The following is a 70,853-nucleotide window of genomic DNA, read 5'->3' on the forward strand; positions in this document are numbered from 1 at the left end:
GAGGACCCTTTTGAACATAAGGCTTGAAGGGAAACTTTATTTTCCTCTTTGGGATTTAGAGAGTTGTGGGCTCAGTTCCCCCTGAGAAACTCTTTAGTTGCACATGTTCTCTTCATAGCACAAATGGCTTTGTGATAAGTGAGTTTCTAGGAAAGAAATATGGAGGTGGCCGTTCTTTGGTAGCTACTCCTCCTTCCGTAATCTGTAGTGAATGGGCGACCCCACTGAACACTAGCCTCAAGCTAACGTTCCTCTTGTATCATGCTGCAGGTTGCAGGCAGCAGAATCCATGTAGCGTGATTCACTGTGGTTCTTGAGCTCTAGGAAGCATTCCAGGTCTCTTAGTACTGGCGGGTCAAGACTAGGATGAGCAACGTACTAGAAGGACGGCCTGTGTGTTTGGGCCTTTGTGAGCAATGCAGCGTTGGGAAGAGCTAGATGCCGAGTCAGAGGCTGTGAAGGGCTTCTTTGGTTAAACCTCTACATTTTTGCAAGTTGAAAGAACTCATGTATCTCCCTTCTAAAGCACCTTGGAGGTACAAAGTAGAGAAAGAATCAGCAAGGTCAATGCTCTGCTGGCCCCTTTGAAAATCAGTCTTGAAGGGAAACTTCATTTTCCTCATTGGGATTTAGAAAGTTGGGGGCTCAATTCTCCCTGAGAAACACTGTAGTTGCATGAGTTCCCTTCATAGCACAATTGCCTTTGTGATGACAAGTGAGTTTCTAGGAAAGAAACTCGGAGTTTGCCATTCTTCGCTGGTGCTCGTCCTTTGGTAATCTTCAGTGATTTGGCCATCCCGTTTGACCACTAGCCTCAAGCTAACGTTCCTCTTGTATCATGCCAGTTGTTGGCATGCAGCAGAATCCTTGTAGCCTTATTCAGTGTGGTTCTGGAGCTCTAGGAAGCACTCCAGGTCTCTTAGTACTGGCGGATCTGCTCTTGGATGAGAAACGTACAAAAAGGATGGCCTGCTTGTTTGGGGAGTTGTGAGCAGTGCACCCGTGGGAACAGCTAGATGCCGAGTCATGGGAAGTGATTTGCTTCTTTTGTGAAACCTGTAGAATGTGGCAACTTGAAACAACTCAAGTATCTCCCTTCTAAAGCACGTTGGAGGTACTAAAGAGAGAAAGACACATGAGAGTCAGGGCTCTGCTGGCCATTTTCAATATAATGCTGAAGGGAAACTTTATTTTCCTCATTGGCATTTAGAGAGTTGTGGGCTCAGTTCTCCCTGAGAAACTCTTTACGTGCACATGTTCTCTTCATAGCACAATTGGCTTAGTGATGACAAGTGAGTTGCTAGGAGAGAAACTCGGAGTTTGCCATTCTTTGCTGGTGCTCGTCCTTTGGTAATCATCAGTGAATTGGCGACCCCGTTTGACCACTAGCCTCAAGCTAACGTTCCTCTTGTATCATGCCACAGGTTGGCATGCAGCAGAATCCATGTAGCGTTATTCAGTGTGGTTCTTGAGCTCTAAGAAGCATTCCAGGTCTCCTAGTACTGGCCGGTCTGCACGAGGATGAGAAACGTACTGGAAGGACGGCCTGTGTGTTTGGGCCTTTGTGAGCAATGCAGCATTGAGAACAGCTAGATGCCGAGTCAGGGGCAGTGAAGGGCTTATTTGGAAAATCCACTAGATTGTGGCAAGTTGAAACAACGGAAGGATCTCCCTTCTAAAGCCCCTTTAAGGTACAAAATGGAGAAAGAACGAGCAGGGTTAAGGCTCTGAGGACCCTTTTGAAAATAAGGCTTGAAGGGAAACTTTATTTTCCTCTTTGGGATTTAGAGAGTTGTGGGCTCAATTCCCCCTGAGAAACTCTTTAGTTGCACATGTTCTCTTCATAGCACATTTGCCTTTGTGATGACAAGAGAGTTTCAGGAAAGAAATTTGGAGGTTGCCATTCTTTGGTAGCTGCTCATCCTTCCATAATCTGTAGTGCATTTGCGAGACCATTGAACACTAGCCTCAAGCTAAAGTTCCCCTTGTTTCATGCCGCAGCTTGCAGGCAGCAGAATCCATGTAGCGTTATTCAGGTTGGTTCTTGAGCTCTAGGAAGCATTCCAGGTCTCTTAGTACAGGAGGGTCTGTACTGGGATGAGACAACTACAGGAAGGATGGCCTGTGTGTTTGGTGAGTTGTGAGCAGTGCACCACTGGGAACAGCTAGATGCCGAGTCATGGCAAGTGATTGGCTTCTTTTCTTAGACTCCAGAAAGTAGTCAGTTGAAACATCTCAAGTAGCTCCCTTCTAAAGCACGTTGGAGGTACTAAACAGAGAAAGACACATGAGAGTCAGGGCACTGCGGGCCATTTTGAATATAATGCTGAAGGGAATCTTTATTTTCCTCATTGGTATTTAGAGAGTTGTGGGCTCAGTTCTCCCTGAGAAACTCTTTACTTGCATAGGTTCTCTTCATAGCACAATTGGCTTAGTGATGACAAGTGAGTTGCTAGGAAAGAAACTTGGATCTTGCCATTCTTTGATAGCTGCTCATCCTTCAGTAATCTGTAGTGAATTGGCGACCCCATTGAACACTAGCCTCAAGCTAACGTTCCTCTTGTATCATGCCACAGGTTGGCATGCAGCAGTATCCATGTAGCGTTTTTCAGTGTGGTTCTTGAGCTCTAGGAAGCATTCCAAGTCTCTTAGTACGGACGGGTCTGCACGAGGATGAGAAACGCACTAAAAGGGCGGCCTGTGTGTTTGGGCCTTTGTGAGCAATGCAGCGTTGGGAACAGCTAGATGCCGAGTCAGGAGCAGTGAAGGGCTTATTTGGTAAAACCTCTAGATTGTGGCAAGTTGAAACAACGGAAGTATCTCCCTTCTAAAGCAACTTTAAGGTACAAAATAAAGACCTAGCAGGGTTAGGGCTCTGAGGACCCTTTTGAAAATAAGGCTTGAAGGGAAACTTTATTTTCCTCTTTGGGATTTAGAGAGTTGTGGGCTCAGTTCCCCCTGAGAAACTCCTTAGTTGCACATGTTCTCTTCATAGCACAAATGGCTTTGTGATAAGTGAGTTTCTAGGAAAGAAATATGGAGGTGGCCGTTCTTTGGTAGCTACTCCTCCTTCCGTAATCTGTAGTGAATGGGCGACCCCACTGAACACTAGCCTCAAGCTAACGTTCCTCTTGTATCATGCTGCAGGTTGCAGGCAGCAGAATCCATGTAGCGTGATTCACTGTGGTTCTTGAGCTCTAGGAAGCATTCCAGGTCTCTTAGTACTGGCGGGTCAAGACTAGGATGAGCAACGTACTAGAAGGACGGCCTGTGTGTTTGGGCCTTTGTGAGCAATGCAGCGTTGGGAAGAGCTAGATGCCGAGTCAGAGGCTGTGAAGGGCTTCTTTGGTTAAACCTCTACATTTTTGCAAGTTGAAAGAACTCATGTATCTCCCTTCTAAAGCACCTTGGAGGTACAAAGTAGAGAAAGAACCAGCAAGGTCAATGCTCTGCTGGCCCCTTTGAAAATCAGTCTTGAAGGGAAACTTCATTTTCCTCATTGGGATTTAGAGAGTTGGGGGCTCAATTCTCCCTGAGAAACACTGTAGTTGCACGAGTTCCCTTCATAGCACAATTGCCTTTGTGATGACAAGTGAGTTTCTAGGAAAGAAACTCGGAGTTTGCCATTCTTCGCTGGTGCTCGTCCTTTGGTAATCTTCAGTGATTTGGCCATCCCGTTTGACCACTAGCCTCAAGCTAACGTTCCTCTTGTATCATGCCACTTGTTGGCATGCAGCAGAATCCTTGTAGCCTTATTCAGTGTGGTTCTGGAGCTCTAGGAAGCACTCCAGGTCTCTTAGTACTGGCGGATCTGCTCTTGGATGGGAAACGTACAAAAAGGATGGCCTGCTTGTTTGGGGAGTTGTGAGCAGTGCACCCGTGGGAACAGCTAGATGCCGAGTCATGGGAAGTGATTTGCTTCTTTTGTGAAACCTGTAGAATGTGGCAACTTGAAACAACTCAAGTATCTCCCTTCTAAAGCACGTTGGAGGTACTAAAGAGAGAAAGACACATGAGAGTCAGGGCTCTGCGGGCCATTTTCAATATAATGCTGAAGGGAAACTTTATTTTCCTCATTGGCATTTAGAGAGTTGTGGGCTCAGTTCTCCCTGAGAAACTCTTTACGTGCACATGTTCTCTTCATAGCACAATTGGCTTAGTGATGACAAGTGAGTTGCTAGGAGAGAAACTCGGAGTTTGCCATTCTTTGCTGGTGCTCATCCTTTGGTAATCATCAGTGAATTGGCGACCCCGTTTGACCACTAGCCTCAAGCTAATGTTCCTCTTGTATCATGCCACAGGTTGGCATGCAGCAGAATCCATGTAGCGTTATTCAGTGTGGTTCTTGAGCTCTAAGAAGCATTCCAGGTCTCCTAGTACTGGCCGGTCTGCACGAGGATGAGAAACGTACTGGAAGGACGGCCTGTGTGTTTGGGCCTTTGTGAGCAATGCAGCATTGAGAACAGCTAGATGCCGAGTCAGGGGCAGTGAAGGGCTTATTTGGAAAAACCACTAGATTGTGGCAATTTGAAACAATGGAAGGATCTCCCTTCTAAAGCCCCTTTAAGGTACAAAATAGAGAAAGAACGAGCAGGGTTAAGCCTCTGAGGACCCTTTTGAAAATAAGGCTTGAAGGGAAACTTTATTTTCCTCTTTGGGATTTAGAGAGTTGTGGGCTCAGTTCCCCCTGAGAAACTCTTTAGTTGCACATGTTCTCTTCATAACACAAATGGCTTTGTGATAAGTGAGTTTCTAGGAAAGAAATATGGAGGTGGCCGTTCTTTGGTAGCTACTCCTCCTTCCGTAATCTGTAGTGAATGGGCGACCCCACTGAACACTAGCCTCAAGCTAACGTTCCTCTTGTATCATGCTGCAGGTTGCAGGCAGCAGAATCCATGTAGCGTGATTCACTGTGGTTCTTGAGCTCTAGGAAGCATTCCAGGTCTCTTAGTACTGGCGGGTCAAGACTAGGATGAGCAACGTACTAGAAGGACGGCCTGTGTGTTTGGGCCTTTGTGAGCAATGCAGCGTTGGGAAGAGCTAGATGCCGAGTCAGAGGGCGTGAAGGGCTTCTTTGGTTAAACCTCTACTTTTTTGCAATTTGAAAGAACTCATGTATCTCCCTTCTAAAGCACCTTGGAGGTACAAAGTAGAGAAAGAATCAGCAAGGTCAATGCTCTGCTGGCCCCTTTGAAAATCAGTCTTGAAGGGAAACTTCATTTTCCTCATTGGGATTTAGAGAGTTGGGGGCTCAATTCTCCCTGAGAAACACTGTAGTTGCACGAGTTCCCTTCATAGCACAATTGCCTTTGTGATGACAAGTGAGTTTCTAGGAAAGAAACTCGGAGTTTGCCATTCTTCGCTGGTGCTCGTCCTTTGGTAATCTTCAGTGATTTGGCCATCCCGTTTGACCACTAGCCTCAAGCTAACGTTCCTCTTGTATCATGCCACAGGTTGGCATGCAGCAGAATCCATGTAGCGTTATTCAGTGTGGTTCTTGAGCTCTAAGAAGCATTCCAGGTCTCCTAGTACTGGCCGGTCTGCACGAGGATGAGAAACGTACTGGAAGGACGGCCTGTGTGTTTGGGCCTTTGTGAGCAATGCAGCATTGAGAACAGCTAGATGCCGAGTCAGGGGCAGTGAAGGGCTTATTTGGAAAAACCACTAGATTGTGGCAAGTTGAAACAACGGAAGGATCTCCCTTCTAAAGCCCCTTTAAGGTACAAAATGGAGAAAGAACGAGCAGGGTTAAGGCTCTGAGGACCCTTTTGAAAATAAGGCTTGAAGGGAAACTTTATTTTCCTCTTTGGGATTTAGAGAGTTGTGGGCTCAGTTCCCCCTGAGAAACTCTTTAGTTGCACATGTTCTCTTCATAGCACAATTGCCTTTGTGATGACAAGAGAGTTTCTAGGAAAGAAATTTGGAGGTTGCCATTCTTTGGTAGCTGCTCATCCTTCCATAATCTGTAGTGCATTTGCGAGACCATTGAACACTAGCCTCAAGCTAAAGTTCCCCTTGTTTCATGCCGCAGGTTGCAGGCAGCAGAATCCATGTAGCGTTATTCAGGTTGGTTCTTGAGCTCTAGGAAGCATTCCAGGTCTCTTAGTACAGGGGGGTCTGTACTAGGATGAGACAACTACAGGAAGGATGGCCTGTGTGTTTGGTGAGTTGTGAGCAGTGCACCACTGGGAACAACTAGATGCCGAGTCATGGCAAGTGATTGGCTTCTTTTCTTAGACTCCAGAAAGTAGTCAGTTGAAACAGCTCAAGTAGCTCCCTTCTAAAGCACGTTGGAGGTACTAAACAGAGAAAGACACATGAGAGTCAGGGCTCTGCGGGCCATTTTGAATATAATGCTGAAGGGAATCTTTATTTTCCTCATTGGTATTTAGAGAGTTGTGGGCTCAGTTCTCCCTGAGAAACTCTTTACTTGCATAGGTTCTCTTCATAGCACAATTGGCTTAGTGATGACAAGTGAGTTGCTAGGAAAGAAACTTGGATCTTGCCATTCTTTGATAGCTGCTCATCCTTCAGTAATCTGTAGTGAATTGGCGACCCCATTGAACACTAGCCTCAAGCTAACGTTCCTCTTGTATCATGCCACAGGTTGGCATGCAGCAGTATCCATGTAGCGTTTTTCAGTGTGGTTCTTGAGGTCTAGGAAGCATTCCAAGTCTCTTAGTACGGGCGGGTCTGCACGAGGATGAGAAACGCTCTAAAAGAACGGCCTGTGTGTTTGGGCCTTTGTGAGCAATGCAGCGTTGGGAACAGCTAGATGCCGAGTCAGGAGCAGTGAAGGGCTTATTTGGTAAAACCTCTAGATTGTGGCAAGTTGAAACAACGGAAGTATCTCCCTTCTAAAGCAACTTTAAGGTACAAAATAAAGACCTAGCAGGGTTAGGGCTCTGAGGACCCTTTTGAACATAAGGCTTGAAGGGAAACTTTATTTTCCTCTTTGGGATTTAGAGAGTTGTGGGCTCAGTTCCCCCTGAGAAACTCTTTAGTTGCACATGTTCTCTTCATAGCACAAATGGCTTTGTGATAAGTGAGTTTCTAGGAAAGAAATATGGAGGTGGCCGTTCTTTGGTAGCTACTCCTCCTTCCGTAATCTGTAGTGAATGGGCGACCCCACTGAACACTAGCCTCAAGCTAACGTTCCTCTTGTATCATGCTGCAGGTTGCAGGCAGCAGAATCCATGTAGCGTGATTCACTGTGGTTCTTGAGCTCTAGGAAGCATTCCAGGTCTCTTAGTACTGGCGGGTCAAGACTAGGATGAGCAACGTACTAGAAGGACGGCCTGTGTGTTTGGGCCTTTGTGAGCAATGCAGCGTTGGGAAGAGCTAGATGCCGAGTCAGAGGCTGTGAAGGGCTTCTTTGGTTAAACCTCTACATTTTTGCAAGTTGAAAGAACTCATGTATCTCCCTTCTAAAGCACCTTGGAGGTACAAAGTAGAGAAAGAATCAGCAAGGTCAATGCTCTGCTGGCCCCTTTGAAAATCAGTCTTGAAGGGAAACTTCATTTTCCTCATTGGGATTTAGAGAGTTGGGGGCTCAATTCTCCCTGAGAAACACTGTAGTTGCATGAGTTCCCTTCATAGCACAATTGCCTTTGTGATGACAAGTGAGTTTCTAGGAAAGAAACTCGGAGTTTGCCATTCTTCGCTGGTGCTCGTCCTTTGGTAATCTTCAGTGATTTGGCCATCCCGTTTGACCACTAGCCTCAAGCTAACGTTCCTCTTGTATCATGCCAGTTGTTGGCATGCAGCAGAATCCTTGTAGCCTTATTCAGTGTGGTTCTGGAGCTCTAGGAAGCACTCCAGGTCTCTTAGTACTGGCGGATCTGCTCTTGGATGAGAAACGTACAAAAAGGATGGCCTGCTTGTTTGGGGAGTTGTGAGCAGTGCACCCGTGGGAACAGCTAGATGCCGAGTCATGGGAAGTGATTTGCTTCTTTTGTGAAACCTGTAGAATGTGGCAACTTGAAACAACTCAAGTATCTCCCTTCTAAAGCACGTTGGAGGTACTAAAGAGAGAAAGACACATGAGAGTCAGGGCTCTGCGGGCCATTTTCAATATAATGCTGAAGGGAAACTTTATTTTCCTCATTGGCATTTAGAGAGTTGTGGGCTCAGTTCTCCCTGAGAAACTCTTTACGTGCACATGTTCTCTTCATAGCACAATTGGCTTAGTGATGACAAGTGAGTTGCTAGGAGAGAAACTCGGAGTTTGCCATTCTTTGCTGGTGCTCGTCCTTTGGTAATCATCAGTGAATTGGCGACCCCGTTTGACCACTAGCCTCAAGCTAACGTTCCTCTTGTATCATGCCACAGGTTGGCATGCAGCAGAATCCATGTAGCGTTATTCAGTGTGGTTCTTGAGCTCTAAGAAGCATTCCAGGTCTCCTAGTACTGGCCGGTCTGCACGAGGATGAGAAACGTACTGGAAGGACGGCCTGTGTGTTTGGGCCTTTGTGAGCAATGCAGCATTGAGAACAGCTAGATGCCGAGTCAGGGGCAGTGAAGGGCTTATTTGGAAAATCCACTAGATTGTGGCAAGTTGAAACAACGGAAGGATCTCCCTTCTAAAGCCCCTTTAAGGTACAAAATGGAGAAAGAACGAGCAGGGTTAAGGCTCTGAGGACCCTTTTGAAAATAAGGCTTGAAGGGAAACTTTATTTTCCTCTTTGGGATTTAGAGAGTTGTGGGCTCAATTCCCCCTGAGAAACTCTTTAATTGCACATGTTCTCTTCATAGCACAATTGCCTTTGTGATGACAAGAGAGTTTCAGGAAAGAAATTTGGAGGTTGCCATTCTTTGGTAGCTGCTCATCCTTCCATAATCTGTAGTGCATTTGCGAGACCATTGAACACTAGCCTCAAGCTAAAGTTCCCCTTGTTGCATGCCGCAGCTTGCAGGCAGCAGAATCCATGTAGCGTTATTCAGGTTGGTTCTTGAGCTCTAGGAAGCATTCCAGGTCTCTTAGTACAGGAGGGTCTGTACTAGGATGAGACAACTACAGGAAGGATGGCCTGTGTGTTTGGTGAGTTGTGAGCAGTGCACCACTGGGAACAGCTAGATGCCAAGTCATGGCAAGTGATTGGCTTCTTTTCTTAGACTCCAGAAAGTAGTCAGTTGAAACAGCTCAAGTAGCTCCCTTCTAAAGCACGTTGGAGGTACTAAACAGAGAAAGACACATGAGAGTCAGGGCTCTGCGGGCCATTTTGAATATAATGCTGAAGGGAATCTTTATTTTCCTCATTGGTATTTAGAGAGTTGTGGGCTCAGTTCTCCCTGAGAAACTCTTTACTTGCATAGGTTCTCTTCATAGCACAATTGGCTTAGTGATGACAAGTGAGTTGCTAGGAAAGAAACTTGGATCTTGCCATTCTTTGATAGCTGCTCATCCTTCAGTAATCTGTAGTGAATTGGCGACCCCATTGAACACTAGCCTCAAGCTAACGTTCCTCTTGTATCATGCCACAGGTTGGCATGCAGCAGTATCCATGTAGCGTTTTTCAGTGTGGTTCTTGAGCTCTAGGAAGCATTCCAAGTCTCTTAGTACGGACGGGTCTGCACGAGGATGAGAAACGCACTAAAAGGGCGGCCTGTGTGTTTGGGCCTTTGTGAGCAATGCAGCGTTGGGAACAGCTAGATGCCGAGTCAGGAGCAGTGAAGGGCTTATTTGGTAAAACCTCTAGATTGTGGCAAGTTGAAACAACGGAAGTATCTCCCTTCTAAAGCAACTTTAAGGTACAAAATAAAGACCTAGCAGGGTTAGGGCTCTGAGGACCCTTTTGAAAATAAGGCTTGAAGGGAAACTTTATTTTCCTCTTTGGGATTTAGAGAGTTGTGGGCTCAGTTCCCCCTGAGAAACTCCTTAGTTGCACATGTTCTCTTCATAGCACAAATGGCTTTGTGATAAGTGAGTTTCTAGGAAAGAAATATGGAGGTGGCCGTTCTTTGGTAGCTACTCCTCCTTCCGTAATCTGTAGTGAATGGGCGACCCCACTGAACACTAGCCTCAAGCTAACGTTCCTCTTGTATCATGCTGCAGGTTGCAGGCAGCAGAATCCATGTAGCGTGATTCACTGTGGTTCTTGAGCTCTAGGAAGCATTCCAGGTCTCTTAGTACTGGCGGGTCAAGACTAGGATGAGCAACGTACTAGAAGGACGGCCTGTGTGTTTGGGCCTTTGTGAGCAATGCAGCGTTGGGAAGAGCTAGATGCCGAGTCAGAGGCTGTGAAGGGCTTCTTTGGTTAAACCTCTACATTTTTGCAAGTTGAAAGAACTCATGTATCTCCCTTCTAAAGCACCTTGGAGGTACAAAGTAGAGAAAGAACCAGCAAGGTCAATGCTCTGCTGGCCCCTTTGAAAATCAGTCTTGAAGGGAAACTTCATTTTCCTCATTGGGATTTAGAGAGTTGGGGGCTCAATTCTCCCTGAGAAACACTGTAGTTGCACGAGTTCCCTTCATAGCACAATTGCCTTTGTGATGACAAGTGAGTTTCTAGGAAAGAAACTCGGAGTTTGCCATTCTTCGCTGGTGCTCGTCCTTTGGTAATCTTCAGTGATTTGGCCATCCCGTTTGACCACTAGCCTCAAGCTAACGTTCCTCTTGTATCATGCCACTTGTTGGCATGCAGCAGAATCCTTGTAGCCTTATTCAGTGTGGTTCTGGAGCTCTAGGAAGCACTCCAGGTCTCTTAGTACTGGCGGATCTGCTCTTGGATGGGAAACGTACAAAAAGGATGGCCTGCTTGTTTGGGGAGTTGTGAGCAGTGCACCCGTGGGAACAGCTAGATGCCGAGTCATGGGAAGTGATTTGCTTCTTTTGTGAAACCTGTAGAATGTGGCAACTTGAAACAACTCAAGTATCTCCCTTCTAAAGCACGTTGGAGGTACTAAAGAGAGAAAGACACATGAGAGTCAGGGCTCTGCGAGCCATTTTCAATATAATGCTGAAGGGAAACTTTATTTTCCTCATTGGCATTTAGAGAGTTGTGGGCTCAGTTCTCCCTGAGAAACTCTTTACGTGCACATGTTCTCTTCATAGCACAATTGGCTTAGTGATGACAAGTGAGTTGCTAGGAGAGAAACTCGGAGTTTGCCATTCTTTGCTGGTGCTCATCCTTTGGTAATCATCAGTGAATTGGCGACCCCGTTTGACCACTAGCCTCAAGCTAACGTTCCTCTTGTATCATGCCACAGGTTGGCATGCAGCAGAATCCATGTAGCGTTATTCAGTGTGGTTCTTGAGCTCTAAGAAGCATTCCAGGTCTCCTAGTACTGGCCGGTCTGCACGAGGATGAGAAACGTACTGGAAGGACGGCCTGTGTGTTTGGGCCTTTGTGAGCAATGCAGCATTGAGAACAGCTAGATGCCGAGTCAGGGGCAGTGAAGGGCTTATTTGGAAAAACCACTAGATTGTGGCAAGTTGAAACAATGGAAGGATCTCCCTTCTAAAGCCCCTTTAAGGTACAAAATAGAGAAAGAACGAGCAGGGTTAAGCCTCTGAGGACCCTTTTGAAAATAAGGCTTGAAGGGAAACTTTATTTTCCTCTTTGGGATTTAGAGAGTTGTGGGCTCAGTTCCCCCTGAGAAACTCTTTAGTTGCACATGTTCTCTTCATAACACAAATGGCTTTGTGATAAGTGAGTTTCTAGGAAAGAAATATGGAGGTGGCCGTTCTTTGGTAGCTACTCCTCCTTCCGTAATCTGTAGTGAATGGGCGACCCCACTGAACACTAGCCTCAAGCTAACGTTCCTCTTGTATCATGCTGCAGGTTGCAGGCAGCAGAATCCATGTAGCGTGATTCACTGTGGTTCTTGAGCTCTAGGAAGCATTCCAGGTCTCTTAGTACTGGCGGGTCAAGACTAGGATGAGCAACGTACTAGAAGGACGGCCTGTGTGTTTGGGCCTTTGTGAGCAATGCAGCGTTGGGAAGAGCTAGATGCCGAGTCAGAGGCCGTGAAGGGCTTCTTTGGTTAAACCTCTACTTTTTTGCAATTTGAAAGAACTCATGTATCTCCCTTCTAAAGCACCTTGGAGGTACAAAGTAGAGAAAGAATCAGCAAGGTCAATGCTCTGCTGGCCCCTTTGAAAATCAGTCTTGAAGGGAAACTTCATTTTCCTCATTGGGATTTAGAGAGTTGGGGGCTCAATTCTCCCTGAGAAACACTGTAGTTGCACGAGTTCCCTTCATAGCACAATTGCCTTTGTGATGACAAGTGAGTTTCTAGGAAAGAAACTCGGAGTTTGCCATTCTTCGCTGGTGCTCGTCCTTTGGTAATCTTCAGTGATTTGGCCATCCCGTTTGACCACTAGCCTCAAGCTAACGTCCCTCTTGTATCATGCCACTTGTTGGCATGCAGCAGAATCCTTGTAGCCTTATTCAGTGTGGTTCTGGAGCTCTAGGAAGCACTCCAGGTCTCTTAGTACTGGCGGATCTGCTCTTGGATGAGAAACGTACAAAAAGGATGGCCTGCTTGTTTGGGGAGTTGTGAGCAGTGCACCCGTGGGAACAGCTAGATGCCGAGTCATGGGAAGTGATTTGCTTCTTTTGTGAAACCTGTAGAATGTGGCAACTTGAAACAACTCAAGTATCTCCCTTCTAAAGCACGTTGGAGGTACTAAAGAGAGAAAGACACATGAGAGTCAGGGCTCTGCGGGCCATTTTCAATATAATGCTGAAGGGAAACTTTATTTTCCTCATTGGCATTTAGAGAGTTGTGGGCTCAGTTCTCCCTGAGAAACTCTTTACGTGCACATGTTCTCTTCATAGCACAATTGGCTTAGTGATGACAAGTGAGTTGCTAGGAAAGAAACTCGGAGTTTGCCATTCTTTGCTGGTGCTCGTCCTTTGGTAATCATCAGTGAATTGGCGACCCCGTTTGACCACTAGCCTCAAGCTAACGTTCCTCTTGTATCATGCCACAGGTTGGCATGCAGCAGAATCCATGTAGCGTTATTCAGTGTGGTTCTTGAGCTCTAAGAAGCATTCCAGGTCTCCTAGTACTGGCCGGTCTGCACGAGGATGAGAAACGTACTGGAAGGACGGCCTGTGTGTTTGGGCCTTTGTGAGCAATGCAGCATTGAGAACAGCTAGATGCCGAGTCAGGGGCAGTGAAGGGCTTATTTGGAAAAACCACTAGATTGTGGCAAGTTGAAACAACGGAAGGATCTCCCTTCTAAAGCCCCTTTAAGGTACAAAATGGAGAAAGAACGAGCAGGGTTAAGGATCTGAGGACCCTTTTGAAAATAAGGCTTGAAGGGAAACTTTATTTTCCTCTTTGGGATTTAGAGAGTTGTGGGCTCAGTTCCCCCTGAGAAACTCTTTAGTTGCACATGTTCTCTTCATAGCACAATTGCCTTTGTGATGACAAGAGAGTTTCTAGGAAAGAAATTTGGAGGTTGCCATTCTTTGGTAGCTGCTCATCCTTCCATAATCTGTAGTGCATTTGCGAGACCATTGAACACTAGCCTCAAGCTAAAGTTCCCCTTGTTTCATGCCGCAGGTTGCAGGCAGCAGAATCCATGTAGCGTTATTCAGGTTGGTTCTTGAGCTCTAGGAAGCATTCCAGGTCTCTTAGTACAGGGGGGTCTGTACTAGGATGAGACAACTACAGGAAGGATGGCCTGTGTGTTTGGTGAGTTGTGAGCAGTGCACCACTGGGAACAACTAGATGCCGAGTCATGGCAAGTGATTGGCTTCTTTTCTTAGACTCCAGAAAGTAGTCAGTTGAAACAGCTCAAGTAGCTCCCTTCTAAAGCACGTTGGAGGTACTAAACAGAGAAAGACACATGAGAGTCAGGGCTCTGCGGGCCATTTTGAATATAATGCTGAAGGGAATCTTTATTTTCCTCATTGGTATTTAGAGAGTTGTGGGCTCAGTTCTCCCTGAGAAACTCTTTACTTGCATAGGTTCTCTTCATAGCACAATTGGCTTAGTGATGACAAGTGAGTTGCTAGGAAAGAAACTTGGATCTTGCCATTCTTTGATAGCTGCTCATCCTTCAGTAATCTGTAGTGAATTGGCGACCCCATTGAACACTAGCCTCAAGCTAACGTTCCTCTTGTATCATGCCACAGGTTGGCATGCAGCAGTATCCATGTAGCGTTTTTCAGTGTGGTTCTTGAGGTCTAGGAAGCATTCCAAGTCTCTTAGTACGGGCGGGTCTGCACGAGGATGAGAAACGCTCTAAAAGGACGGCCTGTGTGTTTGGGCCTTTGTGAGCAATGCAGCGTTGGGAACAGCTAGATGCCGAGTCAGGAGCAGTGAAGGGCTTATTTGGTAAAACCTCTAGATTGTGGCAAGTTGAAACAACGGAAGTATCTCCCTTCTAAAGCAACTTTAAGGTACAAAATAAAGACCTAGCAGGGTTAGGGCTCTGAGGACCCTTTTGAACATAAGGCTTGAAGGGAAACTTTATTTTCCTCTTTGGGATTTAGAGAGTTGTGGGCTCAGTTCCCCCTGAGAAACTCTTTAGTTGCACATGTTCTCTTCATAGCACAAATGGCTTTGTGATAAGTGAGTTTCTAGGAAAGAAATATGGAGGTGGCCGTTCTTTGGTAGCTACTCCTCCTTCCGTAATCTGTAGTGAATGGGCGACCCCACTGAACACTAGCCTCAAGCTAACGTTCCTCTTGTATCATGCTGCAGGTTGCAGGCAGCAGAATCCATGTAGCGTGATTCACTGTGGTTCTTGAGCTCTAGGAAGCATTCCAGGTCTCTTAGTACTGGCGGGTCAAGACTAGGATGAGCAACGTACTAGAAGGACGGCCTGTGTGTTTGGGCCTTTGTGAGCAATGCAGCGTTGGGAAGAGCTAGATGCCGAGTCAGAGGCTGTGAAGGGCTTCTTTGGTTAAACCTCTACATTTTTGCAAGTTGAAAGAACTCATGTATCTCCCTTCTAAAGCACCTTGGAGGTACAAAGTAGAGAAAGAATCAGCAAGGTCAATGCTCTGCTGGCCCCTTTGAAAATCAGTCTTGAAGGGAAACTTCATTTTCCTCATTGGGATTTAGAGAGTTGGGGGCTCAATTCTCCCTGAGAAACACTGTAGTTGCATGAGTTCCCTTCATAGCACAATTGCCTTTGTGATGACAAGTGAGTTTCTAGGAAAGAAACTCGGAGTTTGCCATTCTTCGCTGGTGCTCGTCCTTTGGTAATCTTCAGTGATTTGGCCATCCCGTTTGACCACTAGCCTCAAGCTAACGTTCCTCTTGTATCATGCCACTTGTTGGCATGCAGCAGAATCCTTGTAGCCTTATTCAGTGTGGTTCTGTATCTCTAGGAAGCACTCCAGGTCTCTTAGTACTGGCGGATCTGCTCTTGGATGAGAAACGTACAAAAAGGATGGCCTGCTTGTTTGGGGAGTTGTGAGCAGTGCACCCGTGGGAACAGCTAGATGCCGAGTCATGGGAAGTGATTTGCTTCTTTTGTGAAACCTGTAGAATGTGGCAACTTGAAACAACTCAAGTATCTCCCTTCTAAAGCACGTTGGAGGTACTAAAGAGAGAAAGACACATGAGAGTCAGGGCTCTGCGGGCCATTTTCAATATAATGCTGAAGGGAAACTTTATTTTCCTCATTGGCATTTAGAGAGTTGTGGGCTCAGTTCTCCCTGAGAAACTCTTTACGTGCACATGTTCTCTTCATAGCACAATTGGCTTAGTGATGACAAGTGAGTTGCTAGGAGAGAAACTCGGAGTTTGCCATTCTTTGCTGGTGCTCGTCCTTTGGTAATCATCAGTGAATTGGCGACCCCGTTTGACCACTAGCCTCAAGCTAACGTTCCTCTTGTATCATGCCACAGGTTGGCATGCAGCAGAATCCATGTAGCGTTATTCAGTGTGGTTCTTGAGCTCTAAGAAGCATTCCAGGTTTCCTAGTACTGGCCGGTCTGCACGAGGATGAGAAACGTACTGGAAGGACGGCCTGTGTGTTTGGGCCTTTGTGAGCAATGCAGCATTGAGAACAGCTAGATGCCGAGTCAGGGGCAGTGAAGGGCTTATTTGGAAAATCCACTAGATTGTGGCAAGTTGAAACAACGGAAGGATCTCCCTTCTAAAGCCCCTTTAAGGTACAAAATGGAGAAAGAACGAGCAGGGTTAAGGCTCTGAGGACCCTTTTGAAAATAAGGCTTGAAGGGAAACTTTATTTTCCTCTTTGGGATTTAGAGAGTTGTGGGCTCAATTCCCCCTGAGAAACTCTTTAATTGCACATGTTCTCTTCATAGCACAATTGCCTTTGTGATGACAAGAGAGTTTCAGGAAAGAAATTTGGAGGTTGCCATTCTTTGGTAGCTGCTCATCCTTCCATAATCTGTAGTGCATTTGCGAGACCATTGAACACTAGCCTCAAGCTAAAGTTCCCCTTGTTTCATGCCGCAGCTTACAGGCAGCAGAATCCATGTAGCGTTATTCAGGTTGGTTCTTGAGCTCTAGGAAGCATTCCAGGTCTCTTAGTACAGGGGGGTCTGTACTAGGATGAGACAACTACAGGAAGGATGGCCTGTGTGTTTGGTGAGTTGTGAGCAGTGCACCACTGGGAACAGCTAGATGCCGAGTCATGGCAAGTGATTGGCTTCTTTTCTTAGACTCCAGAAAGTAGTCAGTTGAAACAGCTCAAGTAGCTCCCTTCTAAAGCACGTTGGAGGTACTAAACAGAGAAAGACACATGAGAGTCAGGGCTCTGCGGGCCATTTTGAATATAATGCTGAAGGGAATCTTTATTTTCCTCATTGGTATTTAGAGAGTTGTGGGCTCAGTTCTCCCTGAGAAACTCTTTACTTGCATAGGTTCTCTTCATAGCACAATTGGCTTAGTGATGACAAGTGAGTTGCTAGGAAAGAAACTTGGATCTTGCCATTCTTTGATAGCTGCTCATCCTTCAGTAATCTGTAGTGAATTGGCGACCCCATTGAACACTAGCCTCAAGCTAACGTTCCTCTTGTATCATGCCACAGGTTGGCATGCAGCAGTATCCATGTAGCGTTTTTCAGTGTGGTTCTTGAGCTCTAGGAAGCATTCCAAGTCTCTTAGTACGGACGGGTCTGCACGAGGATGAGAAACGCACTAAAAGGGCGGCCTGTGTGTTTGGGCCTTTGTGAGCAATGCAGCGTTGGGAACAGCTAGATGCCGAGTCAGGAGCAGTGAAGGGCTTATTTGGTAAAACCTCTAGATTGTGGCAAGTTGAAACAACGGAAGTATCTCCCTTCTAAAGCAACTTTAAGGTACAAAATAAAGACCTAGCAGGGTTAGGGCTCTGAGGACCCTTTTGAAAATAAGGCTTGAAGGGAAACTTTATTTTCCTCTTTGGGATTTAGAGAGTTGTGGGCTCAGTTCCCCCTGAGAAACTCTTTAGTTGCACATGTTCTCTTCATAGCACAAATGGCTTTGTGATAAGTGAGTTTCTAGGAAAGAAATATGGAGGTGGCCGTTCTTTGGTAGCTACTCCTCCTTCCGTAATCTGTAGTGAATGGGCGACCCCACTGAACACTAGCCTCAAGCTAACGTTCCTCTTGTATCATGCTGCAGGTTGCAGGCAGCAGAATCCATGTAGCGTGATTCACTGTGGTTCTTGAGCTCTAGGAAGCATTCCAGGTCTCTTAGTACTGGCGGGTCAAGACTAGGATGAGCAACGTACTAGAAGGACGGCCTGTGTGTTTGGGCCTTTGTGAGCAATGCAGCGTTGGGAAGAGCTAGATGCCGAGTCAGAGGCTGTGAAGGGCTTCTTTGGTTAAACCTCTACATTTTTGCAAGTTGAAAGAACTCATGTATCTCCCTTCTAAAGCACCTTGGAGGTACAAAGTAGAGAAAGAACCAGCAAGGTCAATGCTCTGCTGGCCCCTTTGAAAATCAGTCTTGAAGGGAAACTTCATTTTCCTCATTGGGATTTAGAGAGTTGGGGGCTCAATTCTCCCTGAGAAACACTGTAGTTGCACGAGTTCCCTTCATAGCACAATTGCCTTTGTGATGACAAGTGAGTTTCTAGGAAAGAAACTCGGAGTTTGCCATTCTTCGCTGGTGCTCGTCCTTTGGTAATCTTCAGTGATTTGGCCATCCCGTTTGACCACTAGCCTCAAGCTAACGTTCCTCTTGTATCATGCCACTTGTTGGCATGCAGCAGAATCCTTGTAGCCTTATTCAGTGTGGTTCTGGAGCTCTAGGAAGCACTCCAGGTCTCTTAGTACTGGCGGATCTGCTCTTGGATGGGAAACGTACAAAAAGGATGGCCTGCTTGTTTGGGGAGTTGTGAGCAGTGCACCCGTGGGAACAGCTAGATGCCGAGTCATGGGAAGTGATTTGCTTCTTTTGTGAAACCTGTAGAATGTGGCAACTTGAAACAACTCAAGTATCTCCCTTCTAAAGCACGTTGGAGGTACTAAAGAGAGAAAGACACATGAGAGTCAGGGCTCTGCGGGCCATTTTCAATATAATGCTGAAGGGAAACTTTATTTTCCTCATTGGCATTTAGAGAGTTGTGGGCTCAGTTCTCCCTGAGAAACTCTTTACGTGCACATGTTCTCTTCATAGCACAATTGGCTTAGTGATGACAAGTGAGTTGCTAGGAGAGAAACTCGGAGTTTGCCATTCTTTGCTGGTGCTCATCCTTTGGTAATCATCAGTGAATTGGCGACCCCGTTTGACCACTAGCCTCAAGCTAACGTTCCTCTTGTATCATGCCACAGGTTGGCATGCAGCAGAATCCATGTAGCGTTATTCAGTGTGGTTCTTGAGCTCTAAGAAGCATTCCAGGTCTCCTAATACTGGCCGGTCTGCACGAGGATGAGAAACGTACTGGAAGGACGGCCTGTGTGTTTGGGCCTTTGTGAGCAATGCAGCATTGAGAACAGCTAGATGCCGAGTCAGGGGCAGTGAAGGGCTTATTTGGAAAAACCACTAGATTGTGGCAAGTTGAAACAATGGAAGGATCTCCCTTCTAAAGCCCCTTTAAGGTACAAAATAGAGAAAGAACGAGCAGGGTTAAGCCTCTGAGGACCCTTTTGAAAATAAGGCTTGAAGGGAAACTTTATTTTCCTCTTTGGGATTTAGAGAGTTGTGGGCTCAGTTCCCCCTGAGAAACTCTTTAGTTGCACATGTTCTCTTCATAACACAAATGGCTTTGTGATAAGTGAGTTTCTAGGAAAGAAATATGGAGGTGGCCGTTCTTTGGTAGCTACTCCTCCTTCCGTAATCTGTAGTGAATGGGCGACCCCACTGAACACTAGCCTCAAGCTAACGTTCTTCTTGTATCATGCTGCAGGTTGCAGGCAGCAGAATCCATGTAGCGTGATTCACTGTGGTTCTTGAGCTCTAGGAAGCATTCCAGGTCTCTTAGTACTGGCGGGTCAAGACTAGGATGAGCAACGTACTAGAAGGACGGCATGTGTGTTTGGGCCTTTGTGAGCAATGCAGCGTTGGGAAGAGCTAGATGCCGAGTCAGAGGCTGTGAAGGGCTTCTTTGGTTAAACCTCTACATTTTTGCAAGTTGAAAGAACTCATGTATCTCCCTTCTAAAGCACCTTGGAGGTACAAAGTAGAGAAAGAATCAGCAAGGTCAATGCTCTGCTGGCCCCTTTGAAAATCAGTCTTGAAGGGAAACTTCATTTTCCTCATTGGGATTTAGAGAGTTGGGGGCTCAATTCTCCCTGAGAAACACTGTAGTTGCACGAGTTCCCTTCATAGCACAATTGCCTTTGTGATGACAAGTGAGTTTCTAGGAAAGAAACTCGGAGTTTGCCATTCTTCGCTGGTGCTCGTCCTTTGGTAATCTTCAGTGATTTGGCCATCCCGTTTGACCACTAGCCTCAAGCTAACGTTCCTCTTGTATCATGCCACTTGTTGGCATGCAGCAGAATCCTTGTAGCCTTATTCAGTGTGGTTCTGGAGCTCTAGGAAGCACTCCAGGTCTCTTAGTACTGGCGGATCTGCTCTTGGATGAGAAACGTACAAAAAGGATGGCCTGCTTGTTTGGGGAGTTGGAAGCAGTGCACCCGTGGGAACAGCTAGATGCCGAGTCATGGGAAGTGATTTGCTTCTTTTGTGAAACCTGTAGAATGTGGCAACTTGAAACAACTCAAGTATCTCCCTTCTAAAGCACGTTGGAGGTACTAAAGAGAGAAAGACACATGAGAGTCAGGGCTCTGCGGGCCATTTTCAATATAATGCTGAAGGGAAACTTTATTTTCCTCATTGGCATTTAGAGAGTTGTGGGCTCAGTTCTCCCTGAGAAACTCTTTACGTGCACATGTTCTCTTCATAGCACAATTGGCTTAGTGATGACAAGTGAGTTGCTAGGAGAGAAACTCGGAGTTTGCCATTCTTTGCTGGTGCTCATCCTTTGGTAATCATCAGTGAATTGGCGACCCCGTTTGACCACTAGCCTCAAGCTAACGTTCCTCTTGTATCATGCCACAGGTTGGCATGCAGCAGAATCCATGTAGCGTTATTCAGTGTGGTTCTTGAGCTCTAAGAAGCATTCCAGGTCTCCTAGTACTGGCCGGTCTGCACGAGGATGAGAAACGTACTGGAAGGACGGCCTGTGTGTTTGGGCCTTTGTGAGCAATGCAGCATTGAGAACAGCTAGATGCCGAGTCAGGGGCAGTGAAGGGCTTATTTGGAAAAACCACTAGATTGTGGCAAGTTGAAACAATGGAAGGATCTCCCTTCTAAAGCCCCTTTAAGGTACAAAATAGAGAAAGAACGAGCAGGGTTAAGGCTCTGAGGACCCTTTTGAAAATAAGGCTTGAAGAGAAACTTTATTTTCCTCTTTGGGATTTAGAGAGTTGTGGGCTCAGTTCCCCCTGAGAAACTCTTTAGTTGCACATGTTCTCTTCATAGCACAAATGGCTTTGTGATAAGTGAGTTTCTAGGAAAGAAATATGGAGGTGGCCGTTCTTTGGTAGCTACTCCTCCTTCCGTAATCTGTAGTGAATGGGCGACCCCACTGAACACTAGCCTCAAGCTAACGTTCCTCTTGTATCATGCTGCAGGTTGCAGGCAGCAGAATCCATGTAGCGTGATTCACTGTGGTTCTTGAGCTCTAGGAAGCATTCCAGGTCTCTTAGTACTGGCGGGTCAAGACTAGGATGAGCAACGTACTAGAAGGACGGCCTGTGTGTTTGGGCCTTTGTGAGCAATGCAGCGTTGGGAAGAGCTAGATGCCGAGTCAGAGGCTGTGAAGGGCTTCTTTGGTTAAACCTCTACATTTTTGCAAGTTGAAAGAACTCATGTATCTCCCTTCTAAAGCACCTTGGAGGTACAAAGTAGAGAAAGAATCAGCAAGGTCAATGCTCTGCTGGCCCCTTTGAAAATCAGTCTTGAAGGGAAACTTCATTTTCCTCATTGGGATTTAGAGAGTTGGGGGCTCAATTCTCCCTGAGAAACACTGTAGTTGCACGAGTTCCCTTCATAGCACAATTGCCTTTGTGATGACAAGTGAGTTTCTAGGAAAGAAACTCGGAGTTTGCCATTCTTCGCTGGTGCTCGTCCTTTGGTAATCTTCAGTGATTTGGCCATCCCGTTTGACCACTAGCCTCAAGCTAACGTTCCTCTTGTATCATGCCACTTGTTGGCATGCAGCAGAATCCTTGTAGCCTTATTCAGTGTGGTTCTGGAGCTCTAGGAAGCACTCCAGGTCTCTTAGTACTGGCGGATCTGCTCTTGGATGAGAAACGTACAAAAAGGATGGCCTGCTTGTTTGGGGAGTTGTGAGCAGTGCACCCGTGGGAACAGCTAGATGCCGAGTCATGGGAAGTGATTTGCTTCTTTTGTGAAACCTGTAGAATGTGGCAACTTGAAACAACTCAAGTATCTCCCTTCTAAAGCACGTTGGAGGTACTAAAGAGAGAAAGACACATGAGAGTCAGGGCTCTGCGGGCCATTTTCAATATAATGCTGAAGGGAAACTTTATTTTCCTCATTGGCATTTAGAGAGTTGTGGGCTCAGTTCTCCCTGAGAAACACTTTACGTGCACATGTTCTCTTCATAGCACAATTGGCTTAGTGATGACAAGTGAGTTGCTAGGAAAGAAACTCGGAGTTTGCCATTCTTTGCTGGTGCTCGTCCTTTGGTAATCATCAGTGAATTGGCGACCCCGTTTGACCACTAGCCTCAAGCTAACGTTCCTCTTGTATCATGCCACAGGTTGGCATGCAGCAGAATCCATGTAGCGTTATTCAGTGTGGTTCTTGAGCTCTAAGAAGCATTCCAGGTCTCCTAGTACTGGCCGGTCTGCACGAGGATGAGAAACGTACTGGAAGGACGGCCTGTGTGTTTGGGCCTTTGTGAGCAATGCAGCATTGAGAACAGCTAGATGCCGAGTCAGGGGCAGTGAAGGGCTTATTTGGAAAATCCACTAGATTGTGGCAAGTTGAAACAACGGAAGGATCTCCCTTCTAAAGCCCCTTTAAGGTACAAAATGGAGAAAGAACGAGCAGGGTTAAGGCTCTGAGGACCCTTTTGAAAATAAGGCTTGAAGGGAAACTTTATTTTCCTCTTTGGGATTTAGAGAGTTGTGGGCTCAATTCCCCCTGAGAAACTCTTTAGTTGCACATGTTCTCTTCATAGCACAATTGCCTTTGTGATGACAAGAGAGTTTCAGGAAAGAAATTTGGAGGTTGCCATTCTTTGGTAGCTGCTCATCCTTCCATAATCTGTAGTGCATTTGCGAGACCATTGAACACTAGCCTCAAGCTAAAGTTCCCCTTGTTTCATGCCGCAGCTTGCAGGCAGCAGAATCCATGTAGCGTTATTCAGGTTGGTTCTTGAGCTCTAGGAAGCATTCCAGGTCTCTTAGTACAGGAGGGTCTGTACTAGGATGAGACAACTACAGGAAGGATGGCCTGTGTGTTTGGTGAGTTGTGAGCAGTGCACCACTGGGAACAGCTAGATGCCGAGTCATGGCAAGTGATTGGCTTCTTTTCTTAGACTCCAGAAAGTAGTCAGTTGAAACAGCTCAAGTAGCTCCCTTCTAAAGCACGTTGGAGGTACTAAACAGAGAAAGACACATGAGAGTCAGGGCTCTGCGGGCCATTTTGAATATAATGCTGAAGGGAATCTTTATTTTCCTCATTGGTATTTAGAGAGTTGTGGGCTCAGTTCTCCCTGAGAAACTCTTTACTTGCATAGGTTCTCTTCATAGCACAATTGGCTTAGTGATGACAAGTGAGTTGCTAGGAAAGAAACTTGGATCTTGCCATTCTTTGATAGCTGCTCATCCTTCAGTAATCTGTAGTGAATTGGCGACCCCATTGAACACTAGCCTCAAGCTAACGTTCCTCTTGTATCATGCCACAGGTTGGCATGCAGCAGTATCCATGTAGCGTTTTTCAGTGTGGTTCTTGAGCTCTAGGAAGCATTCCAAGTCTCTTAGTACGGACGGGTCTGCACGAGGATGAGAAACGCACTAAAAGGGCGGCCTGTGTGTTTGGGCCTTTGTGAGCAATGCAGCGTTGGGAACAGCTAGATGCCGAGTCAGGAGCAGTGAAGGGCTTATTTGGTAAAACCTCTAGATTGTGGCAAGTTGAAACAACGGAAGTATCTCCCTTCTAAAGCAACTTTAAGGTACAAAATAAAGACCTAGCAGGGTTAGGGCTCTGAGGACCCTTTTGAAAATAAGGCTTGAAGGGAAACTTTATTTTCCTCTTTGGGATTTAGAGAGTTGTGGGCTCAGTTCCCCCTGAGAAACTCTTTAGTTGCACATGTTCTCTTCATAGCACAAATGGCTTTGTGATAAGTGAGTTTCTAGGAAAGAAATATGGAGGTGGCCGTTCTTTGGTAGCTACTCCTCCTTCCGTAATCTGTAGTGAATGGGCGACCCCACTGAACACTAGCCTCAAGCTAACGTTCCTCTTGTATCATGCTGCAGGTTGCAGGCAGCAGAATCCATGTAGCGTGATTCACTGTGGTTCTTGAGCTCTAGGAAGCATTCCAGGTCTCTTAGTACTGGCGGGTCAAGACTAGGATGAGCAACGTACTAGAAGGACGGCCTGTGTGTTTGGGCCTTTGTGAGCAATGCAGCGTTGGGAAGAGCTAGATGCCGAGTCAGAGGCTGTGAAGGGCTTCTTTGGTTAAACCTCTACATTTTTGCAAGTTGAAAATCTCATGTATCTCCCTTCTAAAGCACCTTGGAGGTACAAAGTAGAGAAAGAACCAGCAAGGTCAATGCTCTGCTGGCCCCTTTGAAAATCAGTCTTGAAGGGAAACTTCATTTTCCTCATTGGGATTTAGAGAGTTGGGGGCTCAATTCTCCCTGAGAAACACTGTAGTTGCACGAGTTCCCTTCATAGCACAATTGCCTTTGTGATGACAAGTGAGTTTCTAGGAAAGAAACTCGGAGTTTGCCATTCTTCGCTGGTGCTCGTCCTTTGGTAATCTTCAGTGATTTGGCCATCCCGTTTGACCACTAGCCTCAAGCTAACGTTCCTCTTGTATCATGCCACTTGTTGGCATGCAGCAGAATCCTTGTAGCCTTATTCAGTGTGGTTCTGGAGCTCTAGGAAGCACTCCAGGTCTCTTAGTACTGGCGGATCTGCTCTTGGATGAGAAACGTACAAAAAGGATGGCCTGCTTGTTTGGGGAGTTGTGAGCAGTGCACCCGTGGGAACAGCTAGATGCCGAGTCATGGGAAGTGATTTGCTTCTTTTGTGAAACCTGTAGAATGTGGCAACTTGAAACAACTCAAGTATCTCCCTTCTAAAGCACGTTGGCGGTACTAAAGAGAGAAAGACACATGAGAGTCAGGGCTCTGCGGGCCATTTTCAATATAATGCTGAAGGGAAACTTTATTTTCCTCATTGGCATTTAGAGAGTTGTGGGCTCAGTTCTCCCTGAGAAACTCTTTACGTGCACATGTTCTCTTCATAGCACAATTGGCTTAGTGATGACAAGTGAGTTGCTAGGAAAGAAACTCGGAGTTTGCCATTCTTTGCTGGTGCTCGTCCTTTGGTAATCATCAGTGAGTTGGCGACCCCGTTTGACCACTAGCCTCAAGCTAACGTTCCTCTTGTATCATGCCACAGGTTGGCATGCAGCAGAATCCATGTAGCGTTATTCAGTGTGGTTCTTGAGCTCTAAGAAGCATTCCAGGTCTCCTAGTACTGGCCGGTCTGCACGAGGATGAGAAACGTACTGGAAGGACGGCCTGTGTGTTTGGGCCTTTGTGAGCAATGCAGCATTGAGAACAGCTAGATGCCGAGTCAGGGGCAGTGAAGGGCTTATTTGGAAAAACCACTAGATTGTGGCAAGTTGAAACAACGGAAGGATCTCCCTTCTAAAGCCCCTTTAAGGTACAAAATGGAGAAAGAACGAGCAGGGTTAAGGCTCTGAGGACCCTTTTGAAAATAAGGCTTGAAGGGAAACTTTATTTTCCTCTTTGGGATTTAGAGAGTTGTGGGCTCAGTTCCCCCTGAGAAACTCTTTAGTTGCACATGTTCTCTTCATAGCACAATTGCCTTTGTGATGACAAGAGAGTTTCTAGGAAAGAAATTTGGAGGTTGCCATTCTTTGGTAGCTGCTCATCCTTCCATAATCTGTAGTGCATTTGCGAGACCATTGAACACTAGCCTCAAGCTAAAGTTCCCCTTGTTTCATGCCGCAGGTTGCAGGCAGCAGAATCCATGTAGCGTTATTCAGGTTGGTTCTTGAGCTCTAGGAAGCATTCCAGGTCTCTTAGTACAGGGGGGTCTGTACTAGGATGAGACAACTACAGGAAGGATGGCCTGTGTGTTTGGTGAGTTGTGAGCAGTGCACCACTGGGAACAACTAGATGCCGAGTCATGGCAAGTGATTGGCTTCTTTTCTTAGACTCCAGAAAGTAGTCAGTTGAAACAGCTCAAGTAGCTCCCTTCTAAAGCACGTTGGAGGTACTAAACAGAGAAAGACACATGAGAGTCAGGGCTCTGCGGGCCATTTTGAATATAATGCTGAAGGGAATCTTTATTTTCCTCATTGGTATTTAGAGAGTTGTGGGCTCAGTTCTCCCTGAGAAACTCTTTACTTGCATAGGTTCTCTTCATAGCACAATTGGCTTAGTGATGACAAGTGAGTTGCTAGGAAAGAAACTTGGATCTTGCCATTCTTTGATAGCTGCTCATCCTTCAGTAATCTGTAGTGAATTGGCGACCCCATTGAACACTAGCCTCAAGCTAACGTTCCTCTCGTATCATGCCACAGGTTGGCATGCAGCAGTATCCATGTAGCGTTTTTCAGTGTGGTTCTTGAGCTCTAGGAAGCATTCCAAGTCTCTTAGTACGGACGGGTCTGCACGAGGATGAGAAACGCACTAAAAGGGCGGCCTGTGTGTTTGGGCCTTTGTGAGCAATGCAGCGTTGGGAACAGCTAGATGCCGAGTCAGGAGCAGTGAAGGGCTTATTTGGTAAAACCTCTAGATTGTGGCAAGTTGAAACAACGGAAGTATCTCCCTTCTAAAGCAACTTTAAGGTACAAAATAAAGACCTAGCAGGGTTAGGGCTCTGAGGAACCTTTTGAAAATAAGGCTTGAAGGGAAACTTTATTTTCCTCTTTGGGATTTAGAGAGTTGTGGGCTCAGTTCCCCCTGAGAAACTCTTTAGTTGCACATGTTCTCTTCATAGCACAAATGGCTTTGTGATAAGTGAGTTTCTAGGAAAGAAATATGGAGGTGGCCGTTCTTTGGTAGCTACTCCTCCTTCCGTAATCTGTAGTGAATGGGCGACCCCACTGAACACTAGCCTCAAGCTAACGTTCCTCTTGTATCATGCTGCAGGTTGCAGGCAGCAGAATCCATGTAGCGTGATTCACTGTGGTTCTTGAGCTCTAGGAAGCATTCCAGGTCTCTTAGTACTGGCGGGTCAAGACTAGGATGAGCAACGTACTAGAAGGACGGCCTGTGTGTTTGGGCCTTTGTGAGCAATGCAGCGTTGGGAAGAGCTAGATGCCGAGTCAGAGGCTGTGAAGGGCTTCTTTGGTTAAACCTCTACATTTTTGCAAGTTGAAAGAACTCATGTATCTCCCTTCTAAAGCACCTTGGAGGTACAAAGTAGAGAAAGAACCAGCAAGGTCAATGCTCTGCTGGCCCCTTTGAAAATCAGTCTTGAAGGGAAACTTCATTTTCCTCATTGGGATTTAGAGAGTTGGGGGCTCAATTCTCCCTGAGAAACACTGTAGTTGCACGAGTTCCCTTCATAGCACAATTGCCTTTGTGATGACAAGTGAGTTTCTAGGAAAGAAACTCGGAGTTTGCCATTCTTCGCTGGTGCTCGTCCTTTGGTAATCTTCAGTGATTTGGCCATCCCGTTTGACCACTAGCCTCAAGCTAACGTTCCTCTTGTATCATGCCACTTGTTGGCATGCAGCAGAATCCTTGTAGCCTTATTCAGTGTGGTTCTGGAGCTCTAGGAAGCACTCCAGGTCTCTTAGTACTGGCGGATCTGCTCTTGGATGGGAAACGTACAAAAAGGATGGCCTGCTTGTTTGGGGAGTTGTGAGCAGTGCACCCGTGGGAACAGCTAGATGCCGAGTCATGGGAAGTGATTTGCTTCTTTTGTGAAACCTGTAGAATGTGGCAACTTGAAACAACTCAAGTATCTCCCTTCTAAAGCACGTTGGAGGTACTAAAGAGAGAAAGACACATGAGAGTCAGGGCTCTGCGGGCCATTTTCAATATAATGCTGAAGGGAAACTTTATTTTCCTCATTGGCATTTAGAGAGTTGTGGGCTCAGTTCTCCCTGAGAAACTCTTTACGTGCACATGTTCTCTTCATAGCACAATTGGCTTAGTGATGACAAGTGAGTTGCTAGGAGAGAAACTCGGAGTTTGCCATTCTTTGCTGGTGCTCATCCTTTGGTAATCATCAGTGAATTGGCGACCCCGTTTGACCACTAGCCTCAAGCTAACGTTCCTCTTGTATCATGCCACAGGTTGGCATGCAGCAGAATCCATGTAGCGTTATTCAGTGTGGTTCTTGAGCTCTAAGAAGCATTCCAGGTCTCCTAATACTGGCCGGTCTGCACGAGGATGAGAAACGTACTGGAAGGACGGCCTGTGTGTTTGGGCCTTTGTGAGCAATGCAGCATTGAGAACAGCTAGATGCCGAGTCAGGGGCAGTGAAGGGCTTATTTGGAAAAACCACTAGATTGTGGCAAGTTGAAACAATGGAAGGATCTCCCTTCTAAAGCCCCTTTAAGGTACAAAATAGAGAAAGAACGAGCAGGGTTAAGCCTCTGAGGACCCTTTTGAAAATAAGGCTTGAAGGGAAACTTTATTTTCCTCTTTGGGATTTAGAGAGTTGTGGGCTCAGTTCCCCCTGAGAAACTCTTTAGTTGCACATGTTCTCTTCATAACACAAATGGCTTTGTGATAAGTGAGTTTCTAGGAAAGAAATATGGAGGTGGCCGTTCTTTGGTAGCTACTCCTCCTTCCGTAATCTGTAGTGAATGGGCGACCCCACTGAACACTAGCCTCAAGCTAACGTTCTTCTTGTATCATGCTGCAGGTTGCAGGCAGCAGAATCCATGTAGCGTGATTCACTGTGGTTCTTGAGCTCTAGGAAGCATTCCAGGTCTCTTAGTACTGGCGGGTCAAGACTAGGATGAGCAACGTACTAGAAGGACGGCATGTGTGTTTGGGCCTTTGTGAGCAATGCAGCGTTGGGAAGAGCTAGATGCCGAGTCAGAGGCTGTGAAGGGCTTCTTTGGTTAAACCTCTACATTTTTGCAAGTTGAAAGAACTCATGTATCTCCCTTCTAAAGCACCTTGGAGGTACAAAGTAGAGAAAGAATCAGCAAGGTCAATGCTCTGCTGGCCCCTTTGAAAATCAGTCTTGAAGGGAAACTTCATTTTCCTCATTGGGATTTAGAGAGTTGGGGGCTCAATTCTCCCTGAGAAACACTGTAGTTGCACGAGTTCCCTTCATAGCACAATTGCCTTTGTGATGACAAGTGAGTTTCTAGGAAAGAAACTCGGAGTTTGCCATTCTTCGCTGGTGCTCGTCCTTTGGTAATCTTCAGTGATTTGGCCATCCCGTTTGACCACTAGCCTCAAGCTAACGTTCCTCTTGTATCATGCCACTTGTTGGCATGCAGCAGAATCCTTGTAGCCTTATTCAGTGTGGTTCTGGAGCTCTAGGAAGCACTCCAGGTCTCTTAGTACTGGCGGATCTGCTCTTGGATGGGAAACGTACAAAAAGGATGGCCTGCTTGTTTGGGGAGTTGTGAGCAGTGCACCCGTGGGAACAGCTAGATGCCGAGTCATGGGAAGTGATTTGCTTCTTTTGTGAAACCTGTAGAATGTGGCAACTTGAAACAACTCAAGTATCTCCCTTCTAAAGCACGTTGGCGGTACTAAAGAGAGAAAGACACATGAGAGTCAGGGCTCTGCGGGCCATTTTCAATATAATGCTGAAGGGAAACTTTATTTTCCTCATTGGCATTTAGAGAGTTGTGGGCTCAGTTCTCCCTGAGAAACTCTTTACGTGCACATGTTCTCTTCATAGCACAATTGGCTTAGTGATGACAAGTGAGTTGCTAGGAGAGAAACTCGGAGTTTGCCATTCTTTGCTGGTGCTCATCCTTTGGTAATCATCAGTGAATTGGCGACCCCGTTTGACCACTAGCCTCAAGCTAACGTTCCTCTTGTATCATGCCACAGGTTGGCATGCAGCAGAATCCATGTAGCGTTATTCAGTGTGGTTCTTGAGCTCTAAGAAGCATTCCAGGTCTCCTAGTACTGGCCGGTCTGCACGAGGATGAGAAACGTACTGGAAGGACGGCCTGTGTGTTTGGGCCTTTGTGAGCAATGCAGCATTGAGAACAGCTAGATGCCGAGTCAGGGGCAGTGAAGGGCTTATTTGGAAAAACCACTAGATTGTGGCAAGTTGAAACAATGGAAGGATCTCCCTTCTAAAGCCCCTTTAAGGTACAAAATAGAGAAAGAACGAGCAGGGTTAAGGCTCTGAGGACCCTTTTGAAAATAAGGCTTGAAGAGAAACTTTATTTTCCTCTTTGGGATTTAGAGAGTTGTGGGCTCAGTTCCCCCTGAGAAACTCTTTAGTTGCACATGTTCTCTTCATAGCACAAATGGCTTTGTGATAAGTGAGTTTCTAGGAAAGAAATATGGAGGTGGCCGTTCTTTGGTAGCTACTCCTCCTTCCGTAATCTGTAGTGAATGGGCGACCCCACTGAACACTAGCCTCAAGCTAACGTTCCTCTTGTATCATGCTGCAGGTTGCAGGCAGCAGAATCCATGTAGCGTGATTCACTGTGGTTCTTGAGCTCTAGGAAGCATTCCAGGTCTCTTAGTACTGGCGGGTCAAGACTAGGATGAGCAACGTACTAGAAGGACGGCCTGTGTGTTTGGGCCTTTGTGAGCAATGCAGCGTTGGGAAGAGCTAGATGCCGAGTCAGAGGCTGTGAAGGGCTTCTTTGGTTAAACCTCTACATTTTTGCAAGTTGAAAGAACTCATGTATCTCCCTTCTAAAGCACCTTGGAGGTACAAAGTAGAGAAAGAATCAGCAAGGTCAATGCTCTGCTGGCCCCTTTGAAAATCAGTCTTGAAGGGAAACTTCATTTTCCTCATTGGGATTTAGAGAGTTGGGGGCTCAATTCTCCCTGAGAAACACTGTAGTTGCACGAGTTCCCTTCATAGCACAATTGCCTTTGTGATGACAAGTGAGTTTCTAGGAAAGAAACTCGGAGTTTGCCATTCTTCGCTGGTGCTCGTCCTTTGGTAATCTTCAGTGATTTGGCCATCCCGTTTGACCACTAGCCTCAAGCTAACGTTCCTCTTGTATCATGCCACTTGTTGGCATGCAGCAGAATCCTTGTAGCCTTATTCAGTGTGGTTCTGGAGCTCTAGGAAGCACTCCAGGTCTCTTAGTACTGGCGGATCTGCTCTTGGATGAGAAACGTACAAAAAGGATGGCCTGCTTGTTTGGGGAGTTGTGAGCAGTGCACCCGTGGGAACAGCTAGATGCCGAGTCATGGGAAGTGATTTGCTTCTTTTGTGAAACCTGTAGAATGTGGCAACTTGAAACAACTCAAGTATCTCCCTTCTAAAGCACGTTGGAGGTACTAAAGAGAGAAAGACACATGAGAGTCAGGGCTCTGCGGGCCATTTTCAATATAATGCTGAAGGGAAACTTTATTTTCCTCATTGGCATTTAGAGAGTTGTGGGCTCAGTTCTCCCTGAGAAACACTTTACGTGCACATGTTCTCTTCATAGCACAATTGGCTTAGTGATGACAAGTGAGTTGCTAGGAAAGAAACTCGGAGTTTGCCATTCTTTGCTGGTGCTCGTCCTTTGGTAATCATCAGTGAATTGGCGACCCCGTTTGACCACTAGCCTCAAGCTAACGTTCCTCTTGTATCATGCCACAGGTTGGCATGCAGCAGAATCCATGTAGCGTTATTCAGTGTGGTTCTTGAGCTCTAAGAAGCATTCCAGGTCTCCTAGTACTGGCCGGTCTGCACGAGGATGAGAAACGTACTGGAAGGACGGCCTGTGTGTTTGGGCCTTTGTGAGCAATGCAGCATTGAGAACAGCTAGATGCCGAGTCAGGGGCAGTGAAGGGCTTATTTGGAAAAACCACTAGATTGTGGCAAGTTGAAACAATGGAAGGATCTCCCTTCTAAAGCCCCTTTAAGGTACAAAATAGAGAAAGAACGAGCAGGGTTAAGCCTCTGAGGACCCTTTTGAAAATAAGGCTTGAAGGGAAACTTTATTTTCCTCTTTGGGATTTAGAGAGTTGTGGGCTCAGTTCCCCCTGAGAAACTCTTTAGTTGCACATGTTCTCTTCATAACACAAATGGCTTTGTGATAAGTGAGTTTCTAGGAAAGAAATATGGAGGTGGCCGTTCTTTGGTAGCTACTCCTCCTTCCGTAATCTGTAGTGAATGGGCGACCCCACTGAACACTAGCCTCAAGCTAACGTTCTTCTTGTATCATGCTGCAGGTTGCAGGCAGCAGAATCCATGTAGCGTGATTCACTGTGGTTCTTGAGCTCTAGGAAGCATTCCAGGTCTCTTAGTACTGGCGGGTCAAGACTAGGATGAGCAACGTACTAGAAGGACGGCATGTGTGTTTGGGCCTTTGTGAGCAATGCAGCGTTGGGAAGAGCTAGATGCCGAGTCAGAGGCTGTGAAGGGCTTCTTTGGTTAAACCTCTACATTTTTGCAAGTTGAAAGAACTCATGTATCTCCCTTCTAAAGCACCTTGGAGGTACAAAGTAGAGAAAGAATCAGCAAGGTCAATGCTCTGCTGGCCCCTTTGAAAATCAGTCTTGAAGGGAAACTTCATTTTCCTCATTGGGATTTAGAGAGTTGGGGGCTCAATTCTCCCTGAGAAACACTGTAGTTGCACGAGTTCCCTTCATAGCACAATTGCCTTTGTGATGACAAGTGAGTTTCTAGGAAAGAAACTCGGAGTTTGCCATTCTTCGCTGGTGCTCGTCCTTTGGTAATCTTCAGTGATTTGGCCATCCCGTTTGACCACTAGCCTCAAGCTAACGTTCCTCTTGTATCATGCCACTTGTTGGCATGCAGCAGAATCCTTGTAGCCTTATTCAGTGTGGTTCTGGAGCTCTAGGAAGCACTCCAGGTCTCTTAGTACTGGCGGATCTGCTCTTGGATGGGAAACGTACAAAAAGGATGGCCTGCTTGTTTGGGGAGTTGTGAGCAGTGCACCCGTGGGAACAGCTAGATGCCGAGTCATGGGAAGTGATTTGCTTCTTTTGTGAAACCTGTAGAATGTGGCAACTTGAAACAACTCAAGTATCTCCCTTCTAAAGCACGTTGGCGGTACTAAAGAGAGAAAGACACATGAGAGTCAGGGCTCTGCGGGCCATTTTCAATATAATGCTGAAGGGAAACTTTATTTTCCTCATTGGCATTTAGAGAGTTGTGGGCTCAGTTCTCCCTGAGAAACTCTTTACGTGCACATGTTCTCTTCATAGCACAATTGGCTTAGTGATGACAAGTGAGTTGCTAGGAGAGAAACTCGGAGTTTGCCATTCTTTGCTGGTGCTCATCCTTTGGTAATCATCAGTGAATTGGCGACCCCGTTTGACCACTAGCCTCAAGCTAACGTTCCTCTTGTATCATGCCACAGGTTGGCATGCAGCAGAATCCATGTAGCGTTATTCAGTGTGGTTCTTGAGCTCTAAGAAGCATTCCAGGTCTCCTAGTACTGGCCGGTCTGCACGAGGATGAGAAACGTACTGGAAGGACGGCCTGTGTGTTTGGGCCTTTGTGAGCAATGCAGCATTGAGAACAGCTAGATGCCGAGTCAGGGGCAGTGAAGGGCTTATTTGGAAAAACCACTAGATTGTGGCAAGTTGAAACAATGGAAGGATCTCCCTTCTAAAGCCCCTTTAAGGTACAAAATAGAGAAAGAACGAGCAGGGTTAAGGCTCTGAGGACCCTTTTGAAAATAAGGCTTGAAGAGAAACTTTATTTTCCTCTTTGGGATTTAGAGAGTTGTGGGCTCAGTTCCCCCTGAGAAACTCTTTAGTTGCACATGTTCTCTTCATAGCACAAATGGCTTTGTGATAAGTGAGTTTCTAGGAAAGAAATATGGAGGTGACCGTTCTTTGGTAGCTACTCCTCCTTCCGTAATCTGTAGTGAATGGGCGACCCCACTGAACACTAGCCTCAAGCTAACGTTCCTCTTGTATCATGCTGCAGGTTGCAGGCAGCAGAATCCATGTAGCGTGATTCACTGTGGTTCTTGAGCTCTAGGAAGCATTCCAGGTCTCTTAGTACTGGCGGGTCAAGACTAGGATGAGCAACGTACTAGAAGGACGGCCTGTGTGTTTGGGCCTTTGTGAGCAATGCAGCGTTGGGAAGAGCTAGATGCCGAGTCAGAGGCTGTGAAGGGCTTCTTTGGTTAAACCTCTACATTTTTGCAAGTTGAAAGAACTCATGTATCTCCCTTCTAAAGCACCTTGGAGGTACAAAGTAGAGAAAGAATCAGCAAGGTCAATGCTCTGCTGGCCCCTTTGAAAATCAGTCTTGAAGGGAAACTTCATTTTCCTCATTGGGATTTAGAGAGTTGGGGGCTCAATTCTCCCTGAGAAACACTGTAGTTGCACGAGTTCCCTTCATAGCACAATTGCCTTTGTGATGACAAGTGAGTTTCTAGGAAAGAAACTCGGAGTTTGCCATTCTTCGCTGGTGCTCGTCCTTTGGTAATCTTCAGTGATTTGGCCATCCCGTTTGACCACTAGCCTCAAGCTAACGTTCCTCTTGTATCATGCCACTTGTTGGCATGCAGCAGAATCCTTGTAGCCTTATTCAGTGTGGTTCTGGAGCTCTAGGAAGCACTCCAGGTCTCTTAGTACTGGCGGATCTGCTCTTGGATGAGAAACGTACAAAAAGGATGGCCTGCTTGTTTGGGGAGTTGTGAGCAGTGCACCCGTGGGAACAGCTAGATGCCGAGTCATGGGAAGTGATTTGCTTCTTTTGTGAAACCTGTAGAATGTGGCAACTTGAAACAACTCAAGTATCTCCCTTCTAAAGCACGTTGGAGGTACTAAAGAGAGAAAGACACATGAGAGTCAGGGCTCTGCGGGCCATTTTCAATATAATGCTGAAGGGAAACTTTATTTTCCTCATTGGCATTTAGAGAGTTGTGGGCTCAGTTCTCCCTGAGAAACACTTTACGTGCACATGTTCTCTTCATAGCACAATTGGCTTAGTGATGACAAGTGAGTTGCTAGGAAAGAAACTCGGAGTTTGCCATTCTTTGCTGGTGCTCGTCCTTTGGTAATCATCAGTGAATTGGCGACCCCGTTTGACCACTAGCCTCAAGCTAACGTTCCTCTTGTATCATGCCACAGGTTGGCATGCAGCAGAATCCATGTAGCGTTATTCAGTGTGGTTCTTGAGCTCTAAGAAGCATTCCAGGTCTCCTAGTACTGGCCGGTCTGCACGAGGATGAGAAACGTACTGGAAGGACGGCCTGTGTGTTTGGGCCTTTGTGAGCAATGCAGCATTGAGAACAGCTAGATGCCGAGTCAGGGGCAGTGAAGGGCTTATTTGGAAAATCCACTAGATTGTGGCAAGTTGAAACAACGGAAGGATCTCCCTTCTAAAGCCCCTTTAAGGTACAAAATGGAGAAAGAACGAGCAGGGTTAAGGCTCTGAGGACCCTTTTGAAAATAAGGCTTGAAGGGAAACTTTATTTTCCTCTTTGGGATTTAGAGAGTTGTGGGCTCAATTCCCCCTGAGAAACTCTTTAGTTGCACATGTTCTCTTCATAGCACAATTGCCTTTGTGATGACAAGAGAGTTTCAGGAAAGAAATTTGGAGGTTGCCATTCTTTGGTAGCTGCTCATCCTTCCATAATATGTAGTGCATTTGCGAGACCATTGAACACTAGCCTCAAGCTAAAGTTCCCCTTGTTTCATGCCGCAGCTTGCAGGCAGCAGAATCCATGTAGCGTTATTCAGGTTGGTTCTTGAGCTCTAGGAAGCATTCCAGGTCTCTTAGTACAGGAGGGTCTGTACTAGGATGAGACAACTACAGGAAGGATGGCCTGTGTGTTTGGTGAGTTGTGAGCTGTGCACCACTGGGAACAGCTAGATGCCGAGTCATGGCAAGTGATTGGCTTCTTTTCTTAGACTCCAGAAAGTAGTCAGTTGAAACAGCTCAAGTAGCTCCCTTCTAAAGCACGTTGGAGGTACTAAACAGAGAAAGACACATGAGAGTCAGGGCTCTGCGGGCCATTTTGAATATAATGCTGAAGGGAATCTTTATTTTCCTCATTGGTATTTAGAGAGTTGTGGGCTCAGTTCTCCCTGAGAAACTCTTTACTTGCATAGGTTCTCTTCATAGCACAATTGGCTTAGTGATGACAAGTGAGTTGCTAGGAAAGAAACTTGGATCTTGCCATTCTTTGATAGCTGCTCATCCTTCAGTAATCTGTAGTGAATTGGCGACCCCATTGAACACTAGCCTCAAGCTAACGTTCCTCTTGTATCATGCCACAGGTTGGCATGCAGCAGTATCCATGTAGCGTTTTTCAGTGTGGTTCTTGAGCTCTAGGAAGCATTCCAAGTCTCTTAGTACGGACGGGTCTGCACGAGGATGAGAAACGCACTAAAAGGGCGGCCTGTGTGTTTGGGCCTTTGTGAGCAATGCAGCGTTGGGAACAGCTAGATGCCGAGTCAGGAGCAGTGAAGGGCTTATTTGGTAAAACCTCTAGATTGTGGCAAGTTGAAACAACGGAAGTATCTCCCTTCTAAAGCAACTTTAAGGTACAAAATAAAGACCTAGCAGGGTTAGGGCTCTGAGGACCCTTTTGAAAATAAGGCTTGAAGGGAAACTTTATTTTCCTCTTTGGGATTTAGAGAGTTGTGGGCTCAGTTCCCCCTGAGAAACTCTTTAGTTGCACATGTTCTCTTCATAGCACAAATGGCTTTGTGATAAGTGAGTTTCTAGGAAAGAAATATGGAGGTGGCCGTTCTTTGGTAGCTACTCCTCCTTCCGTAATCTGTAGTGAATGGGCGACCCCACTGAACACTAGCCTCAAGCTAACGTTCCTCTTGTATCATGCTGCAGGTTGCAGGCAGCAGAATCCATGTAGCGTGATTCACTGTGGTTCTTGAGCTCTAGGAAGCATTCCAGGTCTCTTAGTACTGGCGGGTCAAGACTAGGATGAGCAACGTACTAGAAGGACGGCCTGTGTGTTTGGGCCTTTGTGAGCAATGCAGCGTTGGGAAGAGCTAGATGCCGAGTCAGAGGCTGTGAAGGGCTTCTTTGGTTAAACCTCTACATTTTTGCAAGTTGAAAATCTCATGTATCTCCCTTCTAAAGCACCTTGGAGGTACAAAGTAGAGAAAGAACCAGCAAGGTCAATGCTCTGCTGGCCCCTTTGAAAATCAGTCTTGAAGGGAAACTTCATTTTCCTCATTGGGATTTAGAGAGTTGGGGGCTCAATTCTCCCTGAGAAACACTGTAGTTGCACGAGTTCCCTTCATAGCACAATTGCCTTTGTGATGACAAGTGAGTTTCTAGGAAAGAAACTCGGAGTTTGCCATTCTTCGCTGGTGCTCGTCCTTTGGTAATCTTCAGTGATTTGGCCATCCCGTTTGACCACTAGCCTCAAGCTAACGTTCCTCTTGTATCATGCCACTTGTTGGCATGCAGCAGAATCCTTGTAGCCTTATTCAGTGTGGTTCTGGAGCTCTAGGAAGCACTCCAGGTCTCTTAGTACTGGCGGATCTGCTCTTGGATGGGAAACGTACAAAAAGGATGGCCTGCTTGTTTGGGGAGTTGTGAGCAGTGCACCCGTGGGAACAGCTAGATGCCGAGTCATGGGAAGTGATTTGCTTCTTTTGTGAAACCTGTAGAATGTGGCAACTTGAAACAACTCAAGTATCTCCCTTCTAAAGCACGTTGGAGGTACTAAAGAGAGAAAGACACATGAGAGTCAGGGCTCTGCGAGCCATTTTCAATATAATGCTGAAGGGAAACTTTATTTTCCTCATTGGCATTTAGAGAGTTGTGGGCTCAGTTCTCCCTGAGAAACTCTTTACGTGCACATGTTCTCTTCATAGCACAATTGGCTTAGTGATGACAAGTGAGTTGCTAGGAGAGAAACTCGGAGTTTGCCATTCTTTGCTGGTGCTCATCCTTTGGTAATCATCAGTGAATTGGCGACCCCGTTTGACCACTAGCCTCAAGCTAACGTTCCTCTTGTATCATGCCACAGGTTGGCATGCAGCAGAATCCATGTAGCGTTATTCAGTGTGGTTCTTGAGCTCTAAGAAGCATTCCAGGTCTCCTAGTACTGGCCGGTCTGCACGAGGATGAGAAACGTACTGGAAGGACGGCCTGTGTGTTTGGGCCTTTGTGAGCAATGCAGCATTGAGAACAGCTAGATGCCGAGTCAGGGGCAGTGAAGGGCTTATTTGGAAAAACCACTAGATTGTGGCAAGTTGAAACAATGGAAGGATCTCCCTTCTAAAGCCCCTTTAAGGTACAAAATAGAGAAAGAACGAGCAGGGTTAAGGCTCTGAGGACCCTTTTGAAAATAAGGCTTGAAGGGAAACTTTATTTTCCTCTTTGGGATTTAGAGAGTTGTGGGCTCAGTTCCCACTAAGAAACTCTTTAGTTGCACATGTTCTCTTCATAGCACAAATGGCTTTGTGATAAGTGAGTTTCTAGGAAAGAAATATGGAGGTGGCCGTTCTTTGGTAGCTACTCCTCCTTCCGTAATCTGTAGTGAATGGGCGACCCCACTGAACACTAGCCTCAAGCTAACGTTCCTCTTGTATCATGCTGCAGGTTGCAGGCAGCAGAATCCATGTAGCGTGATTCACTGTGGTTCTTGAGCTCTAGGAAGCATTCCAGGTCTCTTAGTACTGGCGGGTCAAGACTAGGATGAGCAACGTACTAGAAGGACGGCCTGTGTGTTTGGGCCTTTGTGAGCAATGCAGCGTTGGGAAGAGCTAGATGCCGAGTCAGAGGCCGTGAAGGGCTTCTTTGGTTAAACCTCTACTTTTTTGCAAGTTGAAAGAACTCATGTATCTCCCTTCTAAAGCACCTTGGAGGTACAAAGTAGAGAAAGAATCAGCAAGGTCAATGCTCTGCTGGCCCCTTTGAAAATCAGTCTTGAAGGGAAACTTCATTTTCCTCATTGGGATTTAGAGAGTTGGGGGCTCAATTCTCCCTGAGAAACACTGTAGTTGCACGAGTTCCCTTCATAGCACAATTGCCTTTGTGATGACAAGTGAGTTTCTAGGAAAGAAACTCGGAGTTTGCCATTCTTCGCTGGTGCTCGTCCTTTGGTAATCATCAGTGAATTGGCGACCCCGTTTGACCACTAGCCTCAAGCTAACGTTCCTCTTGTATCATGCCACAGGTTGGCATGCAGCAGAATCCATGTAGCGTTATTCAGTGTGGTTCTTGAGCTCTAAGAAGCATTCCAGGTCTCCTAGTACTGGCCGGTCTGCACGAGGATGAGAAACGTACTGGAAGGACGGCCTGTGTGTTTGGGCCTTTGTGAGCAATGCAGCATTGAAAACAGCTAGATGCCGAGTCAGGGGCAGTGAAGGGCTTATTTGGAAAAACCACTAGATTGTGGCAAGTTGAAACAACGGAAGGATCTCCCTTCTAAAGCCCCTTTAAGGTACAAAATGGAGAAAGAACGAGCAGGGTTAAGGCTCTGAGGACCCTTTTGAAAATAAGGCTTGAAGGGAAACTTTATTTTCCTCTTTGGGATTTAGAGAGTTGTGGGCTCAGTTCCCCCTGAGAAACTCTTTAGTTGCACATGTTCTCTTCATAGCACAATTGCCTTTGTGATGACAAGAGAGTTTCTAGGAAAGAAATTTGGAGGTTGCCATTCTTTGGTAGCTGCTCATCCTTCCATAATCTGTAGTGCATTTGCGAGACCATTGAACACTAGCCTCAAGCTAAAGTTCCCCTTGTTTCATGCCGCAGGTTGCAGGCAGCAGAATCCATGTAGCGTTATTCAGGTTGGTTCTTGAGCTCTAGGAAGCATTCCAGGTCTCTTAGTACAGGGGGGTCTGTACTAGGATGAGACAACTACAGGAAGGATGGCCTGTGTGTTTGGTGAGTTGTGAGCAGTGCACCACTGGGAACAACTAGATGCCGAGTCATGGCAAGTGATTGGCTTCTTTTCTTAGACTCCAGAAAGTAGTCAGTTGAAACAGCTCAAGTAGCTCCCTTCTAAAGCACGTTGGAGGTACTAAACAGAGAAAGACACATGAGAGTCAGGGCTCTGCGGGCCATTTTGAATATAATGCTGAAGGGAATCTTTATTTTCCTCATTGGTATTTAGAGAGTTGTGGGCTCAGTTCTCCCTGAGAAACTCTTTACTTGCATAGGTTCTCTTCATAGCACAATTGGCTTAGTGATGACAAGTGAGTTGCTAGGAAAGAAACTTGGATCTTGCCATTCTTTGATAGCTGCTCATCCTTCAGTAATCTGTAGTGAATTGGCGACCCCATTGAACACTAGCCTCAAGCTAACGTTCCTCTTGTATCATGCCACAGGTTGGCATGCAGCAGTATCCATGTAGCGTTTTTCAGTGTGGTTCTTGAGGTCTAGGAAGCATTCCAAGTCTCTTAGTACGGGCGGGTCTGCACGAGGATGAGAAACGCTCTAAAAGAACGGCCTGTGTGTTTGGGCCTTTGTGAGCAATGCAGCGTTGGGAACAGCTAGATGCCGAGTCAGGAGCAGTGAAGGGCTTATTTGGTAAAACCTCTAGATTGTGGCAAGTTGAAACAACGGAAGTATCTCCCTTCTAAAGCAACTTTAAGGTACAAAATAAAGACCTAGCAGGGTTAGGGCTCTGAGGACCCTTTTGAACATAAGGCTTGAAGGGAAACTTTATTTTCCTCTTTGGGATTTAGAGAGTTGTGGGCTCAGTTCCCCCTGAGAAACTCTTTAGTTGCACATGTTCTCTTCATAGCACAAATGGCTTTGTGATAAGTGAGTTTCTAGGAAAGAAATATGGAGGTGGCCGTTCTTTGGTAGCTACTCCTCCTTCCGTAATCTGTAGTGAATGGGCGACCCCACTGAACACTAGCCTCAAGCTAACGTTCCTCTTGTATCATGCTGCAGGTTGCAGGCAGCAGAATCCATGTAGCGTGATTCACTGTGGTTCTTGAGCTCTAGGAAGCATTCCAGGTCTCTTAGTACTGGCGGGTCAAGACTAGGATGAGCAACGTACTAGAAGGACGGCCTGTGTGTTTGGGCCTTTGTGAGCAATGCAGCGTTGGGAAGAGCTAGATGCCGAGTCAGAGGCTGTGAAGGGCTTCTTTGGTTAAACCTCTACATTTTTGCAAGTTGAAAGAACTCATGTATCTCCCTTCTAAAGCACCTTGGAGGTACAAAGTAGAGAAAGAATCAGCAAGGTCAATGCTCTGCTGGCCCCTTTGAAAATCAGTCTTGAAGGGAAACTTCATTTTCCTCATTGGGATTTAGAGAGTTGGGGGCTCAATTCTCCCTGAGAAACACTGTAGTTGCATGAGTTCCCTTCATAGCACAATTGCCTTTGTGATGACAAGTGAGTTTCTAGGAAAGAAACTCGGAGTTTGCCATTCTTCGCTGGTGCTCGTCCTTTGGTAATCTTCAGTGATTTGGCCATCCCGTTTGACCACTAGCCTCAAGCTAACGTTCCTCTTGTATCATGCCACTTGTTGGCATGCAGCAGAATCCTTGTAGCCTTATTCAGTGTGGTTCTGGAGCTCTAGGAAGCACTCCAGGTCTCTTAGTACTGGCGGATCTGCTCTTGGATGAGAAACGTACAAAAAGGATGGCCTGCTTGTTTGGGGAGTTGTGAGCAGTGCACCCGTGGGAACAGCTAGATGCCGAGTCATGGGAAGTGATTTGCTTCTTTTGTGAAACCTGTAGAATGTGGCAACTTGAAACAACTCAAGTATCTCCCTTCTAAAGCACGTTGGAGGTACTAAAGAGAGAAAGACACATGAGAGTCAGGGCTCTGCGGGCCATTTTCAATATAATGCTGAAGGGAAACTTTATTTTCCTCATTGGCATTTAGAGAGTTGTGGGCTCAGTTCTCCCTGAGAAACTCTTTACGTGCACATGTTCTCTTCATAGCACAATTGGCTTAGTGATGACAAGTGAGTTGCTAGGAGAGAAACTCGGAGTTTGCCATTCTTTGCTGGTGCTCGTCCTTTGGTAATCATCAGTGAATTGGCGACCCCGTTTGACCACTAGCCTCAAGCTAACGTTCCTCTTGTATCATGCCACAGGTTGGCATGCAGCAGAATCCATGTAGCGTTATTCAGTGTGGTTCTTGAGCTCTAAGAAGCATTCCAGGTCTCCTAGTACTGGCCGGTCTGCACGAGGATGAGAAACGTACTGGAAGGACGGCCTGTGTGTTTGGGCCTTTGTGAGCAATGCAGCATTGAGAACAGCTAGATGCCGAGTCAGGGGCAGTGAAGGGCTTATTTGGAAAATCCACTAGATTGTGGCAAGTTGAAACAACGGAAGGATCTCCCTTCTAAAGCCCCTTTAAGGTACAAAATGGAGAAAGAACGAGCAGGGTTAAGGCTCTGAGGACCCTTTTGAAAATAAGGCTTGAAGGGAAACGTTATTTTCCTCTTTGGGATTTAGAGAGTTGTGGGCTCAATTCCCCCTGAGAAACTGTTTAATTGCACATGTTCTCTTCATAGCACAATTGCCTTTGTGATGACAAGAGAGTTTCAGGAAAGAAATTTGGAGGTTGCCATTCTTTGGTAGCTGCTCATCCTTCCATAATCTGTAGTGCATTTGCGAGACCATTGAACACTAGCCTCAAGCTAAAGTTCCCCTTGTTTCATGCCGCAGCTTGCAGGCAGCAGAATCCATGTAGCGTTATTCAGGTTGGTTCTTGAGCTCTAGGAAGCATTCCAGGTCTCTTAGTACAGGAGGGTCTGTACTAGGATGAGACAACTACAGGAAGGATGGCCTGTGTGTTTGGTGAGTTGTGAGCTGTGCACCACTGGGAACAGCTAGATGCCGAGTCATGGCAAGTGATTGGCTTCTTTTCTTAGACTCCAGAAAGTAGTCAGTTGAAACAGCTCAAGTAGCTCCCTTCTAAAGCACGTTGGAGGTACTAAACAGAGAAAGACACATGAGAGTCAGGGCTCTGCGGGCCATTTTGAATATAATGCTGAAGGGAATCTTTATTTTCCTCATTGGTATTTAGAGAGTTGTGGGCTCAGTTCTCCCTGAGAAACTCTTTACTTGCATAGGTTCTCTTCATAGCACAATTGGCTTAGTGATGACAAGTGAGTTGCTAGGAAAGAAACTTGGATCTTGCCATTCTTTGATAGCTGCTCATCCTTCAGTAATCTGTAGTGAATTGGCGACCCCATTGAACACTAGCCTCAAGCTAACGTTCCTCTTGTATCATGCCACAGGTTGGCATGCAGCAGTATCCATGTAGCGTTTTTCAGTGTGGTTCTTGAGCTCTAGGAAGCATTCCAAGTCTCTTAGTACGGACGGGTCTGCACGAGGATGAGAAACGCACTAAAAGGGCGGCCTGTGTGTTTGGGCCTTTGTGAGCAATGCAGCGTTGGGAACAGCTAGATGCCGAGTCAGGAGCAGTGAAGGGCTTATTTGGTAAAACCTCTAGATTGTGGCAAGTTGAAACAACGGAAGTATCTCCCTTCTAAAGCAACTTTAAGGTACAAAATAAAGACCTAGCAGGGTTAGGGCTCTGAGGACCCTTTTGAATATAAGGCTTGAAGGGAAACTTTATTTTCCTCTTTGGGATTTAGAGAGTTGTGGGCTCAGTTCCCCCTGAGAAACTCTTTAGTTGCACATGTTCTCTTCATAGCACAAATGGCTTTGTGATAAGTGAGTTTCTAGGAAAGAAATATGGAGGTGGCCGTTCTTTGGTAGCTACTCCTCCTTCCGTAATCTGTAGTGAATGGGCGACCCCACTGAACACTAGCCTCAAGCTAACGTTCCTCTTGTATCATGCTGCAGGTTGCAGGCAGCAGAATCCATGTAGCATGATTCACTGTGGTTCTTGAGCTCTAGGAAGCATTCCAGGTCTCTTAGTACTGGCGGGTCAAGACTAGGATGAGCAACGTACTAGAAGGACGGCCTGTGTGTTTGGGCCTTTGTGAGCAATGCAGCGTTGGGAAGAGCTAGATGCCGAGTCAGAGGCTGTGAAGGGCTTCTTTGGTTAAACCTCTACATTTTTGCAAGTTGAAAGAACTCATGTATCTCCCTTCTAAAGCACCTTGGAGGTACAAAGTAGAGAAAGAACCAGCAAGGTCAATGCTCTGCTGGCCCCTTTGAAAATCAGTCTTGAAGGGAAACTTCATTTTCCTCATTGGGATTTAGAGAGTTGGGGGCTCAATTCTCCCTGAGAAACACTGTAGTTGCACGAGTTCCCTTCATAGCACAATTGCCTTTGTGATGACAAGTGAGTTTCTAGGAAAGAAACTCGGAGTTTGCCATTCTTCGCTGGTGCTCGTCCTTTGGTAATCTTCAGTGATTTGGCCATCCCGTTTGACCACTAGCCTCAAGCTAACGTTCCTCTTGTATCATGCCACTTGTTGGCATGCAGCAGAATCCTTGTAGCCTTATTCAGTGTGGTTCTGGAGCTCTAGGAAGCACTCCAGGTCTCTTAGTACTGGCGGATCTGCTCTTGGATGGGAAACGTACAAAAAGGATGGCCTGCTTGTTTGGGGAGTTGTGAGCAGTGCACCCGTGGGAACAGCTAGATGCCGAGTCATGGGAAGTGATTTGCTTCTTTTGTGAAACCTGTAGAATGTGGCAACTTGAAACAACTCAAGTATCTCCCTTCTAAAGCACGTTGGAGGTACTAAAGAGAGAAAGACACATGAGAGTCAGGGCTCTGCGGGCCATTTTCAATATAATGCTGAAGGGAAACTTTATTTTCCTCATTGGCATTTAGAGAGTTGTGGGCTCAGTTCTCCCTGAGAAACTCTTTACGTGCACATGTTCTCTTCATAGCACAATTGGCTTAGTGATGACAAGTGAGTTGCTAGGAGAGAAACTCGGAGTTTGCCATTCTTTGCTGGTGCTCATCCTTTGGTAATCATCAGTGAATTGGCGACCCCGTTTGACCACTAGCCTCAAGCTAACGTTCCTCTTGTATCATGCCACAGGTTGGCATGCAGCAGAATCCATGTAGCGTTATTCAGTGTGGTTCTTGAGCTCTAAGAAGCATTCCAGGTCTCCTAGTACTGGCCGGTCTGCACGAGGATGAGAAACGTACTGGAAGGACGGCCTGTGTGTTTGGGCCTTTGTGAGCAATGCAGCATTGAGAACAGCTAGATGCCGAGTCAGGGGCAGTGAAGGGCTTATTTGGAAAAACCACTAGATTGTGGCAATTTGAAACAATGGAAGGATCTCCCTTCTAAAGCCCCTTTAAGGTACAAAATAGAGAAAGAACGAGCAGGGTTAAGCCTCTGAGGACCCTTTTGAAAATAAGGCTTGAAGGGAAACTTTATTTTCCTCTTTGGGATTTAGAGAGTTGTGGGCTCAGTTCCCCCTGAGAAACTCTTTAGTTGCACATGTTCTCTTCATAACACAAATGGCTTTGTGATAAGTGAGTTTCTAGGAAAGAAATATGGAGGTGGCCGTTCTTTGGTAGCTACTCCTCCTTCCGTAATCTGTAGTGAATGGGCGACCCCACTGAACACTAGCCTCAAGCTAACGTTCCTCTTGTATCATGCTGCAGGTTGCAGGCAGCAGAATCCATGTAGCGTGATTCACTGTGGTTCTTGAGCTCTAGGAAGCATTCCAGGTCTCTTAGTACTGGCGGGTCAAGACTAGGATGAGCAACGTACTAGAAGGACGGCCTGTGTGTTTGGGCCTTTGTGAGCAATGCAGCGTTGGGAAGAGCTAGATGCCGAGTCAGAGGCCGTGAAGGGCTTCTTTGGTTAAACCTCTACTTTTTTGCAATTTGAAAGAACTCATGTATCTCCCTTCTAAAGCACCTTGGAGGTACAAAGTAGAGAAAGAATCAGCAAGGTCAATGCTCTGCTGGCCCCTTTGAAAATCAGTCTTGAAGGGAAACTTCATTTTCCTCATTGGGATTTAGAGAGTTGGGGGCTCAATTCTCCCTGAGAAACACTGTAGTTGCACGAGTTCCCTTCATAGCACAATTGCCTTTGTGATGACAAGTGAGTTTCTAGGAAAGAAACTCGGAGTTTGCCATTCTTCGCTGGTGCTCGTCCTTTGGTAATCTTCAGTGATTTGGCCATCCCGTTTGACCACTAGCCTCAAGCTAACGTTCCTCTTGTATCATGCCACTTGTTGGCATGCAGCAGAATCCTTGTAGCCTTATTCAGTGTGGTTCTGGAGCTCTAGGAAGCACTCCAGGTCTCTTAGTACTGGCGGATCTGCTCTTGGATGAGAAACGTACAAAAAGGATGGCCTGCTTGTTTGGGGAGTTGTGAGCAGTGCACCCGTGGGAACAGCTAGATGCCGAGTCATGGGAAGTGATTTGCTTCTTTTGTGAAACCTGTAGAATGTGGCAACTTGAAACAACTCAAGTATCTCCCTTCTAAAGCACGTTGGCGGTACTAAAGAGAGAAAGACACATGAGAGTCAGGGCTCTGCGGGCCATTTTCAATATAATGCTGAAGGGAAACTTTATTTTCCTCATTGGCATTTAGAGAGTTGTGGGCTCAGTTCTCCCTGAGAAACTCTTTACGTGCACATGTTCTCTTCATAGCACAATTGGCTTAGTGATGACAAGTGAGTTGCTAGGAAAGAAACTCGGAGTTTGCCATTCTTTGCTGGTGCTCGTCCTTTGGTAATCATCAGTGAATTGGCGACCCCGTTTGACCACTAGCCTCAAGCTAACGTTCCTCTTGTATCATGCCACAGGTTGGCATGCAGCAGAATCCATGTAGCGTTATTCAGTGTGGTTCTTGAGCTCTAAGAAGCATTCCAGGTCTCCTAGTACTGGCCGGTCTGCACGAGGATGAGAAACGTACTGGAAGGACGGCCTGTGTGTTTGGGCCTTTGTGAGCAATGCAGCATTGAAAACAGCTAGATGCCGAGTCAGGGGCAGTGAAGGGCTTATTTGGAAAAACCACTAGATTGTGGCAAGTTGAAACAACGGAAGGATCTCCCTTCTAAAGCCCCTTTAAGGTACAAAATGGAGAAAGAACGAGCAGGGTTAAGGCTCTGAGGACCCTTTTGAAAATAAGGCTTGAAGGGAAACTTTATTTTCCTCTTTGGGATTTAGAGAGTTGTGGGCTCAGTTCCCCCTGAGAAACTCTTTAGTTGCACATGTTCTCTTCATAGCACAATTGCCTTTGTGATGACAAGAGAGTTTCTAGGAAAGAAATTTGGAGGTTGCCATTCTTTGGTAGCTGCTCATCCTTCCATAATCTGTAGTGCATTTGCGAGACCATTGAACACTAGCCTCAAGCTAAAGTTCCCCTTGTTTCATGCCGCAGGTTGCAGGCAGCAGAATCCATGTAGCGTTATTCAGGTTGGTTCTTGAGCTCTAGGAAGCATTCCAGGTCTCTTAGTACAGGGGGGTCTGTACTAGGATGAGACAACTACAGGAAGGATGGCCTGTGTGTTTGGTGAGTTGTGAGCAGTGCACCACTGGGAACAACTAGATGCCGAGTCATGGCAAGTGATTGGCTTCTTTTCTTAGACTCCAGAAAGTAGTCAGTTGAAACAGCTCAAGTAGCTCCCTTCTAAAGCACGTTGGAGGTACTAAACAGAGAAAGACACATGAGAGTCAGGGCTCTGCGGGCCATTTTTTTTTTTTTTTTTTTTTTTTTTTTTTTTTATAAATTTATTTATTTATTTATTCATTTCTGGCTGTGTTGGGTCTTCGTTTCTGTGCGAGGGCTTTCTCTAGTTCTGGCAAGCGGGGGCCACTCTTCATCGCGGTGCGCGGGCCTCTCACTATCGCGGCCTCTCTTGTTGCGGAGCACAGGCTCCAGACGCGCAGGCTCAGTAGTTGTGGCTCACGGGCCTAGTTGCTCCGCGGCATGTGGGATCTTCCCAGACCAGGGCTCGAGCCCGTCTTCCCTGCATTGGCAGGCAGACTCTCAACCACTGCGCCACCAGGGAAGCCCTGCGGGCCATTTTGAATATAATGCTGAAGGGAATCTTTATTTTCCTCATTGGTATTTAGAGAGTTGTGGGCTCAGTTCTCCCTGAGAAACTCTTTACTTGCATAGGTTCTCTTCATAGCACAATTGGCTTAGTGATGACAAGTGAGTTGCTAGGAAAGAAACTTGGATCTTGCCATTCTTTGATAGCTGCTCATCCTTCAGTAATCTGTAGTGAATTGGCGACCCCATTGAACACTAGCCTCAAGCTAACGTTCCTCTTGTATCATGCCACAGGTTGGCATGCAGCAGTATCCATGTAGCGTTTTTCAGTGTGGTTCTTGAGCTCTAGGAAGCATTCCAAGTCTCTTAGTACGGACGGGTCTGCACGAGGATGAGAAACGCACTAAAAGGGCGGCCTGTGTGTTTGGGCCTTTGTGAGCAATGCAGCGTTGGGAACAGCTAGATGCCGAGTCAGGAGCAGTGAAGGGCTTATTTGGTAAAACCTCTAGATTGTGGCAAGTTGAAACAACGGAAGTATCTCCCTTCTAAAGCAACTTTAAGGTACAAAATAAAGACCTAGCAGGGTTAGGGCTCTGAGGACCCTTTTGAACATAAGGCTTGAAGGGAAACTTTATTTTCCTCTTTGGGATTTAGAGAGTTGTGGGCTCAGTTCCCCCTGAGAAACTCTTTAGTTGCACATGTTCTCTTCATAACACAAATGGCTTTGTGATAAGTGAGTTTCTAGGAAAGAAATATGGAGGTGGCCGTTCTTTGGTAGCTACTCCTCCTTCCGTAATCTGTAGTGAATGGGCGACCCCACTGAACACTAGCCTCAAGCTAACGTTCCTCTTGTATCATGCTGCAGGTTGCAGGCAGCAGAATCCATGTAGCGTGATTCACTGTGGTTCTTGAGCTCTAGGAAGCATTCCAGGTCTCTTAGTACTGGCGGGTCAAGACTAGGATGAGCAACGTACTAGAAGGACGGCCTGTGTGTTTGGGCCTTTGTGAGCAATGCAGCGTTGGGAAGAGCTAGATGCCGAGTCAGAGGCCGTGAAGGGCTTCTTTGGTTAAACCTCTACTTTTTTGCAATTTGAAAGAACTCATGTATCTCCCTTCTAAAGCACCTTGGAGGTACAAAGTAGAGAAAGAATCAGCAAGGTCAATGCTCTGCTGGCCCCTTTGAAAATCAGTCTTGAAGGGAAACTTCATTTTCCTCATTGGGATTTAGAGAGTTGGGGGCTCAATTCTCCCTGAGAAACACTGTAGTTGCACGAGTTCCCTTCATAGCACAATTGCCTTTGTGATGACAAGTGAGTTTCTAGGAAAGAAACTCGGAGTTTGCCATTCTTCGCTGGTGCTCGTCCTTTGGTAATCTTCAGTGATTTGGCCATCCCGTTTGACCACTAGCCTCAAGCTAACGTTCCTCTTCTATCATGCCACTTGTTGGCATGCAGCAGAATCCTTGTAGCCTTATTCAGTGTGGTTCTGGAGCTCTAGGAAGCACTCCAGGTCTCTTAGTACTGGCGGATCTGCTCTTGGATGAGAAACGTACAAAAAGGATGGCCTGCTTGTTTGGGGAGTTGTGAGCAGTGCACCCGTGGGAACAGCTAGATGCCGAGTCATGGGAAGTGATTTGCTTCTTTTGTGAAACCTGTAGAATGTGGCAACTTGAAACAACTCAAGTATCTCCCTTCTAAAGCACGTTGGAGGTACTAAAGAGAGAAAGACACATGAGAGTCAGGGCTCTGCGGGCCATTTTCAATATAATGCTGAAGGGAAACTTTATTTTCCTCATTGGCATTTAGAGAGTTGTGGGCTCAGTTCTCCCTGAGAAACTCTTTACGTGCACATGTTCTCTTCATAGCACAATTGGCTTAGTGATGACAAGTGAGTTGCTAGGAAAGAAACTCGGAGTTTGCCATTCTTTGCTGGTGCTCGTCCTTTGGTAATCATCAGTGAATTGGCGACCCCGTTTGACCACTAGCCTCAAGCTAACGTTCCTCTTGTATCATGCCACAGGTTGGCATGCAGCAGAATCCATGTAGCGTTATTCAGTGTGGTTCTTGAGCTCTAAGAAGCATTCCAGGTCTCCTAGTACTGGCCGGTCTGCACGAGGATGAGAAACGTACTGGAAGGACGGCCTGTGTGTTTGGGCCTTTGTGAGCAATGCAGCATTGAGAACAGCTAGATGCCGAGTCAGGGGCAGTGAAGGGCTTATTTGGAAAAACCACTAGATTGTGGCAAGTTGAAACAACGGAAGGATCTCCCTTCTAAAGCCCCTTTAAGGTACAAAATGGAGAAAGAACGAGCAGGGTTAAGGCTCTGAGGACCCTTTTGAAAATAAGGCTTGAAGGGAAACTTTATTTTCCTCTTTGGGATTTAGAGAGTTGTGGGCTCAGTTCCCCCTGAGAAACTCTTTAGTTGCACATGTTCTCTTCATAGCACAATTGCCTTTGTGATGACAAGAGAGTTTCTAGGAAAGAAATTTGGAGGTTGCCATTCTTTGGTAGCTGCTCATCCTTCCATAATCTGTAGTGCATTTGCGAGACCATTGAACACTAGCCTCAAGCTAAAGTTCCCCTTGTTTCATGCCGCAGGTTGCAGGCAGCAGAATCCATGTAGCGTTATTCAGGTTGGTTCTTGAGCTCTAGGAAGCATTCCAGGTCTCTTAGTACAGGGGGGTCTGTACTAGGATGAGACAACTACAGGAAGGATGGCCTGTGTGTTTGGTGAGTTGTGAGCAGTGCACCACTGGGAACAACTAGATGCCGAGTCATGGCAAGTGATTGGCTTCTTTTCTTGACTCCAGAAAGTAGTCAGTTGAAACAGCTCAAGTAGCTCCCTTCTAAAGCACGTTGGAGGTACTAAACAGAGAAAGACACATGAGAGTCAGGGTTCTGCGGGCCATTTTGAATATAATGCTGAAGGGAATCTTTATTTTCCTCATTGGTATTTAGAGAGTTGTGGGCTCAGTTCTCCCTGAGAAACTCTTTACTTGCATAGGTTCTCTTCATAGCACAATTGGCTTAGTGATGACAAGTGAGTTGCTAGGAAAGAAACTTGGATCTTGCCATTCTTTGATAGCTGCTCATCCTTCAGTAATCTGTAGTGAATTGGCGACCCCATTGAACACTAGCCTCAAGCTAACGTTCCTCTTGTATCATGCCACAGGTTGGCATGCAGCAGTATCCATGTAGCGTTTTTCAGTGTGGTTCTTGAGGTCTAGGAAGCATTCCAAGTCTCTTAGTACGGGCGGGTCTGCACGAGGATGAGAAACGCTCTAAAAGGACGGCCTGTGTGTTTGGGCCTTTGTGAGCAATGCAGCGTTGGGAACAGCTAGATGCCGAGTCAGGAGCAGTGAAGGGCTTATTTGGTAAAACCTCTAGATTGTGGCAAGTTGAAACAACGGAAGTATCTCCCTTCTAAAGCAACTTTAAGGTACAAAATAAAGACCTAGCAGGGTTAGGGCTCTGAGGACCCTTTTGAACATAAGGCTTGAAGGGAAACTTTATTTTCCTCTTTGGGATTTAGAGAGTTGTGGGCTCAGTTCCCCCTGAGAAACTCTTTAGTTGCACATGTTCTCTTCATAGCACAAATGGCTTTGTGATAAGTGAGTTTCTAGGAAAGAAATATGGAGGTGGCCGTTCTTTGGTAGCTACTCCTCCTTCCGTAATCTGTAGTGAATGGGCGACCCCACTGAACACTAGCCTCAAGCTAACGTTCCTCTTGTATCATGCTGCAGGTTGCAGGCAGCAGAATCCATGTAGCGTGATTCACTGTGGTTCTTGAGCTCTAGGAAGCATTCCAGGTCTCTTAGTACTGGCGGGTCAAGACTAGGATGAGCAACGTACTAGAAGGACGGCCTGTGTGTTTGGGCCTTTGTGAGCAATGCAGCGTTGGGAAGAGCTAGATGCCGAGTCAGAGGCTGTGAAGGGCTTCTTTGGTTAAACCTCTACATTTTTGCAAGTTGAAAGAACTCATGTATCTCCCTTCTAAAGCACCTTGGAGGTACAAAGTAGAGAAAGAATCAGCAAGGTCAATGCTCTGCTGGCCCCTTTGAAAATCAGTCTTGAAGGGAAACTTCATTTTCCTCATTGGGATTTAGAGAGTTGGGGGCTCAATTCTCCCTGAGAAACACTGTAGTTGCATGAGTTCCCTTCATAGCACAATTGCCTTTGTGATGACAAGTGAGTTTCTAGGAAAGAAACTCGGAGTTTGCCATTCTTCGCTGGTGCTCGTCCTTTGGTAATCTTCAGTGATTTGGCCATCCCGTTTGACCACTAGCCTCAAGCTAACGTTCCTCTTGTATCATGCCACTTGTTGGCATGCAGCAGAATCCTTGTAGCCTTATTCAGTGTGGTTCTGGAGCTCTAGGAAGCACTCCAGGTCTCTTAGTACTGGCGGATCTGCTCTTGGATGAGAAACGTACAAAAAGGATGGCCTGCTTGTTTGGGGAGTTGTGAGCAGTGCACCCGTGGGAACAGCTAGATGCCGAGTCATGGGAAGTGATTTGCTTCTTTTGTGAAACCTGTAGAATGTGGCAACTTGAAACAACTCAAGTATCTCCCTTCTAAAGCACGTTGGAGGTACTAAAGAGAGAAAGACACATGAGAGTCAGGGCTCTGCGGGCCATTTTCAATATAATGCTGAAGGGAAACTTTATTTTCCTCATTGGCATTTAGAGAGTTGTGGGCTCAGTTCTCCCTGAGAAACTCTTTACGTGCACATGTTCTCTTCATAGCACAATTGGCTTAGTGATGACAAGTGAGTTGCTAGGAGAGAAACTCGGAGTTTGCCATTCTTTGCTGGTGCTCGTCCTTTGGTAATCATCAGTGAATTGGCGACCCCGTTTGACCACTAGCCTCAAGCTAACGTTCCTCTTGTATCATGCCACAGGTTGGCATGCAGCAGAATCCATGTAGCGTTATTCAGTGTGGTTCTTGAGCTCTAAGAAGCATTCCAGGTCTCCTAGTACTGGCCGGTCTGCACGAGGATGAGAAACGTACTGGAAGGACGGCCTGTGTGTTTGGGCCTTTGTGAGCAATGCAGCATTGAGAACAGCTAGATGCCGAGTCAGGGGCAGTGAAGGGCTTATTTGGAAAATCCACTAGATTGTGGCAAGTTGAAACAACGGAAGGATCTCCCTTCTAAAGCCCCTTTAAGGTACAAAATGGAGAAAGAACGAGCAGGGTTAAGGCTCTGAGGACCCTTTTGAAAATAAGGCTTGAAGGGAAACTTTATTTTCCTCTTTGGGATTTAGAGAGTTGTGGGCTCAATTCCCCCTGAGAAACTCTTTAATTGCACATGTTCTCTTCATAGCACAATTGCCTTTGTGATGACAAGAGAGTTTCAGGAAAGAAATTTGGAGGTTGCCATTCTTTGGTAGCTGCTCATCCTTCCATAATCTGTAGTGCATTTGCGAGACCATTGAACACTAGCCTCAAGCTAAAGTTCCCCTTGTTTCATGCCGCAGCTTACAGGCAGCAGAATCCATGTAGCGTTATTCAGGTTGGTTCTTGAGCTCTAGGAAGCATTCCAGGTCTCTTAGTACAGGGGGGTCTGTACTAGGATGAGACAACTACAGGAAGGATGGCCTGTGTGTTTGGTGAGTTGTGAGCAGTGCACCACTGGGAACAGCTAGATGCCGAGTCATGGCAAGTGATTGGCTTCTTTTCTTAGACTCCAGAAAGTAGTCAGTTGAAACAGCTCAAGTAGCTCCCTTCTAAAGCACGTTGGAGGTACTAAACAGAGAAAGACACATGAGAGTCAGGGCTCTGCGGGCCATTTTGAATATAATGCTGAAGGGAATCTTTATTTTCCTCATTGGTATTTAGAGAGTTGTGGGCTCAGTTCTCCCTGAGAAACTCTTTACTTGCATAGGTTCTCTTCATAGCACAATTGGCTTAGTGATGACAAGTGAGTTGCTAGGAAAGAAACTTGGATCTTGCCATTCTTTGATAGCTGCTCATCCTTCAGTAATCTGTAGTGAATTGGCGACCCCATTGAACACTAGCCTCAAGCTAACGTTCCTCTTGTATCATGCCACAGGTTGGCATGCAGCAGTATCCATGTAGCGTTTTTCAGTGTGGTTCTTGAGCTCTAGGAAGCATTCCAAGTCTCTTAGTACGGACGGGTCTGCACGAGGATGAGAAACGCACTAAAAGGGCGGCCTGTGTGTTTGGGCCTTTGTGAGCAATGCAGCGTTGGGAACAGCTAGATGCCGAGTCAGGAGCAGTGAAGGGCTTATTTGGTAAAACCTCTAGATTGTGGCAAGTTGAAACAACGGAAGGATCTCCCTTCTAAAGCAACTTTAAGGTACAAAATAAAGACCTAGCAGGGTTAGGGCTCTGAGGAACCTTTTGAAAATAAGGCTTGAAGGGAAACTTTATTTTCCTCTTTGGGATTTAGAGAGTTGTGGGCTCAGTTCCCCCTGAGAAACTCTTTAGTTGCACATGTTCTCTTCATAGCACAAATGGCTTTGTGATAAGTGAGTTTCTAGGAAAGAAATATGGAGGTGGCCGTTCTTTGGTAGCTACTCCTCCTTCCGTAATCTGTAGTGAATGGGCGACCCCACTGAACACTAGCCTCAAGCTAACGTTCCTCTTGTATCATGCTGCAGGTTGCAGGCAGCAGAATCCATGTAGCGTGATTCACTGTGGTTCTTGAGCTCTAGGAAGCATTCCAGGTCTCTTAGTACTGGCGGGTCAAGACTAGGATGAGCAACGTACTAGAAGGACGGCCTGTGTGTTTGGGCCTTTGTGAGCAATGCAGCGTTGGGAAGAGCTAGATGCCGAGTCAGAGGCTGTGAAGGGCTTCTTTGGTTAAACCTCTACATTTTTGCAAGTTGAAAGAACTCATGTATCTCCCTTCTAAAGCACCTTGGAGGTACAAAGTAGAGAAAGAACCAGCAAGGTCAATGCTCTGCTGGCCCCTTTGAAAATCAGTCTTGAAGGGAAACTTCATTTTCCTCATTGGGATTTAGAGAGTTGGGGGCTCAATTCTCCCTGAGAAACACTGTAGTTGCACGAGTTCCCTTCATAGCACAATTGCCTTTGTGATGACAAGTGAGTTTCTAGGAAAGAAACTCGGAGTTTGCCATTCTTCGCTGGTGCTCGTCCTTTGGTAATCTTCAGTGATTTGGCCATCCCGTTTGACCACTAGCCTCAAGCTAACGTTCCTCTTGTATCATGCCACTTGTTGGCATGCAGCAGAATCCTTGTAGCCTTATTCAGTGTGGTTCTGGAGCTCTAGGAAGCACTCCAGGTCTCTTAGTACTGGCGGATCTGCTCTTGGATGGGAAACGTACAAAAAGGATGGCCTGCTTGTTTGGGGAGTTGTGAGCAGTGCACCCGTGGGAACAGCTAGATGCCGAGTCATGGGAAGTGATTTGCTTCTTTTGTGAAACCTGTAGAATGTGGCAACTTGAAACAACTCAAGTATCTCCCTTCTAAAGCACGTTGGAGGTACTAAAGAGAGAAAGACACATGAGAGTCAGGGCTCTGCGGGCCATTTTCAATATAATGCTGAAGGGAAACTTTATTTTCCTCATTGGCATTTAGAGAGTTGTGGGCTCAGTTCTCCCTGAGAAACTCTTTACGTGCACATGTTCTCTTCATAGCACAATTGGCTTAGTGATGACAAGTGAGTTGCTAGGAAAGAAACTCGGAGTTTGCCATTCTTTGCTGGTGCTCGTCCTTTGGTAATCATCAGTGAATTGGCGACCCCGTTTGACCACTAGCCTCAAGCTAACGTTCCTCTTGTATCATGCCACAGGTTGGCATGCAGCAGAATCCATGTAGCGTTATTCAGTGTGGTTCTTGAGCTCTAAGAAGCATTCCAGGTCTCCTAGTACTGGCCGGTCTGCACGAGGATGAGAAACGTACTGGAAGGACGGCCTGTGTGTTTGGGCCTTTGTGAGCAATGCAGCATTGAGAACAGCTAGATGCCGAGTCAGGGGCAGTGAAGGGCTTATTTGGAAAAACCACTAGATTGTGGCAAGTTGAAACAACGGAAGGATCTCCCTTCTAAAGCCCCTTTAAGGTACAAAATGGAGAAAGAACGAGCAGGGTTAAGGCTCTGAGGACCCTTTTGAAAATAAGGCTTGAAGGGAAACTTTATTTTCCTCTTTGGGATTTAGAGAGTTGTGGGCTCAGTTCCCCCTGAGAAACTCTTTAGTTGCACATGTTCTCTTCATAGCACAATTGCCTTTGTGATGACAAGAGAGTTTCTAGGAAAGAAATTTGGAGGTTGCCATTCTTTGGTAGCTGCTCATCCTTCCATAATCTGTAGTGCATTTGCGAGACCATTGAACACTAGCCTCAAGCTAAAGTTCCCCTTGTTTCATGCCGCAGGTTGCAGGCAGCAGAATCCATGTAGCGTTATTCAGGTTGGTTCTTGAGCTCTAGGAAGCATTCCAGGTCTCTTAGTACAGGGGGGTCTGTACTAGGATGAGACAACTACAGGAAGGATGGCCTGTGTGTTTGGTGAGTTGTGAGCAGTGCACCACTGGGAACAACTAGATGCCGAGTCATGGCAAGTGATTGGCTTCTTTTCTTAGACTCCAGAAAGTAGTCAGTTGAAACAGCTCAAGTAGCTCCCTTCTAAAGCACGTTGGAGGTACTAAACAGAGAAAGACACATGAGAGTCAGGGCTCTGCGGGCCATTTTGAATATAATGCTGAAGGGAATCTTTATTTTCCTCATTGGTATTTAGAGAGTTGTGGGCTCAGTTCTCCCTGAGAAACTCTTTACTTGCATAGGTTCTCTTCATAGCACAATTGGCTTAGTGATGACAAGTGAGTTGCTAGGAAAGAAACTTGGATCTTGCCATTCTTTGATAGCTGCTCATCCTTCAGTAATCTGTAGTGAATTGGCGACCCCATTGAACACTAGCCTCAAGCTAACGTTCCTCTTGTATCATGCCACAGGTTGGCATGCAGCAGTATCCATGTAGCGTTTTTCAGTGTGGTTCTTGAGGTCTAGGAAGCATTCCAAGTCTCTTAGTACGGGCGGGTCTGCACGAGGATGAGAAACGCTCTAAAAGGACGGCCTGTGTGTTTGGGCCTTTGTGAGCAATGCAGCGTTGGGAACAGCTAGATGCCGAGTCAGGAGCAGTGAAGGGCTTATTTGGTAAAACCTCTAGATTGTGGCAAGTTGAAACAACGGAAGTATCTCCCTTCTAAAGCAACTTTAAGGTACAAAATAAAGACCTAGCAGGGTTAGGGCTCTGAGGACCCTTTTGAACATAAGGCTTGAAGGGAAACTTTATTTTCCTCTTTGGGATTTAGAGATTTGTGGGCTCAGTTCCCCCTGAGAAACTCTTTAGTTGCACATGTTCTCTTCATAACACAAATGGCTTTGTGATAAGTGAGTTTCTAGGAAAGAAATATGGAGGTGGCCGTTCTTTGGTAGCTACTCCTCCTTCCGTAATCTGTAGTGAATGGGCGACCCCACTGAACACTAGCCTCAAGCTAACGTTCCTCTTGTATCATGCTGCAGGTTGCAGGCAGCAGAATCCATGTAGCGTGATTCACTGTGGTTCTTGAGCTCTAGGAAGCATTCCAGGTCTCTTAGTACTGGCGGGTCAAGACTAGGATGAGCAACGTACTAGAAGGACGGCCTGTGTGTTTGGGCCTTTGTGAGCAATGCAGCGTTGGGAAGAGCTAGATGCCGAGTCAGAGGCTGTGAAGGGCTTCTTTGGTTAAACCTCTACATTTTTGCAAGTTGAAAGAACTCATGTATCTCCCTTCTAAAGCACCTTGGAGGTACAAAGTAGAGAAAGAACCAGCAAGGTCAATGCTGTGCTGGCCCCTTTGAAAATCAGTCTTGAAGGGAAACTTCATTTTCCTCATTGGGATTTAGAGAGTTGGGGGCTCAATTCTCCCTGAGAAACACTGTAGTTGCACGAGTTCCCTTCATAGCACAATTGCCTTTGTGATGACAAGTGAGTTTCTAGGAAAGAAACTCGGAGTTTGCCATTCTTCGCTGGTGCTCGTCCTTTGGTAATCTTCAGTGATTTGGCCATCCCGTTTGACCACTAGCCTCAAGCTAACGTTCCTCTTGTATCATGCCACTTGTTGGCATGCAGCAGAATCCTTGTAGCCTTATTCAGTGTGGTTCTGGAGCTCTAGGAAGCACTCCAGGTCTCTTAGTACTGGCGGATCTGCTCTTGGATGGGAAACGTACAAAAAGGATGGCCTGCTTGTTTGGGGAGTTGTGAGCAGTGCACCCGTGGGAACAGCTAGATGCCGAGTCATGGGAAGTGATTTGCTTCTTTTGTGAAACCTGTAGAATGTGGCAACTTGAAACAACTCAAGTATCTCCCTTCTAAAGCACGTTGGAGGTACTAAAGAGAGAAAGACACATGAGAGTCAGGGCTCTGCGGGCCATTTTCAATATAATGCTGAAGGGAAACTTTATTTTCCTCATTGGCATTTAGAGAGTTGTGGGCTCAGTTCTCCCTGAGAAACTCTTTACGTGCACATGTTCTCTTCATAGCACAATTGGCTTAGTGATGACAAGTGAGTTGCTAGGAGAGAAACTCGGAGTTTGCCATTCTTTGCTGGTGCTCGTCCTTTGGTAATCATCAGTGAATTGGCGACCCCGTTTGACCACTAGCCTCAAGCTAACGTTCCTCTTGTATCATGCCACAGGTTGGCATGCAGCAGAATCCATGTAGCGTTATTCAGTGTGGTTCTTGAGCTCTAAGAAGCATTCCAGGTCTCCTAGTACTGGCCGGTCTGCACGAGGATGAGAAACGTACTGGAAGGACGGCCTGTGTGTTTGGGCCTTTGTGAGCAATGCAGCATTGAGAACAGCTAGATGCCGAGTCAGGGGCAGTGAAGGGCTTATTTGGAAAATCCACTAGATTGTGGCAAGTTGAAACAACGGAAGGATCTCCCTTCTAAAGCCCCTTTAAGGTACAAAATGGAGAAAGAACGAGCAGGGTTAAGGCTCTGAGGACCCTTTTGAAAATAAGGCTTGAAGGGAAACTTTATTTTCCTCTTTGGGATTTAGAGAGTTGTGGGCTCAATTCCCCCTGAGAAACTCTTTAATTGCACATGTTCTCTTCATAGCACAATTGCCTTTGTGATGACAAGAGAGTTTCAGGAAAGAAATTTGGAGGTTGCCATTCTTTGGTAGCTGCTCATCCTTCCATAATCTGTAGTGCATTTGCGAGACCATTGAACACTAGCCTCAAGCTAAAGTTCCCCTTGTTTCATGCCGCAGCTTACAGGCAGCAGAATCCATGTAGCGTTATTCAGGTTGGTTCTTGAGCTCTAGGAAGCATTCCAGGTCTCTTAGTACAGGGGGGTCTGTACTAGGATGAGACAACTACAGGAAGGATGGCCTGTGTGTTTGGTGAGTTGTGAGCAGTGCACCACTGGGAACAGCTAGATGCCGAGTCATGGCAAGTGATTGGCTTCTTTTCTTAGACTCCAGAAAGTAGTCAGTTGAAACAGCTCAAGTAGCTCCCTTCTAAAGCACGTTGGAGGTACTAAACAGAGAAAGACACATGAGAGTCAGGGCTCTGCGGGCCATTTTGAATATAATGCTGAAGGGAATCTTTATTTTCCTCATTGGTATTTAGAGAGTTGTGGGCTCAGTTCTCCCTGAGAAACTCTTTACTTGCATAGGTTCTCTTCATAGCACAATTGGCTTAGTGATGACAAGTGAGTTGCTAGGAAAGAAACTTGGATCTTGCCATTCTTTGATAGCTGCTCATCCTTCAGTAATCTGTAGTGAATTGGCGACCCCATTGAACACTAGCCTCAAGCTAACGTTCCTCTTGTATCATGCCACAGGTTGGCATGCAGCAGTATCCATGTAGCGTTTTTCAGTGTGGTTCTTGAGCTCTAGGAAGCATTCCAAGTCTCTTAGTACGGACGGGTCTGCACGAGGATGAGAAACGCACTAAAAGGGCGGCCTGTGTGTTTGGGCCTTTGTGAGCAATGCAGCGTTGGGAACAGCTAGATGCCGAGTCAGGAGCAGTGAAGGGCTTATTTGGTAAAACCTCTAGATTGTGGCAAGTTGAAACAACGGAAGTATCTCCCTTCTAAAGCAACTTTAAGGTACAAAATAAAGACCTAGCAGGGTTAGGGCTCTGAGGACCCTTTTGAAAATAAGGCTTGAAGGGAAACTTTATTTTCCTCTTTGGGATTTAGAGAGTTGTGTGCTCAGTTCCCCCTGAGAAACTCTTTAGTTGCACATGTTCTCTTCATAGCACAAATGGCTTTGTGATAAGTGAGTTTCTAGGAAAGAAATATGGAGGTGGCCGTTCTTTGGTAGCTACTCCTCCTTCCGTAATCTGTAGTGAATGGGCGACCCCACTGAACACTAGCCTCAAGCTAACGTTCCTCTTGTATCATGCTGCAGGTTGCAGGCAGCAGAATCCATGTAGCGTGATTCACTGTGGTTCTTGAGCTCTAGGAAGCATTCCAGGTCTCTTAGTACTGGCGGGTCAAGACTAGGATGAGCAACGTACTAGAAGGACGGCCTGTGTGTTTGGGCCTTTGTGAGCAATGCAGCGTTGGGAAGAGCTAGATGCCGAGTCAGAGGCTGTGAAGGGCTTCTTTGGTTAAACCTCTACATTTTTGCAAGTTGAAAGAACTCATGTATCTCCCTTCTAAAGCACCTTGGAGGTACAAAGTAGAGAAAGAACCAGCAAGGTCAATGCTGTGCTGGCCCCTTTGAAAATCAGTCTTGAAGGGAAACTTCATTTTCCTCATTGGGATTTAGAGAGTTGGGGGCTCAATTCTCCCTGAGAAACACTGTAGTTGCACGAGTTCCCTTCATAGCACAATTGCCTTTGTGATGACAAGTGAGTTTCTAGGAAAGAAACTCGGAGTTTGCCATTCTTCGCTGGTGCTCGTCCTTTGGTAATCTTCAGTGATTTGGCCATCCCGTTTGACCACTAGCCTCAAGCTAACGTTCCTCTTGTATCATGCCACTTGTTGGCATGCAGCAGAATCCTTGTAGCCTTATTCAGTGTGGTTCTGGAGCTCTAGGAAGCACTCCAGGTCTCTTAGTACTGGCGGATCTGCTCTTGGATGGGAAACGTACAAAAAGGATGGCCTGCTTGTTTGGGGAGTTGTGAGCAGTGCACCCGTGGGAACAGCTAGATGCCGAGTCATGGGAAGTGATTTGCTTCTTTTGTGAAACCTGTAGAATGTGGCAACTTGAAACAACTCAAGTATCTCCCTTCTAAAGCACGTTGGAGGTACTAAAGAGAGAAAGACACATGAGAGTCAGGGCTCTGCGGGCCATTTTCAATATAATGCTGAAGGGAAACTTTATTTTCCTCATTGGCATTTAGAGAGTTGTGGGCTCAGTTCTCCCTGAGAAACTCTTTACGTGCACATGTTCTCTTCATAGCACAATTGGCTTAGTGATGACAAGTGAGTTGCTAGGAAAGAAACTCGGAGTTTGCCATTCTTTGCTGGTGCTCGTCCTTTGGTAATCATCAGTGAATTGGCGACCCCGTTTGACCACTAGCCTCAAGCTAACGTTCCTCTTGTATCATGCCACAGGTTGGCATGCAGCAGAATCCATGTAGCGTTATTCAGTGTGGTTCTTGAGCTCTAAGAAGCATTCCAGGTCTCCTAGTACTGGCCGGTCTGCACGAGGATGAGAAACGTACTGGAAGGACGGCCTGTGTGTTTGGGCCTTTGTGAGCAATGCAGCATTGAGAACAGCTAGATGCCGAGTCAGGGGCAGTGAAGGGCTTATTTGGAAAAACCACTAGATTGTGGCAAGTTGAAACAACGGAAGGATCTCCCTTCTAAAGCCCCTTTAAGGTACAAAATGGAGAAAGAACGAGCAGGGTTAAGGCTCTGAGGACCCTTTTGAAAATAAGGCTTGAAGGGAAACTTTATTTTCCTCTTTGGGATTTAGAGAGTTGTGGGCTCAGTTCCCCCTGAGAAACTCTTTAGTTGCACATGTTCTCTTCATAGCACAATTGCCTTTGTGATGACAAGAGAGTTTCTAGGAAAGAAATTTGGAGGTTGCCATTCTTTGGTAGCTGCTCATCCTTCCATAATCTGTAGTGCATTTGCGAGACCATTGAACACTAGCCTCAAGCTAAAGTTCCCCTTGTTTCATGCCGCAGGTTGCAGGCAGCAGAATCCATGTAGCGTTATTCAGGTTGGTTCTTGAGCTCTAGGAAGCATTCCAGGTCTCTTAGTACAGGGGGGTCTGTACTAGGATGAGACAACTACAGGAAGGATGGCCTGTGTGTTTGGTGAGTTGTGAGCAGTGCACCACTGGGAACAACTAGATGCCGAGTCATGGCAAGTGATTGGCTTCTTTTCTTAGACTCCAGAAAGTAGTCAGTTGAAACAGCTCAAGTAGCTCCCTTCTAAAGCACGTTGGAGGTACTAAACAGAGAAAGACACATGAGAGTCAGGGCTCTGCGGGCCATTTTGAATATAATGCTGAAGGGAATCTTTATTTTCCTCATTGGTATTTAGAGAGTTGTGGGCTCAGTTCTCCCTGAGAAACTCTTTACTTGCATAGGTTCTCTTCATAGCACAATTGGCTTAGTGATGACAAGTGAGTTGCTAGGAAAGAAACTTGGATCTTGCCATTCTTTGATAGCTGCTCATCCTTCAGTAATCTGTAGTGAATTGGCGACCCCATTGAACACTAGCCTCAAGCTAACGTTCCTCTTGTATCATGCCACAGGTTGGCATGCAGCAGTATCCATGTAGCGTTTTTCAGTGTGGTTCTTGAGGTCTAGGAAGCATTCCAAGTCTCTTAGTACGGGCGGGTCTGCACGAGGATGAGAAACGCTCTAAAAGGACGGCCTGTGTGTTTGGGCCTTTGTGAGCAATGCAGCGTTGGGAACAGCTAGATGCCGAGTCAGGAGCAGTGAAGGGCTTATTTGGTAAAACCTCTAGATTGTGGCAAGTTGAAACAACGGAAGTATCTCCCTTCTAAAGCAACTTTAAGGTACAAAATAAAGACCTAGCAGGGTTAGGGCTCTGAGGACCCTTTTGAACATAAGGCTTGAAGGGAAACTTTATTTTCCTCTTTGGGATTTAGAGATTTGTGGGCTCAGTTCCCCCTGAGAAACTCTTTAGTTGCACATGTTCTCTTCATAACACAAATGGCTTTGTGATAAGTGAGTTTCTAGGAAAGAAATATGGAGGTGGCCGTTCTTTGGTAGCTACTCCTCCTTCCGTAATCTGTAGTGAATGGGCGACCCCACTGAACACTAGCCTCAAGCTAACGTTCCTCTTGTATCATGCTGCAGGTTGCAGGCAGCAGAATCCATGTAGCGTGATTCACTGTGGTTCTTGAGCTCTAGGAAGCATTCCAGGTCTCTTAGTACTGGCGGGTCAAGACTAGGATGAGCAACGTACTAGAAGGACGGCCTGTGTGTTTGGGCCTTTGTGAGCAATGCAGCGTTGGGAAGAGCTAGATGCCGAGTCAGAGGCTGTGAAGGGCTTCTTTGGTTAAACCTCTACATTTTTGCAAGTTGAAAGAACTCATGTATCTCCCTTCTAAAGCACCTTGGAGGTACAAAGTAGAGAAAGAACCAGCAAGGTCAATGCTGTGCTGGCCCCTTTGAAAATCAGTCTTGAAGGGAAACTTCATTTTCCTCATTGGGATTTAGAGAGTTGGGGGCTCAATTCTCCCTGAGAAACACTGTAGTTGCACGAGTTCCCTTCATAGCACAATTGCCTTTGTGATGACAAGTGAGTTTCTAGGAAAGAAACTCGGAGTTTGCCATTCTTCGCTGGTGCTCGTCCTTTGGTAATCTTCAGTGATTTGGCCATCCCGTTTGACCACTAGCCTCAAGCTAACGTTCCTCTTGTATCATGCCACTTGTTGGCATGCAGCAGAATCCTTGTAGCCTTATTCAGTGTGGTTCTGGAGCTCTAGGAAGCACTCCAGGTCTCTTAGTACTGGCGGATCTGCTCTTGGATGGGAAACGTACAAAAAGGATGGCCTGCTTGTTTGGGGAGTTGTGAGCAGTGCACCCGTGGGAACAGCTAGATGCCGAGTCATGGGAAGTGATTTGCTTCTTTTGTGAAACCTGTAGAATGTGGCAACTTGAAACAACTCAAGTATCTCCCTTCTAAAGCACGTTGGAGGTACTAAAGAGAGAAAGACACATGAGAGTCAGGGCTCTGCGGGCCATTTTCAATATAATGCTGAAGGGAAACTTTATTTTCCTCATTGGCATTTAGAGAGTTGTGGGCTCAGTTCTCCCTGAGAAACTCTTTACGTGCACATGTTCTCTTCATAGCACAATTGGCTTAGTGATGACAAGTGAGTTGCTAGGAGAGAAACTCGGAGTTTGCCATTCTTTGCTGGTGATCATCCTTTGGTAATCATCAGTGAATTGGCGACCCCGTTTGACCACTAGCCTCAAGCTAACGTTCCTCTTGTATCATGCCACAGGTTGGCATGCAGCAGAATCCATGTAGCGTTATTCAGTGTGGTTCTTGAGCTCTAAGAAGCATTCCAGGTCTCCTAGTACTGGCCGGTCTGCACGAGGATGAGAAACGTACTGGAAGGACGGCCTGTGTGTTTGGGCCTTTGTGAGCAATGCAGCATTGAGAACAGCTAGATGCCGAGTCAGGGGCAGTGAAGGGCTTATTTGGAAAAACCACTAGATTGTGGCAAGTTGAAACAATGGAAGGATCTCCCTTCTAAAGCCCCTTTAAGGTACAAAATAGAGAAAGAACGAGCAGGGTTAAGGCTCTGAGGACCCTTTTGAAAATAAGGCTTGAAGAGAAACTTTATTTTCCTCTTTGGGATTTAGAGAGTTGTGGGCTCAGTTCCCCCTGAGAAACTCTTTAGTTGCACATGTTCTCTTCATAGCACAAATGGCTTTGTGATAAGTGAGTTTCTAGGAAAGAAATATGGAGGTGACCGTTCTTTGGTAGCTACTCCTCCTTCCGTAATCTGTAGTGAATGGGCGACCCCACTGAACACTAGCCTCAAGCTAACGTTCCTCTTGTATCATGCTGCAGGTTGCAGGCAGCAGAATCCATGTAGCGTGATTCACTGTGGTTCTTGAGCTCTAGGAAGCATTCCAGGTCTCTTAGTACTGGCGGGTCAAGACTAGGATGAGCAACGTACTAGAAGGACGGCCTGTGTGTTTGGGCCTTTGTGAGCAATGCAGCGTTGGGAAGAGCTAGATGCCGAGTCAGAGGCTGTGAAGGGCTTCTTTGGTTAAACCTCTACATTTTTGCAAGTTGAAAGAACTCATGTATCTCCCTTCTAAAGCACCTTGGAGGTACAAAGTAGAGAAAGAATCAGCAAGGTCAATGCTCTGCTGGCCCCTTTGAAAATCAGTCTTGAAGGGAAACTTCATTTTCCTCATTGGGATTTAGAGAGTTGGGGGCTCAATTCTCCCTGAGAAACACTGTAGTTGCACGAGTTCCCTTCATAGCACAATTGCCTTTGTGATGACAAGTGAGTTTCTAGGAAAGAAACTCGGAGTTTGCCATTCTTCGCTGGTGCTCGTCCTTTGGTAATCTTCAGTGATTTGGCCATCCCGTTTGACCACTAGCCTCAAGCTAACGTTCCTCTTGTATCATGCCACTTGTTGGCATGCAGCAGAATCCTTGTAGCCTTATTCAGTGTGGTTCTGGAGCTCTAGGAAGCACTCCAGGTCTCTTAGTACTGGCGGATCTGCTCTTGGATGAGAAACGTACAAAAAGGATGGCCTGCTTGTTTGGGGAGTTGTGAGCAGTGCACCCGTGGGAACAGCTAGATGCCGAGTCATGGGAAGTGATTTGCTTCTTTTGTGAAACCTGTAGAATGTGGCAACTTGAAACAACTCAAGTATCTCCCTTCTAAAGCACGTTGGAGGTACTAAAGAGAGAAAGACACATGAGAGTCAGGGCTCTGCGGGCCATTTTCAATATAATGCTGAAGGGAAACTTTATTTTCCTCATTGGCATTTAGAGAGTTGTGGGCTCAGTTCTCCCTGAGAAACTCTTTACGTGCACATGTTCTCTTCATAGCACAATTGGCTTAGTGATGACAAGTGAGTTGCTAGGAGAGAAACTCGGAGTTTGCCATTCTTTGCTGGTGCTCGTCCTTTGGTAATCATCAGTGAATTGGCGACCCCGTTTGACCACTAGCCTCAAGCTAACGTTCCTCTTGTATCATGCCACAGGTTGGCATGCAGCAGAATCCATGTAGCGTTATTCAGTGTGGTTCTTGAGCTCTAAGAAGCATTCCAGGTCTCCTAGTACTGGCCGGTCTGCACGAGGATGAGAAACGTACTGGAAGGACGGCCTGTGTGTTTGGGCCTTTGTGAGCAATGCAGCATTGAGAACAGCTAGATGCCGAGTCAGGGGCAGTGAAGGGCTTATTTGGAAAAACCACCAAATTGTGGCAAGTTGAAACAACGGAAGGATCTCCCTTCTAAAGCCCCTTTAAGGTACAAAATGGAGAAAGAACGAGCAGAGTTAAGGCTCTGAGGACCCTTTTGAAAATAAGGCTTGAAGGGAAACTTTATTTTCCTCTTTGGGATTTAGAGAGTTGTGGGCTCAATTCCCCCTGAGAAACTCTTTAGTTGCACATGTTCTCTTCATAGCACAATTGCCTTTGTGATGACAAGAGAGTTTCAGGAAAGAAATTTGGAGGTTGCCATTCTTTGGTAGCTGCTCATCCTTCCATAATCTGTAGTGCATTTGCGAGACCATTGAACACTAGCCTCAAGCTAAAGTTCCCCTTGTTTCATGCCGCAGCTTGCAGGCAGCAGAATCCATGTAGCGTTATTCAGGTTGGTTCTTGAGCTCTAGGAAGCATTCCAGGTCTCTTAGTACAGGAGGGTCTGTACTAGGATGAGACAACTACAGGAAGGATGGCCTGTGTGTTTGGTGAGTTGTGAGCAGTGCACCACTGGGAACAGCTAGATGCCGAGTCATGGCAAGTGATTGGCTTCTTTTCTTAGACTCCAGAAAGTAGTCAGTTGAAACAGCTCAAGTAGCTCCCTTCTAAAGCACGTTGGAGGTACTAAACAGAGAAAGACACATGAGAGTCAGGGCTCTGCGGGCCATTTTGAATATAATGCTGAAGGGAATCTTTATTTTCCTCATTGGTATTTAGAGAGTTGTGGGCTCAGTTCTCCCTGAGAAACTCTTTACTTGCATAGGTTCTCTTCATAGCACAATTGGCTTAGTGATGACAAGTGAGTTGCTAGGAAAGAAACTTGGATCTTGCCATTCTTTGATAGCTGCTCATCCTTCAGTAATCTGTAGTGAATTGGCGACCCCATTGAACACTAGCCTCAAGCTAACGTTCCTCTTGTATCATGCCACAGGATGGCATGCAGCAGTATCCATGTAGCGTTTTTCAGTGTGGTTCTTGAGCTCTAGGAAGCATTCCAAGTCTCTTAGTACGGACGGGTCTGCACGAGGATGAGAAACGCACTAAAAGGGCGGCCTGTGTGTTTGGGCCTTTGTGAGCAATGCAGCGTTGGGAACAGCTAGATGCCGAGTCAGGAGCAGTGAAGGGCTTATTTGGTAAAACCTCTAGATTGTGGCAAGTTGAAACAACGGAAGTATCTCCCTTCTAAAGCAACTTTAAGGTACAAAATAAAGACCTAGCAGGGTTAGGGCTCTGAGGACCCTTTTGAAAATAAGGCTTGAAGGGAAACTTTATTTTCCTCTTTGGGATTTAGAGAGTTGTGGGCTCAGTTCCCCCTGAGAAACTCTTTAGTTGCACATGTTCTCTTCATAGCACAAATGGCTTTGTGATAAGTGAGTTTCTAGGAAAGAAATATGGAGGTGGCCGTTCTTTGGTAGCTACTCCTCCTTCCGTAATCTGTAGTGGATGGGCGACCCCACTGAACACTAGCCTCAAGCTAACGTTCCTCTTGTATCATGCTGCAGGTTGCAGGCAGCAGAATCCATGTAGCGTGATTCACTGTGGTTCTTGAGCTCTAGGAAGCATTCCAGGTCTCTTAGTACTGGCGGGTCAAGACTAGGATGAGCAACGTACTAGAAGGACGGCCTGTGTGTTTGGGCCTTTGTGAGCAATGCAGCGTTGGGAAGAGCTAGATGCCGAGTCAGAGGCTGTGAAGGGCTTCTTTGGTTAAACCTCTACATTTTTGCAAGTTGAAAGAACTCATGTATCTCCCTTCTAAAGCACCTTGGAGGTACAAAGTAGAGAAAGAACCAGCAAGGTCAATGCTCTGCTGGCCCCTTTGAAAATCAGTCTTGAAGGGAAACTTCATTTTCCTCATTGGGATTTAGAGAGTTGGGGGCTCAATTCTCCCTGAGAAACACTGTAGTTGCACGAGTTCCCTTCATAGCACAATTGCCTTTGTGATGACAAGTGAGTTTCTAGGAAAGAAACGGAGTTTGCCATTCTTCGCTGGTGCTCGTCCTTTGGTAATCTTCAGTGATTTGGCCATCCCGTTTGACCACTAGCCTCAAGCTAACGTTCCTCTTGTATCATGCCACTTGTTGGCATGCAGCAGAATCCTTGTAGCCTTATTCAGTGTGGTTCTGGAGCTCTAGGAAGCACTCCAGGTCTCTTAGTACTGGCGGATCTGCTCTTGGATGGGAAACGTACAAAAAGGATGGCCTGCTTGTTTGGGGAGTTGTGAGCAGTGCACCCGTGGGAACAGCTAGATGCCGAGTCATGGGAAGTGATTTGCTTCTTTTGTGAAACCTGTAGAATGTGGCAACTTGAAACAACTCAAGTATCTCCCTTCTAAAGCACGTTGGAGGTACTAAAGAGAGAAAGACACATGAGAGTCAGGGCTCTGCGGGCCATTTTCAATATAATGCTGAAGGGAAACTTTATTTTCCTCATTGGCATTTAGAGAGTTGTGGGCTCAGTTCTCCCTGAGAAACTCTTTACGTGCACATGTTCTCTTCATAGCACAATTGGCTTAGTGATGACAAGTGAGTTGCTAGGAGCGAAACTCGGAGTTTGCCATTCTTTGCTGGTGCTCATCCTTTGGTAATCATCAGTGAATTGGCGACCCCGTTTGACCACTAGCCTCAAGCTAACGTTCCTCTTGTATCATGCCACAGGTTGGCATGCAGCAGAATCCATGTAGCGTTATTCAGTGTGGTTCTTGAGCTCTAAGAAGCATTCCAGGTCTCCTAGTACTGGCCGGTCTGCACGAGGATGAGAAACGTACTGGAAGGACGGCCTGTGTGTTTGGGCCTTTGTGAGCAATGCAGCATTGAGAACAGCTAGATGCCGAGTCAGGGGCAGTGAAGGGCTTATTTGGAAAAACCACTAGATTGTGGCAAGTTGAAACAATGGAAGGATCTCCCTTCTAAAGCCCCTTTAAGGTACAAAATAGAGAAAGAACGAGCAGGGTTAAGCCTCTGAGGACCCTTTTGAAAATAAGGCTTGAAGGGAAACTTTATTTTCCTCTTTGGGATTTAGAGAGTCGTGGGCTCAGTTCCCCCTGAGAAACTCTTTAGTTGCACATGTTCTCTTCATAGCACAAATGGCTTTGTGATAAGTGAGTTTCTAGGAAAGAAATATGGAGGTGGCCGTTCTTTGGTAGCTACTCCTCCTTCCGTAATCTGTAGTGAATGGGCGACCCCACTGAACACTAGCCTCAAGCTAACGTTCTTCTTGTATCATGCTGCAGGTTGCAGGCAGCAGAATCCATGTAGCGTGATTCACTGTGGTTCTTGAGCTCTAGGAAGCATTCCAGGTCTCTTAGTACTGGCGGGTCAAGACTAGGATGAGCAACGTACTAGAAGGACGGCCTGTGTGTTTGGGCCTTTGTGAGCAATGCAGCGTTGGGAAGAGCTAGATGCCGAGTCAGAGGCTGTGAAGGGCTTCTTTGGTTAAACCTCTACATTTTTGCAAGTTGAAAGAACTCATGTATCTCCCTTGTAAAGCACCTTGGAGGTACAAAGTAGAGAAAGAACCAGCAAGGTCAATGCTCTGCTGGCCCCTTTGAAAATCAGTCTTGAAGGGAAACTTCCTTTTCCTCATTGGGATTTAGAGAGTTGGGGGCTCAATTCTCCCTGAGAAACACTGTAGTTGCACGAGTTCCCTTCATAGCACAATTGCCTTTGTGATGACAAGTGAGTTTCTAGGAAAGAAACTCGGAGTTTGCCATTCTTCGCTGGTGCTCGTCCTTTGGTAATCTTCAGTGATTTGGCCATCCCGTTTGACCACTAGCCTCAAGCTAACGTTCCTCTTGTATCATGCCACTTGTTGGCATGCAGCAGAATCCTTGTAGCCTTATTCAGTGTGGTTCTGGAGCTCTAGGAAGCACTCCAGGTCTCTTAGTACTGGCGGATCTGCTCTTGGATGAGAAACGTACAAAAAGGATGGCCTGCTTGTTTGGGGAGTTGTGAGCAGTGCACCCGTGGGAACAGCTAGATGCCGAGTCATGGGAAGTGATTTGCTTCTTTTGTGAAACCTGTAGAATGTGGCAACTTGAAACAACTCAAGTATCTCCCTTCTAAAGCACGTTGGAGGTACTAAAGAGAGAAAGACACATGAGAGTCAGGGCTCTGCGGGCCATTTTCAATATAATGCTGAAGGGAAACTTTATTTTCCTCATTGGCATTTAGAGAGTTGTGGGCTCAGTTCTCCCTGAGAAACTCTTTACGTGCACATGTTCTCTTCATAGCACAATTGGCTTAGTGATGACAAGTGAGTTGCTAGGAAAGAAACTCGGAGTTTGCCATTCTTTGCTGGTGCTCGTCCTTTGGTAATCATCAGTGAATTGGCGACCCCGTTTGACCACTAGCCTCAAGCTAACGTTCCTCTTGTATCATGCCACAGGTTGGCATGCAGCAGAATCCATGTAGCGTTATTCAGTGTGGTTCTTGAGCTCTAAGAAGCATTCCAGGTCTCCTAGTACTGGCCGGTCTGCACGAGGATGAGAAACGTACTGGAAGGACGGCCTGTGTGTTTGGGCCTTTGTGAGCAATGCAGCATTGAGAACAGCTAGATGCCGAGTCAGGGGCAGTGAAGGGCTTATTTGGAAAAACCACTAGATTGTGGCAAGTTGAAACAACGGAAGGATCTCCCTTCTAAAGCCCCTTTAAGGTACAAAATGGAGAAAGAACGAGCAGGGTTAAGGCTCTGAGGACCCTTTTGAAAATAAGGCTTGAAGGGAAACTTTATTTTCCTCTTTGGGATTTAGAGAGTTGTGGGCTCAGTTCCCCCTGAGAAACTCTTTAGTTGCACATGTTCTCTTCATAGCACAATTGCCTTTGTGATGACAAGAGAGTTTCTAGGAAAGAAATTTGGAGGTTGCCATTCTTTGGTAGCTGCTCATCCTTCCATAATCTGTAGTGCATTTGCGAGACCATTGAACACTAGCCTCAAGCTAAAGTTCCCCTTGTTTCATGCCGCAGGTTGCAGGCAG

This window comes from Eschrichtius robustus, chromosome 12 (assembly GCF_028021215.1).
Source record: "Eschrichtius robustus isolate mEscRob2 chromosome 12, mEscRob2.pri, whole genome shotgun sequence".
Taxonomy (NCBI): domain Eukaryota; kingdom Metazoa; phylum Chordata; class Mammalia; order Artiodactyla; family Eschrichtiidae; genus Eschrichtius; species Eschrichtius robustus.